Source organism: Carassius carassius, chromosome 49 (assembly GCF_963082965.1).
Source record: "Carassius carassius chromosome 49, fCarCar2.1, whole genome shotgun sequence".
Lineage (NCBI taxonomy): Eukaryota > Metazoa > Chordata > Actinopteri > Cypriniformes > Cyprinidae > Carassius > Carassius carassius.
The window spans coordinates 15,804,242-15,874,793 of NC_081803.1; the positions used below are offsets into that span (position 1 = coordinate 15,804,242).

At 35.8% G+C, this 70,552-nt stretch overlaps 6 protein-coding genes across 14 annotated transcripts in view; 2 read left to right on the forward strand and 4 right to left on the reverse strand.

Annotated features, from left to right (window-relative positions):
* Positions 1 to 257: 257 nt before the first annotated feature.
* On the reverse strand, positions 258 to 10,476 carry LOC132132554 (katanin p60 ATPase-containing subunit A-like 1). Of its 3 annotated transcripts, none has more exons than XM_059544973.1 (11): positions 10,361 to 10,476; positions 8,547 to 8,819; positions 8,228 to 8,388; positions 6,391 to 6,553; positions 6,120 to 6,247; positions 5,124 to 5,229; positions 4,595 to 4,753; positions 3,549 to 3,675; positions 3,326 to 3,460; positions 2,199 to 2,325; positions 258 to 985 (listed from the first exon to the last, which is right to left on the reverse strand). In XM_059544973.1, exons 2-11 carry the CDS (start codon positions 8,706 to 8,708, stop codon positions 787 to 789), a joined length of 1,467 nt encoding a protein of 488 aa, XP_059400956.1. In that variant the 5' UTR covers positions 8,709 to 8,819; positions 10,361 to 10,476; the 3' UTR covers positions 258 to 786. The 3 variants fall into 3 exon arrangements, with proteins under 3 accessions (XP_059400956.1, XP_059400957.1, XP_059400958.1); XM_059544974.1 differs by having other exon boundaries at positions 8,547 to 8,783; positions 10,361 to 10,446; XM_059544975.1 differs by lacking the exon at positions 258 to 985 and adding an exon at positions 1,114 to 1,232.
* Positions 10,477 to 12,250: 1,774 nt separating this feature from the next.
* Positions 12,251 to 40,404, reverse strand: LOC132132892 (high mobility group-T protein-like). 4 transcript variants are annotated; one of them, XM_059545456.1, is made up of 5 exons: positions 40,393 to 40,404; positions 13,600 to 13,761; positions 13,366 to 13,511; positions 13,098 to 13,272; positions 12,251 to 12,991 (listed from the first exon to the last, which is right to left on the reverse strand). In XM_059545456.1, exons 2-5 carry the CDS (start codon positions 13,744 to 13,746, stop codon positions 12,845 to 12,847), a joined length of 615 nt encoding a protein of 204 aa, XP_059401439.1. In that variant the 5' UTR covers positions 13,747 to 13,761; positions 40,393 to 40,404; the 3' UTR covers positions 12,251 to 12,844. The 4 variants fall into 4 exon arrangements, with proteins under 4 accessions (XP_059401439.1, XP_059401437.1, XP_059401436.1 ...); XM_059545454.1 differs by lacking the exon at positions 40,393 to 40,404 and adding an exon at positions 15,456 to 15,581; XM_059545453.1 differs by lacking the exon at positions 40,393 to 40,404 and adding an exon at positions 15,420 to 15,573.
* Positions 26,546 to 32,637, forward strand: uspl1 (ubiquitin specific peptidase like 1). 2 transcript variants are annotated; one of them, XM_059545589.1, is made up of 8 exons: positions 26,546 to 26,688; positions 26,931 to 27,033; positions 27,744 to 28,398; positions 29,225 to 29,335; positions 29,431 to 29,560; positions 29,700 to 29,825; positions 29,951 to 30,111; positions 31,276 to 32,637. In XM_059545589.1, exons 1-8 carry the CDS (start codon positions 26,546 to 26,548, stop codon positions 32,589 to 32,591), a joined length of 2,745 nt encoding a protein of 914 aa, XP_059401572.1. In that variant the 3' UTR covers positions 32,592 to 32,637. The 2 variants fall into 2 exon arrangements, with proteins under 2 accessions (XP_059401572.1, XP_059401573.1); XM_059545590.1 differs by having other exon boundaries at positions 26,555 to 26,669; positions 26,911 to 27,033.
* Positions 34,758 to 37,892, forward strand: LOC132132894 (arachidonate 5-lipoxygenase-activating protein-like). Its single transcript, XM_059545457.1, has 5 exons — positions 34,758 to 34,913; positions 35,100 to 35,187; positions 35,883 to 35,953; positions 36,391 to 36,472; positions 36,815 to 37,892. The coding sequence occupies exons 1-5, from the start codon at positions 34,775 to 34,777 to the stop codon at positions 36,975 to 36,977; spliced, it is 543 nt and encodes a 180-aa protein (XP_059401440.1). The 5' UTR covers positions 34,758 to 34,774; the 3' UTR covers positions 36,978 to 37,892.
* LOC132132891 (mesenteric estrogen-dependent adipogenesis protein-like) lies at positions 37,889 to 41,925 on the reverse strand. Its single transcript, XM_059545452.1, has 5 exons — positions 41,595 to 41,925; positions 41,381 to 41,511; positions 38,405 to 38,520; positions 38,125 to 38,295; positions 37,889 to 38,050 (listed from the first exon to the last, which is right to left on the reverse strand). Exons 1-5 carry the CDS (start codon positions 41,798 to 41,800, stop codon positions 37,958 to 37,960), a joined length of 717 nt encoding a protein of 238 aa, XP_059401435.1. The 5' UTR covers positions 41,801 to 41,925; the 3' UTR covers positions 37,889 to 37,957.
* Positions 41,926 to 65,887: 23,962 nt separating this feature from the next.
* Positions 65,888 to 70,552, reverse strand: part of LOC132132616 (nipped-B-like protein B) — a 26,369-nt gene continuing 21,704 nt past the window's right edge. For all 3 annotated transcript variants that reach the window (XM_059545055.1, XM_059545056.1, XM_059545057.1), the window contains exons 40-47: positions 70,307 to 70,497; positions 70,118 to 70,225; positions 69,491 to 69,691; positions 69,203 to 69,349; positions 68,309 to 68,637; positions 68,029 to 68,203; positions 67,092 to 67,274; positions 65,888 to 67,000 (exon numbers count right to left, since the gene is read on the reverse strand). In XM_059545055.1, coding sequence (XP_059401038.1) covers positions 66,635 to 67,000; positions 67,092 to 67,274; positions 68,029 to 68,203; positions 68,309 to 68,637; positions 69,203 to 69,349; positions 69,491 to 69,691; positions 70,118 to 70,225; positions 70,307 to 70,497 — 1,700 coding nt within the window. In that variant the 3' untranslated portion in view covers positions 65,888 to 66,634. The remainder of the gene's footprint in view (positions 67,001 to 67,091; positions 67,275 to 68,028; positions 68,204 to 68,308; positions 68,638 to 69,202; positions 69,350 to 69,490; positions 69,692 to 70,117; positions 70,226 to 70,306; positions 70,498 to 70,552) is intronic.

Below are 70,552 nucleotides of genomic sequence, written 5' to 3' on the forward strand. Positions count from 1 at the left end.
AGAGCTAGACCAAGTTATTATATTTTGATGAAAAATTATGAAGACAATGTTTTTATTTGGATATGGATAAATCATATGCAAACTGTAAAAAAAAGAAAAAAAACCTATTGTATCATTTGTATTTAGTATCATTATAAAATACAATTTCTGTCTTTCCCTTTCAAAATTTCATGTTTAATTCAATGCATTAATTGCAGTTTCTTTAATTTTTTTTTTTTATTATTACTAGCAATATCTGACAAAAATAAAATTCTAAGTAAATCCTAAAGCAGTTTTTGTTTTTAAAAGAACATAAGTACATTTTGACATTAAATAGGTAGAGAACAAATGTTAATTTTATTATAGCTATCAAGTAAAACAAATAAAAGAACACAGCACATATGAATGTCTACACACTAGTAAACATTAAAAAACATCCAGCCCAGCACAAGGATTATGCTGCTCTCCCTTGTCAAGTAGCATTTTCACAGGCGTTTCAGTTTTGAAACTTAAGACAGGTCATTAGCAACTGTTAGCAAAGAATGAAGTTAGAAATACTTGAAACTGATGCTAGGAACAAATAAATGTGGCTCAGTGTCATACACCGATTGGTAGTTCATTTCTGACAAATGAAGGTGCAACGTTTTTCGTCCAAACATGTCCAAACGCATCAGAACACTGGTTTGACTAATTTTCTGTATCATCTTTGCATATTAAAATGTCTTGAAACATAAAACGGTGCCCTTTTCTCAAGTATTGGTCCACAATGTCCCACATTGACACTTATCTTGTAGCTGTCTTTTCTTTTTACACAGACCCAAACTCAGACATCCAGGACTCGTATTTCTCCAGGTCTGCAGCTGAGACGGATTTTGAGATCTTTTTGAGCGCAAGCTCAAAGTCCTCCATGGTGACTGGCATCTGCAGCTCATCTTTAGAGAGAGCACGGATCTCCTCCGGACTCAGACCCTGGATCCTCCGTCGCATCGCCATCATCGATGCATCTCTGAGAGCAAAGATTCACAAAGTTTATTAGTCAAATGAACACCATCAATTTATGTTTGGAGCATGAAGCTTCATTTAAAGGAATAGAACACACCGAAATTATTATCTGCTCACACTCAGGCCATCCAAAATGTAGATGAGTTTGTTTCTTCATTAAAACAGATTCTGAGAAATTTAGCATTGCATCATTTACTTACTAATGAATTCTGTGCAGTGAATGGGTGCCATCAGAATAAGAATCCAAACAGCTGTAAAAACAACATTACAATCCACAGTTAACCCACATGACTCACTTAATCATTTCATGTCTTCTGAACTGTTTTTAATAAACAAATCCATCATTAAACTGTTGCTTCTGGCAAAAATAGTCCACTATCAATCCAAGTCAATTCCCTGTTGTCCTCTCACATAAAAATCCAACAACATATTTGTTTCGAACTGTTTTGGCACCATTTGCTTATAACAATGCGTGATCTGTGCATATTTCTTTCATGATTCAGAATGATTTAAGATGACTTTCTCACTGGAGAAGGCAATATCATGGATAGAGGACTTATTTTATCTGGAAGCAGTGGTTTGTAGTTAAAACTGTCTCTATGTATTTATTACAAACAATGTTTTTTGCCTCACACAATGTTATCTGATGGACTGGAGTCTTGTGGATTATTGTGATGTTTTTAATCAGCTGTTTGACGGCACCCATTCACTGCTGATGATCCATTGTTGAGCAAGTGATTTAATGCTAAATTTCTCCAAATATGTTCTGATGAATAAACAAACTCATCTACATCAGAAGATCAGGGTGCATTTTCAGCAATTTTCCATTTTTGAGTAAACGAATCCAAGTGCAAGATAGTAAATACTTTTTCCTCTCCCTTATTATGCAAAAACAAAACATATAACCCTATACTAAATTGATTAATGGGACGAATAAGTAAATGAAACAGCTAAAGCTTGTTGCCTGGTTCAAGATGGCTTTTCTCTTCAGGAACTTTCTGCAACAATGGAGGGGTGAAAAGAAAGGAAAAAATAAAGAAATAAAATAAAGGCAAGCACTGTTGAGCTTGAATATGTTCTTTTTGGCTGTGATTTTGGACTTTTTACACTGCATTACATTTTTTGCAAGAGTACAAAAATGACTTGATGCTTAAAACCTGTCACATCATGTTCAGTTAGGACAAGGTGTTATCTGTAATCCTGAAAACATACTGTACCTGCAGACGTTGGTGATGTCAGCTCCTGAATAACCCTCAATTTTCTCAGCGATGAGGGTCAGATCCACATCAGATGCCACTTCTACTTCCCTTAGGTTGATCTTTAAGAGTTCTGCCCGTCCTTGAGCTGTGGAGTTCAGTAATTGTTTGATGAAAAGAATTTTAGAATTTTTTATCATCTGATCATTTTATCATTTTTTAATCATCATAGTTTTAGTTTCACTTTAAATAAATTTGTTTAGGCTTGGTGTTTAAAATAAATGTTGTTTATTTTGAATGCCACTATAATTTATATTTGTTTTATGCTTACATTTTTCATCCCTGTTCTTCTATGAAAACTATTAAATGCATTTTTTATTTGTTGTGGAGTAAGGAGAACTAAAATAATAATTTCTAAATAATGTTTGTAAAATGTAATATTATATTTTTATTTATTTTACATTATTTACCTGGTATTTTACATTATTTCTGAATTTAATAACTTATCTGACTGATACAACTTATTTGTTTTTTTGTTCCTCTCAACAAAGCAGTTTTGAACCGATCAGACTCATGCGACTTATTTTCCAGGAAATATATTAAATATATTTTTTATTTAATTTAAATTTGATTCTTTTATTTAAGTTATATTAAATAAGCAATGAAAACAAAATAATAATTTTATTATAAAGTATTTGTAAATGCCTTTGTTATTTTGATTTTTATTTATGCTGGTTTTATTTATTGTTTTTACTATTATTATTCATATTTCAAAATGTGCTTACATGTCAGGGGGAAAAAATGGCACAATTAGAAACATCTTCATGGTCCTAGAAATAAACTTCCTTTTGTTTGTATTTATATAATTTACATTTTTAGGAGAAATGTGACCTTTTTGAAATGTGACATATTTTCACAATTTAAAATGCAAAAATCCAGGCCCTGTTACTATAACAAAGGAGTTGCATTAGACAATGAAAGCTTGTGAGCAATGACTAACTAACTGAACTACATAGCACAGTGTGAACGGAGAGAAATTAGTCAGGCTGGTTCATTTATGAGTGGGTGACATGTATGGAGAAATCAGAAGACTGCCTGGAGAACGTTTTCCTGTTGATGGGCGCTTGTGCGTGAGGGTGTTAGATTACCAGTGGGTAGTGGAATGTAGATCCTCTTCTCCAGTCGTCTTCTTAGAGCCTCATCAATGTCCCAGGGGAAGTTAGTGGCAGCCAGGACCATTACCATTTTAGAGGGATCATCATTCTCTTGAGCACCTCCTACACCTGATGCCATTACATGGGTGGGTGTTCCAATAAGGCTACATCATTCAATGTAATATCATAACAGAGTCGCCTACTAGACAAAACTCACCATCCATCTGCACGAGTAATTCTGACTTCACTCTGCGACTGGCCTCATGTTCGTCTGAGGTGCCCCGCCTCCCACAAATAGAGTCAATCTCATCAATAAAAATAGTTGCAGGAGCATAAAAACGAGCCTGTGAAAGCAAAAAATAAATAAAAAATTAGAAGAAGAAGCGCAAACATCCAGTAAAAACAATATAGACTATAACATGACCAACCTTTTTAGTTTATTACATATAATGTTAATTAATTTTAACCCCATCTGAGTCAGGAATTTTTTTTTTTTTTTAATGAAATAACTAACTAACTAGCCTTTTTTCTTATATAAATAAACACAATGTGTCATTCAGTTGTGTCAAATCAATGTTGCTTGGAGTTTTTTCTATTCACATTTCACATTTAATTTTTTTCTCTAACAAACAGGCAACCTAACTAACTGACAAAACATACTGTTTCAGTTAATAAAACATTGATAAAAACATTAATAAAACTCTCTAATAAAACATTGTAATGCCCATTTTTCGGCTTTCATGACGGCATAACTAACTAGCTGGCTAACTAACTGACTGACTGACTACAGTTTCTACATAACTTACTAACATTTTCCTAACAAAACACAGCATATTTCCATTTATGTAAAATCAACACTGACCTTTATGAGTACTTTTACATTTCATGAGGGCATACGTGTTCTCTATTTGTTTCCTTTATCAAACAAACTCATTTTTTTCGTCTAGAAAACACACAGCGTATTTGCCATTAAAATCAAAATTTATTTTCGGTGCTATTTTGTTTGTTTCTATGAAGGCATATTGTTGTCTAACTGACTGACTAACTAAATAATATTTCCCTTATATAACACAGAGTGTCATCCAGCTGTGTAAATGTAACATTTTAAATATCTGGGACATTTTTATCATTTTCGATGATTTTTGCCCCGAGGCCTAGTGAAGTCCTGATCCTAATCAATATCAAATGATATCTTCAAAATAAACAATAAAAATAGACAAACACTTTCACAGTGTCTACATTGCTTCCTCCGAGATCGCTCACCATTTCAAAGAGGAGCCGCACCAGTTTCTCAGACTCTCCCCTGTACTTTGAGGTCAGCGTGGAGGACGACACATTGAAAAATGTTGTGCCACATTCGGTCGCAACTGCTTTGGCCAACATGGTCTTCCCTGTGCCTGGAGGGCCCACCATCAGCACCCCCTGACAGTTTGAAAACAAGACGACTTCACATGGGCACACATTTAAAACACAAAGATGCAGCTGATGGTTTGAGATAAAAACACTTCAATAAAACAGATGGCATGTGGAAAACAAACTGAAGGTGAAATATATTAGCCATACTCAATCTGTGACTAAAGATACAGCACCGCTTTGAAGAATGTGCATTCTGTCCTACATAATTATCTAGTATAACTGCGCCCCCTGCTGGACCAAAAACCATGCTCACCAGAAATGGAAACAAATGGGCACATAAATGTTGGCAAAAACATAGTATTGACAGACTATGAATCCATATGCGTGTATGCTCAGATGTCAAACTCTGGCATCAGGTGTCATCTAACATATTAACCTTCCACGGGCGGCGGATCCCCTTGAAGAAGTCTGGCATCCACATAGGCAGGACCACAGCCTCTCTCAGCAGCTTTTTGGCATCTTCCAGATCTGCTATGTCATCCCTGCAGGAACAGTAACACGTGACAGCTTGCCTGAATCACCGTCCAGCACTGAATCACTAACTGCCACTGTGACTGACAGCTGTCGCTGACTCAACATGCTACTTATTTGTCTGGTCAAGTATGAAAACTAAACTTACTGCATCGCTATTTATTCAGCCAATTCCTAAGCCCAGAGGATTTTCACATTTTCAGGGCTGATTTGCATTTGATTTTTACAGACAGAAAGATTTTTTTTTTTAAAGATTTGGATTTGAAATTAAAGTTCTAACTCATATTGGATGCTGAAAGCATAATCAAACTAGCTAATGAATAAATATGTAAGAGCGAGTAAAAGTGCACTGACACTCAGTACTTTAATTATGAGTAGTTATTAGTTATTAGCTATTATTTGATCTAATCGTGAATTTGAGAGAAGCATAATTGTGCAGTTTACATTTTAATTGTAGTTTTTACAAAATTAATATTCAACCATTATTAGTGGGCTTCTGTGTGAATGTGAAGTGTACCAAAATTAAAGAGAAATATATTCAGTTTTAAAATAGAGTTTCACTGCATTAAAGGAAATCAAATGGGCCTACTTGATTATAAGTAAAAAAAAAAAAAATTAAAAATAAATGTATTAGGCTCATACTGTAAGGGACATGAGCACAACAGACAATTAAATCGTTAATCACGATTATTGGTTTGACAATTAATCAACAGCACAAATTCATGATTGTGCCATGCCCAGTTTTTTCACTCAACATCTAGAGTGCAAAGTGATGAAATATCACACATAAGTCAATTTAATTATAGCAAATGAGCAACATAATTGTATAAAACATTTATTTTGTATACTATGTTCTGATAAGTCCTTGAACAGTAAAACTAGCACTAAGATGGCACAATACCAGTGGATATTGGGATTCCGGGACACAATGTCCCTCTCCAGCGCATCCACCAGATCGCTGTCATAGCCTGTGCCATCAAACTTCCTCTGTTCCACATCAGCAGCACCCTCCTGGGCATTCTTTTTACTCTGAAAACACAGACAGACAGGACACATTGCTACAACATACGATAATAGGTACTTAGAAATCCTGAAACTAAATTAACCATAATTCCAATTCAGACTAAAATTCCTCAGTTTGTACATTCAGCCCAATAGTTTGAATAACTTACTTTTTCATCCTTAGGTTTATTTCCACGGCCGTCGCGGGTGTTCGGTCTCTCTGATTTCACGTTTGGCTGGCCTCTCCCCATGGGTCCACGATGCTGCATTCCAGGTGACTCTTTTCTCTGGGGCTTTGATACAGTGATTGGCTTCTTCACCTGAACAGGTCCCCTATGACCAGACAGTGTGATATCACAGGGTATCTGGACCATGTGACCACATATGCAAACAGTTTCACCACATTTGTGACATTCAGACTGGCTTTGATTTGTTTTTGGTGATTAATTTTTGAATCAATTTAGTCAACATAATTTATAGATGTATATAATGTCTGTATAATACATTGGATGCAAGGAAGCATTCAATTGGTCAAAAGTTACAGCAAAGACACTTAAAAAAATTTTTTATCAAAGAATCCTGAAACAAATACACATACATATACACATATATATACTGCCAGTGTACAATCAGGTGTAGTTAATCACCTTCTCAATGGCATATAAAGCCATTTGACTTTCAACTTTTTATTAGTTCAGCATGAAAAGAGCTTTCCTGGAACTGAAGCAAACAATCAACTACAGGTGTAAAGGCACTTTCAAAAGATCTCCGGGATAAAGTTATGGACAGGAACAAGTCAGGAAATGGATACAAAAAAAAAATCAAAGGCTTTATCAATGCCTAGAAGCACAGTGTAGTCTATTTATAAGAAGTGGAAGGTATTTGGTACAACACAGACACTCCCTGGATCAGGACGTCTCTCCAAACTGGATGAAAGAGCCAGGAGGACACTGCTCAGAGAGGTTACCAAGAGGACTACAACAACTCTGAAGCAGTAGCAGGAATTTATGACAAAGAGTGGTCATTGTGTGCATATGACAACAATATCACAAATTCTCTAAATATGTGGCTTGTATGAGAGGACTACAAGAAAAAAGCCACTCCTCAAGAAAGACCACATGCAGACATGACTGAGCTTTGCTAAAACACAACGTGAAGATTTTGAGGCAGATGAGACTAAAATTGAATTATTTGGCCTCAACACCAAACGATATGTCTGGTGTAAATCCAACACAGCTCAACATCCAAATAACTGCATTCCTACAGTAAAGCATAGAGGTGCTAATGTCCTGTTATGTGGTGTTTCTCTGCAGCAGGGACTGGAGCACTTGTCAGGATAGAAGAAAAAATGGATGGGACAAAATACTGTCAAATTCTTGAGGCAAATCTGCTGCCTTCTGCCAGAAAGTTGTCAAAGGGAAGGTTTACCTACCGACAGGACAATGAGCTAAAGAACACAGCAAAACTGAGCACACAGTGGTTGAAGGAGAAAAAGGTGAATGTGCTTGCATGGCCTAAACAGAGTCCAGACTTAAACCTCATTGAAAATCTGTGGAATGACTTGAAGACTGCAGTCCACAAACGCTAATCATCAAATTGAACTGAACTTGAGCAGTTCTGCAAAGAAGAGTGGGCAAATATTGCAAAGCTAGTAGAGACAGAGGCATATCCCAACATACTAAAGGCTAAAATGAAAGCCAAAGGCAGTTTAACAATTTACTGACAAAAGGAGGTGATCCTTTTTCCAACTCTGTGAGTCTGTTTTTTTTGTTGTTTTTTTCTGACATGTTGGTTTTGTATCTTTTACTTGGATGTTTACTTGGAGTAAATACAATTGGATAAAACACAAACTATGTCCGTCTTCACTTCAGGCAGCAAAGCTAATTCCATTTTGTGCTTTATGACAAAGTGAACACCGCAGTGACAGCATGAAGTAAGGAGATGTGTGACATGCTCTGCAGCTGACAGAACTCCTCAGGGCTTTATGTAATCAGCTGCCTATTCTACCTGTGCTCAGCTGGGGTAGGGGGCGGCCACACATCGGGGTCCCTTGGGCTCTCTTCAGGCAGAGGGTTGGGGAAATCCACAGGTTTTTCCACCTTGAAACTCTCTAGGGTGTTTACAAGGCTTTTCACCTGCTCATATTCCTCTGCCAGTTCCTGCCGAACCTGGGCTCAGAGAAGGGAGAAAGCATTATTGGTTTGAGTCCTTCAGATTACATATACTGTGCCAATACCAAAGTATGTATTGGCTAATACCTATACAAGCAACAGCACTATAAATAAATACATATCAGATTAAATCATACAGTATACGAGCACCTTACTTGTTGCCATTTGACTTTCAGGGCAGGATCTCTGAGGGACTGACAGTGCTTGTGGATCTGTTGTATAACACCTTGATAGTACACCATAGATGAGTCATAATTCCCAAGAAGTGCATATTCTCTTCCTTTCTTAGCATTGTCGCAAATCTCAGTCAGATTCATGGTGTGAAAGATATTCAAACCAAACGTTACTTCAGTGCTTCAATGCAACCTTAGTTCACAGCTTCATCAAAGATGCTGGTTTGACGTGTGGGTGATTGAAGACCATGAGTCCTAAACATTTCAAAGAACAGAGAGATGATGGTGAGCTAAATCAAATATAGAGATTCTGACAAGAAGAGTGATGAACCTTCTGCCAAACCATCTAAAGCTGCATTAAAATGTCTCTGCACATTTCCAGATTTCTTCTACAATTTTGTTGAAAATATGTTGAAAAATACAACACAGGAACTACTTAAAGAGCTATTATCTCAGAAGTCCCCCTCTGTTTCAGAACACTTTTTGTCCAACAAAAAGCTCCAGGGAACATGTACAGCAAAACCTTCAGATAGAATGAGTATTTGGGGATGTAAGAATGAGAAATATTTATAACATTAAAAAACATCTTCCTTTACTAAAGCTCATTCAGTTCAGTGTTACTATTCTGTGCAGACCTCTTTTATGTAGAATATGTGAACATTTCTATTTAAAATTTATACAGAGATTTAAATATTCATTGTTTTTAATAGTAGTTTTGTGTATAACTTTATTTCTTCTTTACTGATAATAAATAATATTAAAGATGGTAAGAGTGTATGCAAGTTGAATGTGTGTATGGGCACATTAATGCAAGCTGCACTCATACATATAAATATGCCATATTCAATCTGATGGGGAGCAGATAAAAAGGGCCAAAACAAAATAGGCCTTTTCTTAAAATTGTATTGTAAATAAAAAAATTAAAAAAATCTTTAAGAGAACATAAATACATAAATGAGGGTGCGTTACCTTTAGATGTCCAATAGTTTATTATTACCGGTATACAAATTTTAAATTAAAGGTTGGAATGTTTATAAATTAAATTAAAGGTTGCATTCATAAGTTTTTGCCCATCAGGACTTTTTTCCTGTCCACTGTAAAAAATTTGGGCCAACCAAATATTATGGTAATTTTAAATGCACGAACTTTATATTAAATAACTAAAACACTCCGATCTTATCAGGTCCATTTTAACTGATTGAATCATTCTGTGTGTGGTTTCACTGATAACAATAACAATGATAGGATTTCTCTACGGGTTAGGATACTAAACTTTAGTTTATCAACCTTTGCCCTGAGCACAGAGTGGCTGTCAAAAATAAGACCGTTCCGTTTGTCGGACACTTAACATAAAGCACATAATAAATACATTTCAGGACGGATGTAATTCGTCTTTTCTTTTAACAAAAACGAACTCACGTGAAAAACTCTATTAAAAATAGCATAGAATAATTTTTTTTCTTATAAAATAAAGCCGTGCTTGTATGTAAAAAAAAAGAAAAGAAAAGCACAACAGTCACCGCACCTGCTTATTAAGTTACATGGGATTTGTAGTTTTTTCTCCGTTTGCCTTTAAGTACAGACAAATACTGCTCACTACAATAAGGAACTACATTACCCATAAGAAAACAGTGCAAGACACTTAAGATTTAGGCCAACGATAACAAAAAGGATTTGCAAGGAATCAAAATATGAAGTCCACTTGTTAGTTTATAAATCTTACTAAGGACATGTGATATGATAGATGTGTTCTGCATTTAATTCTACGTTTCCATGGAAATAGGTAGATGTCTTACCTTTGAGCGAGGCACTTTTACGTTCGACTGGTCCACAGTCCGTTACCCCCTGATGTTGCCATGGCCGCGAAAAGACGCTGACTGATGAATGAACGCAATCTGTTGTGGGAGGAGTCGGGATAACAGGTCGAAAACTGACCGGGGCTAGTTGTCACACGGGTATTATCCATAGACATCCTATATGATGTCTATGGTATTATCTATCTACGATAAGGTAACTTTAAGGTTAATTTTTCTTTGGTTAATTACATAAATGTTTTGTTATGTTATTGTCTTTGTAGTCAAGACAATACAGAAAAATAAGTATCGATAAATATTCACTGCAATAACAATTGTGATAACTAGCCCCAGCTTCCTCTATGATGACATAGCAGTTCAAAGAACGAACAATTCACGAGGATGAAAGAGGCTATTGCAAATTTTTTTTATATACTGTTTAGTGGTCTGCATCGTTGGCCTTTATCATTAGACAGAATGATATGTTGTTTTCTGTTTGTATTAAATATTTCTTTACTTCAGAATACAGTTCCAAACAAAATACTACTTCAGACTTATGTGCCCTCTAGAAGCTTGCGTTCTGCAAGTGAACGTCGCTTGATTGTGCCATCCCAAAGAAGCACAAAGTAATTTTTACGAACTTTTAAATTATATGTTCCCTCCTGGTGGAATGACCTCCCCAACTCAATCCGGGCAGCTGAGTCCTTAGCCATCTTCAAGAATCGGCTTAAAACACATCTCTTCCATCTTGATTTGACCCTCTAACTTTAACACTCACTATTCTAATACTATTCTTAAAAAAATCTAACTACCTTTCTAATCTTTTTGTATTATATTTTCTTTTCATTTATTGTGCAATTGTGTGTGTGTGTGTGTGTATATGTGTGTATGTAAAGACCTCTAACACTACCTTGCTCTGTTCTTTTTTTATTCTATCTGTTTTCTTTTTATTTATTATATTATTTAAAAGCCCATGTTATGTGTACTGTGTTAACCTAACTGAGACTTGTTATAGCACTTATATATCATTGCTCTTTTTTGTCTTTTTGATTGCTTCCACTGTCCTCGTTTGTAAGTCGCTTTGGATAAAAGCGTCTGCTAAATGAATAAATGTAAATGTAAAATAAAATCCATCCGCAGTAGCAGAAGGACGACAGTATATTAACCAGTGAAAATACTCAGAGCTAAAAAAAAAAAATAAGGGCATGAACATCATGGTATGGTCGGAGAGATGCTGATCTACTGTATAATCTGATTGAAGTGTCATGCCCTTTATAAATATGACAGTACAACAAAATGACCATGCGATGGCGCAGTATACCGCTGTAATATATGCAGTTTAACCACATGAACAGAAGGAGGCTTGGATTAATCGAGACTTTCATCTGATGATACAATCATGTGTTCTTTTTAAGCCTGTGTTTATCACGAAAAACAAGGCGACCTCGAAACCGGCTCTCTGGTAAGTGTACTGAAACCATACATTCAAATCTACTGACCAAATAAAATGCTGATGACTTTGAAAATAAATCAATATAGGCATATAAAGATAACTGAGCCTGAAATCAAATTGACTCATAAAAATAGCTTTAAATTAGCAATAAGTTTTTTTAATGTTGGTATATTAAATGCTTCGGTTGATGTATTTACCCTAAATAATGTACCGGTGATCTTTGACATGTACAAGAGTAGACATGACAAACCCACAGATCCTTCCAATCACCTGCAGTATCAGAAAAAGCAGAGTTAAATACAAAAACTACTTATCTAATAGCTAATACAAACTCATTTCAGATCAGTTCACTTACATTTTAAATTCAATCCAACAAGTTGCAGAGAAAAAAATCCAGAATTAATCTAATGCTATGAAGAAAAGTGAAAGATACTAAAATCTTTATTTTAAAAAAGTTTATTGATGTCAGAAGCATACAGAACAAAACAATTACTTTGTTTAATCATTTCTGCAATTACAGTGGTATTTAAAATACAGTAAAATAACTTTGATACGGCGATTTACTAATGATGATAATATTTGATCTGAAAAAAAAAAGTAAACAAACAAAAGTACATTAAGATATGAACTACAACCTCACATGAAACTAGGTTGTATGCTGCACACATCTAAAACTCCACTGACTCCAAGACAATTTTACAACCCCACCTTTTCTTTTTTTACTGTACCAGGCGAGGATAGTGGTGTTGGAACCATCTTTAAGGAATTAAACTAAGAACTAAATTAAGGGTTGGGGCATTCGGACGAACACAGATGACACCTCTGTAGTGTTAACTATACAAAAAAGGAAAAAAAGAAACTGTACAGTTTAAAAACAAAGCATATACACAGCCTTATTGGTTTTTTTTTTGGTTTTGTTTTTTTGCCTTTGTGTTTTTTTATTTATTTCTTTTACCCATTTTATGGCCTCAGTAAAGTTTACAAGGGGGTTAAATGCTTTATAGACAACAAGCTAAGCTCTAAATGTTATTTATCTACTCGTCATCCTCTTCTTCATCGTCATCATCCTCCTCCTCATCTTCATCATCATCGTCGTCATCATCGTTAACCTTTTCCGGCTTAGAAGGGGCTTTGGCTGCACCTCCTACCACTTTGCCTTTAGAACGATAGGCAGCAATGTCCTAAAAGGAAATGAGATTCATTTTTTCAGCAAGGAATCTTCTTATTAAAATTCAGATCATTTATCAATTGCTATTTTGGTTGATTATTCGCGGCATCGTTTCTCACCTTCTCATACTTCTCCTTAAGCTTGGCTGCCTTCTTCTCAAATGGCTGCTTATCCTCAGCTGATGTTTTGTTCCACATCTCACCCAGTCTCTTGGCCACATCTCCAATAGACAGACCAGGGGTCTCTTCTTTCACCTTGGATCGGAACTCGGAGCAGAAAATGAAGAAGGCGGACCTTTGTTGGAACAGGGGATGTAAAAAAAAAAATTATAAACTTTACATCCTTCACAAATGCCGAAGCATCTTCATGAACAAGTGAGATGCTTACGGGGGTCTCTTGGGAGCATTAGGGTCCTTAAACCTCTTTTTCTTCTCGCCTTTGGGTGGAATGTAGTTCTTCATCTCCCTCTCGTAACGGGCCTTGTCTTGTTTGGCCATATCTTCAAACTTCCCCTTTTCCTTGCCTGACATAGTCTGAGAAAGGGAGGAAGAAAAAAATAAATAATTGTTGGGAAAAGAGTGGAAGGTCATTAACACAATGTAAATGAAAGGTGTGACTGACCTTCCATCGCTCGGAGCACTTTTTGGAAAACTCAGAGAAGTTGACCGTTGCCTCAGGGTGTTTCTTCTTATGCTCCTCTCGGCAGGTTTGGACAAAGTATGCGTAAGACGACATTTTGCCTCTTGGTTTTGTTGGATCCTTCCCCATCTTTGCCTAAATATCCTGAAATTTAATAAGAAAATCCATAATTTAATTAATTATTAAATTCTACTTGCCAAATATACCATTTAAATTTGTTGCTTTTATTTTTTACTCTACTAGCAAAATAGTTATTTTGGAATTACCAACGCTTTCTTTTAAATAATTATTTACTATAATATTTAGTACGTTATTTGCAAGTCACGCATTTGCATGTAGTTTTTCTGTGCAACGAATTTGACGTTTTATAATGTAAACATGTCACGACAAAATGACTTTCCATAATAGTGCTTTTGAAAATAAAACGTCTTATGAAACATTAAAAAGTTTTTTTAAATACTAAAACTTTCCAAAAGTGTATTTTTTCAAAGTTAAAAATGGTTAAAATGTAGAAATAAGTTGGTTAATTAAAGTTCTTTTATGTGCCAAAGTACGCGCGACATCGCAAAACTCGTAAAATTTCTTAATAATCGACTCTACTTTCGCCGTGTTCTCCGTTGAAAAGAGCCCGTTTCGCTCTATGTACCGTTCAGATAGCAATGGCGCACACTCTTGTCTCTCTGAAGGAAAGGAGGTCAACAACGACGGCAATATTTCTTCTTCCATTTTGTGAGAAAGCCTTCTTCATGAAAGAAAGTCCCCCTAAAATGTCTCCACCCGCCTTCCTGCTCGCTTTTGGACACGACAAACAAACGGCGCGGGTCGATTTTCCTGACCGAAATTGTTTCCTTCGCAAAAAGCCCTGTGCATTCGCCTGGTGTATAGTAATACATTGGGTCTGTGCAGTGCAGAGTTTGCTGTGGGCTCGCAATGGCCGCTTGTCTTCATGCAATAACACTGAGAATATGGCTCCTTCTCTTTGTGTCAGCGCTCAGCCATTACACTGCTTTGCAATAAGGGGGAGCCGCGCGACTGCATTACCTACCTCACTTCAACTCTCAATTTAATACCCTTCTCACGCACGGAAAAATGTCAAAATACGCGGGTTGGAACGACGAAAGATAGAATTTTTATTTTCCGCCTCGAAAAACGCGTACTTTGAACTCGACGGGGTAGAAAACACGATTTGAAAAAGTTGAAGCGAACTGCGCCTGTCTATGGCTCTGTGGCTTTACCTTGTTTCCTATGCGAGTACAGTCAGCCATTACAGTAAAGCGCAGCTTCTGAGGTAATTTTTTTCGCCCGTATCTCTGTCATTTCAATATCACCAAGCGTATAAATCCATACACATAACAACGGCGTTGTGCTTTAATTTTTTCGTTAGTCAGTTTTTTTTCTTTCTTATCATTTCTCATAGTTCTTCTGACAGACATCCCTTGTAAAGCGCTGCAATGGCTACTCGCTGGCACTATCGCCGTCGGTAAACCTTGTTTGTACGCAATTCTGTCACCTAGTTGTCCGGTTAATGTTACATTTCGAATAGGCTGAATAAATGTATTTTTTCAAATGTTCTGTATTTCAGCCCCTCGAATAAAACCGACTATTTTTCGTGTAATTTCAAGGCGTACATCAAAACAAATTAAATTAAAAATCTAAGGTTATTCTCATTTTCATTCTGAGGGGATAATACCCTCATGTTTAACGTTTCACAAAAATCCCCCCGCCGATAAAATTGCTCTTTAACAAGCTAAATTTCAAAACCGTATGGTTTCCTGACCTTTTCTCGCAATTTTTGTACTTACCCCAGACTTTGAAATGTCTACAAGCTGACACTTAACCGCTGTCTTGTCTGGATAGTGAATGTACTGCAATGGCTGTATGTGGATGTAATAGCTCTACGCAGTACTCTGCTCTCTCAGCCCTCTAGCATTACTCTCAATAGGGCTTCCATTCCATTGGCTGCCGCCACGGTGAATACTCCTCCGATTGGCTGAGCGCTTTCCATTGTCGTAATAACAGCCGGCCTGCGATTGGCTGCCTTTTGTGAAACGTCACGAGTGTTTTAAATGGCGGGTTAATACAAAATTCTGAGTGAATGTGTGTGTTTCTCGTCTCAGCTTAAAGCAAAGGCTGTGTGTACTGTGTTAGCTGTAGTAGTACTGTGTTCTATGTGTTCCACGCGCAGTGCTGAATGAATGAGTTAATGTGGAGTGTCGGTGTTGCTGTGAGGTGCAAAACGCTGAAATGCAAGAGTAGTGGGACCGACTGACGCCTCTCTTACAACAAACACTATATGAATATCCCAGTCAGATTTTAACCAAAATATTCAATTATGAGTCATATTTATTAAAGTGTTTTAATTGGTGAGATTCGTTTTTGAGTATCAAATGTTGATTAATTATAAAGTTTCGAGATGATTCAATGACACAACGTCAAAGGTGTTTTCTACAAGATGTTAGTCAGCCCTTAATTTAAATAATTAAAAGGCAGGACCCCGAAACAACGGTAAAGGTTTTTGTATTCAGGGTGTTAAATTAACACTCAAAACATTGATCTCGATAACATAACCTTTGGATCAGCCCGACCACTAGTTAAATTTCATAATTACAATAGTAATTTTAGCAGATAAAATAGATATAGTGTGGAGTGGAATTTAAGAACTATGGTTCACTTTCTATCTTTTTTTTTGTTGCGCTTGATATTTTTTCAAAAATCTATCTATCTATCTATCTATCTATCTATCTATCTATCTATCTATCTATCTATCTATCTATCTATCTATCTATCTATCTATCTATCTATCTATCAGTGATGCGCGGGTCAATGTATTAATAACCCGCTCCCAACCGACGTTTTCAACCCGCCAGCAACTCGGACTGCAAAAAAAGGAAAAGAAAATATTGTACCCGACCCGCTTCCTTACCCGCATTTTTTTTTTAAAGTAATCGTCAATAAGCTCATAATTTGAGTCTGGCTATGTCTATTTTTATGTTTCTGTTCAGCAGACAGTTAGGTTCGGCCCGATTGCCACTCCGCCCCTGGGTTCGGGTTTGTTCCGATCAGAGCTCGTGAGCGGAGAGCGCATTTCTCCATTATATTACGCTCCGCTCACTCATTCCGTGGGGTCTCGCTCAACCCAGAGTGGCCTGCTGGTTCGAAAATATGCAAGGAGACATTTAATTGTTTAGTAATAAACTGGTGTTTTCTGTGTCGCTGCAAAGATGAAGTTGACGATGCGGACTCGCCATGCCAGAGAGAAATGCACATTTCATATGGATTACATAATCAGAGAGTTATTTTGGTTTTAATATTTTCGTTTAAAAGTAGACATTTCAAGCTTTATGTAAAAGCCTATATAGCCTATATTTATCAAATCTGTGAGGCACAAGCTGAGTTTCGGCGCCCTCCAGTTCACATGCAATGCAAGTGATCCTGCCGGCGCCTCATTACATTGTCTGCTATATATTTGCTTCTCATTGATAAAATACGGGCAATTGATTGGATAAAACATTGATCAAAATTAAGATAAAATTTATACAAAACAAAAATCTTTTAAAAAGAGTTTTCTATAAAACAAAACTTAATGAAGTCGTCAAAATCATGTTTTACCAAAAACAGCCTCTTCACCTTTTCTCTTTCCGCCTCCATCTCTACCTGCAGACTGAGCTCGTGCAACATCTTCGCGCCAGTTATTCAGCCAATACAGTGAAGGCCTATGTATTTCAAAATTGTGTCTAGTACTATATTAATTACAAAGGTTTAATTGGCATCTTTATTTCAAACGACCCGACCGTCCGCGACCCAAATATCATTAAAAATATTTTTGGATGACTCGTAACCGCGGGTGACCGCAGGCACCCACCCTGAGGCACCCGCTCATTTTGGATCAACCCGCGCATCACTGCTATCTATCTATCTATCTATCTATCTATCTATCTATCTATCTATCTATCTATCTATCTATCTATCATATGAATAATAAAAACGCAGCAACACTGGTTATTGTTGCTCTGAAAAAAGGCAGCACTATCTTAACACATGCATTTCTATTTAGGCCACAATTAGAAACCAAATTATTTCCATACATAAACACACGCAAAAGCCGGAGCCTATGCATGTTAATGACTAAATCTTGAAAAAAAAAAATTAAAATCGTATTGTGTGTGTGGGACGGGGGCTGCAGATAAACTGCCGAGGGAGCCTTATGGGAAATGTATGCCAATATAGCCTAAGCCTATTATTGTTTCATAAGAGAGCAGCTGTAACTCCCTACGACTCGAGACAGGCGCGCCGCCACTCGAGCACACGCTCACAGACGCGCTGGCATATGCTGCTCTGAGCACACAGACTCTTACCGACACTTGCGTATTAAAACGCTATTATTGATTAGCAGAGATGGGACCAAGTCACACATGTGCAAGTCTCAAGTAAGTCTCAAGTCTTAACCTTCAAGTCTCAAGTAAGTCCCAAGTATTTTTTTCTTGGGCAAGTCAAGTCAAGTCACAAGTTATGTCAAGTCAAGTCAAGTCAAGTCCTGTAGTAAGTCAAGTCAAGTCCAAGTCAAGTCACCTTATTATTGTAATTTTACCTGCAGAATCTGATCTTAATAAAGTTAAAAGACAAGATATAAGTAACAGTAAATTAAAATAATTTGGATTTGCATTGTAAATACTCATGTTCAGTAAAATACATCATGGAATCAAACAAAATTGTAACTTCATAAAATTATTTATTTTTCACTTCTGCCAACAGTGTTTGAAATGTTTTACATTTTCAACATTGGGTCCATAAAACAAATAACAGCTAAACATCCAACAGACTCCTCTCTGAACACCTCTCTCTCTAACGATGTGACGTGACGTGACGTGACATGACATGACATGACATTCAGCCAAGTATGGTGACCCATACTCAGAATTCGTGCTCTGCATTTAACCCATCCGAAGTGCACACACACAGAGCAGTGAACACACACACTGTGAGCACACACCCGGAGCAGTGGGCAGCCATTTATGCTGCGGCGCCCGGGGAGCAGTTGGGGGTTCGATGCCTTGCTCAAGGGCACCTAAGTCGTGGTATTGAAGGTGGAGAGAGAACTGTACATGCACTCCCCCCACCCACAATTCCTGCCGGCCCGAGACTCGAACTCACAACCCTTCGATTGCAAGTCCGACTCTCTAACCATTAGGCCACAACTTCCCCTCAAACACAGTTTACATACAACATTAAACTTTCTTACATTTCTCCTCTCTCTCTCTCTCTCAAGTTCAAGTTCAAGTTGCTTTATTGGCATGACATTTGAGTTACAGTATTGCCAAATTTAGCATTTAGATACAGAATAAAATATGATTACAATAAAATACAATAAAAAATAGCAGCAGCAGATAATATTTCTAATATTAATAATAGTAATTATATAGAATTAAGAATATAAAATAAAACAGTTGAATACAATAAATTATCCCTTTCGTATGGTGTGTATGGTGTATAAATATTTAGTAGCTATTGTGACTGCCGTCTCATTCTCTCCAAGTATATAGAGTAGTTTCTCTGAGTCATTTAGAGACAAGAATGAAGGATTCAAAGCTTCAAACTGTGGGAAGAATGTTTCTCTTGTAGTGCTGTATTTGGGAAGTGTTTCTCATCCTCTGTTTGATTCAGCTCACAGTGTTTGTCTCTCTTCTCTCGGGAGCCAGGATCTTTTATGTCTACCAATCTCTATTTCCAAATCATGATCACTGAGTCGATATTTTGAAAGGATTTGTCTTTCTTTTAATTGCTTAAGTGATAAGTAATTTGCCAGTTTTGTGGTTCTGTTTAGGGCCGAATAACACTGGAGTTTGGTTTGGAGCTCAAATTCATTTTTTTCATTTTTCATCATAATTATACTTCAGATTTTTGTCAATTAGTTTCTGAATGTTGGGGTTGTGATTGGAGTCAGACTCAGTTTGGGTTTCCTTCATCAGGTGAAGCACGAGTGTGTTTCTCTCTCATTTTCTCTCTCTCTCTCTCACACACACACACGCGCGCGCACACACACACACACACACACAATCTCTCTCTCAGAGTACATCCGTAAGTCATTACCTCTATTACAAGGTATTGCACTTGCAAAATATAAGATTCGAGAGTCTTGTCTGCAAGCCGAGCACTATGTGGCCTATCCCACCATGTATGCGCCACCGGTATGCGCGCTCATAATGGAAGCAACGCGGTCGCGACGCGCTCGACGCCTCAGGGGCGCAACTGCCCGAGCACTTTGGAAACAATGAGAAAGCGGCGCGACTAGCGATTTCCACGCGTTTTTAGGCGCGAATTATTAGGCTTGTTTGAGATGCGCCTTGCCTCGCCTGAATTGTAAGCGAGAGTAGGCGGCTGCAGTAAGGGGAGGAGTTAAAAAAGTGCAGGCAAGCCGGACACTTCCTGAATCTCGCTGTGTTGTGGACTGCAAACGTCAGCAATGGAAGAGATCGCGTTCGCGTTCTTTATCGCAGACGAAGTGGATGCAATTGAAATACCACTGCTTTTGCACGAAGATGGTTATGATGAGGAGAATCACTTAAGGTGAAGTGCTCATTACTTAAAATGGCTTTTTCAGTAAATAGTAGGGATATAAATCTATCTGGTCTTGGTATGTTGCAAGTTGAATAGATCTAATGAAAATAAACAGTCCAGACTGCAGATAATTCAGCACTAAATAAAATAAAGGTTTAAAGGATTTAATTAAAACGTAAAATAAATGTTTTCTCTCTCCTAGGAATGTCCCTAAAATTCCTCACTTTGTTGAGAATGTGGTCCATTTGTACAGTCCTTCTGAGTTTCAAAGTCATTTCAGACTTTCTAGAGGTCATGTGGAGGTATGTAGGCAAACAAAACATCATGTTAGGCATATGCTCCCCCCATGCAAATTCATGTGTCCATGGTTTTATTATATGATAACTATTTTTTTTCTCTTCCTAATGCAGGATTTAATTAATACACTTGGTCCTTTTTACATGAATAAACAGCAGACTAAGGTGCCGCTGACAAACAGTATACTTGCCTCTCTATGGACTCTTTCCAACCAAGAGTCCTATAGAGGAGTGGCAGACAGATTTAACATAACCAAATCTACAGTTTCAACACACCTGCATGATTTCTGTTCTCTTGTAATAACACATTTGTCACATTACATCTCCTGGCCCAGAGGACAAGCCCTGCACATATCACAGTTAGAATTTGAAACAGCTGGGTTTCCTAACACTGTCTGTGCAGTTGATGGATGCCACATTCCAATAGTAAAACCGCACTGTGAGAATCCTGTGGCCTATATCAATAGGAAACAGTTCTATTCTGTAATTCTTACAGGATTCTGTGACAGTCAGCGGCGGTTCTGTCATGTCAGTGTGGGTCACCCTGGTAGTTGGCATGATTCAAGGGCATTTCGGTTGTCAGAGGTAGGCCGACTTCTTGAGGAAGATCCACATTCCCTGGTTCCTGAGGGCATGCATATAATTGGAGATTCTGCATACCCTCTCTCGCTTCAGCTTATGAAGCCATACAGAGACAATGGCCACTTGACTTTCAGGCAGAGATGCTTCAATAGGAAACTGAATTCTGCTCGTGTAGTTATTGAGCATGCATTTGGAATTTTAAAATCAAAATTCAGGAGACTCAGATGTCTTCACATGAAAAAAGTAAAGAACATTTCTTCTGCAGTCACAGCCTGTTGCATTCTTCATAACATCTGCCTGAAATCCAATGACCAAATTGACGAGGATCAGCAGGCAGATGTTATGGAGGATGAGCCATACCCACCAGAAGCCCACATTCACAATAATGCTTCACATTATAGAGATGCAATCTGTGGCCGCCTGTGAACATCACATTTACTTGTTCTACCTTCAACAATTCCCTCCATTAAACTTATCTTAAGAAGGTTTTTGATTTAACTGTTTTGTGAGGTGGTGGATGGGATTGTACAGGATTATTTTAAGCACTTACTATCAAATGATTGACATATATTCTGCTAGTCAACCACTGTCCCCTCTCTAGGGAGGAATGTTTGTGTTCTCTATAATAATGATGTGATAAGCAATAAAATGATGATACACATGGGAATGGATTATATGGTTAAACTTTATTTTTTAATAGATCGATTATCATTTCCTGGGATTTACTGATTTTTTTTAGTTGTTCAATGATTTCTCCAAGGCAGGTAAGAGATTTTTTTTCAAACATCCTTCTCCGCCTCTCTTTAAGCCTTCTTCTGCGTTCCAAGTCAGGCCGCACTAGTGACTCTAGAGCAGCTGTTCTCCTCTCTGAATGCGCTTCATAAACTTCACAGAATGTTGATGCTGTTTGTCTCCTTCTGTGCATTTCTTTGGAGGGCATAGCAGTGGAGGGACCTGGTTGTTCTTCTGGGAGAGGCTGTTCTTGGGAGCCTGTGGCCTGTGCAATTGAGGACTTGGTCTGGGATGAGGTAGTGTTGAACAGAGGAGTCGAGCAGATTGTGCCTGATGGTGCACTCCCAACTCCAGATTTCCCAAATAAGTCTTCCATTTCCTTTGAGAAAACATGTAAAACAATGTAAATAGAGATGCTTTAGAAATTATTTTTTATGTAAACCCAGTGATTTGCAGTAATTTCAATACAAAAAGCACACCAACCTTGTAATACTCCCATGTAACTTTTCCCTCTCCTGTTGACCGACACCGGTCTTTAGCCCTTTTGTAAGTAGTGATCATGTTGCCAAGTTTTTTGCGCAATTTTTCATTGCTGATGTTGTAACCTTTTTCTTTGAAGGCTTGCTCCAGCTTTTTGTAAAATGCTATTTTATTTCTGTAGTACAAATGCAGATACATTTGTGTGAGGTCAAGCAGCAGCAGCGTGGTCCTGTGTGTGAATTCTATGAAAACAGCCGTTTAAAATTGTGAAAGATCAACTTTATACATATTGGATATTAGTTAACTTTATACATATTAGAAACAGTGCATACCTTGTTGGGTTTCTTCACATTCTGACTGCATGGAAGGGGATTGAAGATTGTGTGTTTGTGTGAGATTTATTTTCCTTGTTTCAACAGGGCACTCGACAAGGGATACTGGATGATCAATCACTGGAGGGGGACACTGAGACAGAGATGCTGGACGTGGAGGGGGAAGTTGAGACAGAGTAGTAACAGGAGGGGGACACTGAGACAGAGATGCTGGACGTGGAGGGGGAAGTTGAGACAGAGTAGTAACAAGAGGGGGACACTGAGACAGAGATGCTGGACGTGGAGGTGGAAGTTGAGACAGAGTAGTAACAAGAGGGGGACACTGAGACAGAGATGCTGGACGTGGAGGGGGAAGTTGAGACAGAGTAGTAACAGGAGGGGGACACTGAGACAGAGATGCTGGACAGTGGGTAGTATCTGCTAAAGAGAACACAATAATAAAAAATCCCCATGATCATTCTAAACGTTATAATGTTATTATGGTTAAAAGAAAAATGCCTTACCTTGTTTCTGTTCTGCAGATCTCACTTGTTGCATTATATATGCTGCATATTTTTTGTCTATAAAAAACGAATTTCAATCAATAAAAATAAAATTCATTATTTTTACATCATCAAGCAACCAATTTTTTATTTATTTTTTTACTTACCATTCTTTATTCTCTCAGCAATTTCTTTGCTTACTGTTAATGTGATTGCTCCCTGGGAGTCTGATAGTTTTAGTAACATATTCTCCATCTTGCTACAATTGTAAACTTTGTGGATGCCTTTTATAATCAAAGCCATAATGAGAAATGATGAGCAAACAGATGCTGCATTAAATTTACATTGTTATCCCTAATTATGGGTTAAACATTTAAGAGTGGGACATGGCACAGCTGATTAACTTGATGTATATCCTACTTAAGGGATAGTTTACCCAAAGAAAAAAAATCTTTGGGTGAACTATCCCTTTTTTACATGAAAAATATTCCATATAAATATATTACACAATTGTGTGTCACCTTAATGTAAGTTTGGATTTCATGTTTAATGACCAATAAAAGTGTGTACAGCTAATTAATATTCAAAAATTATATAAAACAAAAACACATTCTAAATTAAGAAATTAGCATGCATTTGTGGGTTTTGTTTACTGCACTCCTGGAATAAGACATACCTAGATAAAGATCTTAGATAAAAACACAAACATGAGGCCTTATTGTAAAACCGTCACATTAGATATGCATGTTTGATTGACTAATTTATTTAATGGATTACTGTTGTTCAAAAATCTCAATGTACAAAATTAACACAAGCATGCAATACAATAAAGAGAAAATGACAACAAACAGAACTTTAAACCAAGAAAATAAAAGGGTATATAAAGCACATGTCCTAAATACTTATAGTATTATGCTAATGGACTTCTTGGAATTAAGGGAAAAAAAATATCAGCTGACATTCGCTGCCAATGACCATTAAGCTGTGTCGTCAGCAAGTCGTTTCCCATCATGCTTTTGATCAGCGCAGTCGGTGGAGAGCAACTGCGCGCGACTGCAGAATCCGACAGGTGCGCCTTGCGCTCGCGAGAGATTTTTGACATACGTCAGCATGACATCAGAGCAAGGCGGACCGCACTCGGACACATTTCTAACCGGCATGCATCTCGCGCTGATCACCGGTGATCGATTCTGCGCAGATTTTGCTCATCTCAAACAAGCCTATTGACGACAAAAGCGATGACCCTCAGTAACCCTCAAGCTGAGATGTTGATGTGATATCTGATCTAAGTGGGCGTGGTCTGCGTAAGGTAGAGAGGGCATGACTTATGATGTCATGACATGACAACGCGATTCTCAGCCTGCGCTCCAGCTGAGTAATCAATTTTATTTTTTTTAAATAATTTATATATTTTATATTCAAACTGAAAACTTAATGTGATTAACACTCAAGTCATTCAAGTCATCCTGTCTCAAGTCAAGTCAAGTCCCGAGTCTTTAACTTCCAAGTCCGAGTCAAGTCTCAAGTATTTTATTTTTTGTCAAGTCAAGTCACAAGTCATAAAAATAGCGACTCGAGTCGACTCGAGTCCAAGTCACCAAGTCACAAGTCCCCATGTCTGTTGATTAGATATGCTTATATGGCCATGTTTGTATTTTTTTTTTATCTATGTTTATCAATTTTTCATATAGGTATTTGGCATGTATACGTTTGTTAAAAAAAAAAAAAAAAAAAAAAAAAAAGTCCTATTAATTTTGATTGTGACAGAAACAGAAAAACATAAATCTAATGACTCCTGGTCAGTTTTATTTAATCGACGTGAGAATACAAATAGTACCATATATTTAAAAAAAAAGGGGAATTAACCAAATATTTCATATAGGTATTATCCAGGAAATTAAAGCACTAACAGAGTCATATATGCTATTTTTAATTAAATGTGGATTCTGTAACACCACAGTTTGGGATTGAAAACGTTTACTTTTTTTTTATTCTGCCACGTTTTGACAAATTGAACACAGCATATGCTGTATGATCATGTATCTATACGATCTTACTTTGTTTTGAAAGTTCATTTACTTTATTTCAAATATGAAAACTGAACTGCTAAAGATTTTTTATTATTATTAATTTATACATTTTCCTATCTGCTCTGTATTTTTCTATATTAGCCCGCTGTATAATGCATCATGGAGTAGAGAGAGAGACTGGATAGCAATATATTAAATTATTAAATGAATTTTTACATCTAAATCGAGTTTTTTCTAAACCATATGTATGCACTTTTAGAATTCTAAATCGTTTCTATCTCATCTAACACGTTTCTGCCTATTTGCGTGTTTCTACAATTAATTATAGTTTAGACTTGAGTGTTTTGACGTTGATTCAATATCTGATGCTGCAAAATGTAATTTCAGACACTGTCCATAGACAGTAAAAGAAATACACGCAGACAATCCGGATGATGGCGCTCTTGTGCTGTAAATAAATCTTTGTAAAAACTTTATTACTCGTTCCAACAAAACCGGAAGTAGTACGTTGAGCGTACGGCGGAGAGCATGCACATGGAGATGTCTCCTACCGGCGTGTTGGAATTACCAAAAGAGTGTTTGAAATCCAGTTTGGAATTTCTCCACATTCGATCCGGTTTCGAGGTACGTGTTGGAGCAGATGATGTGCACCTGGACAATCGGTTGTGAATGCAATCTTTCAGGTTTTGGGCGATCTGCTCGTCTTCTAGTCCGCTCACCGGTTTGTTCGCGCCTGGTTGTGCTCAACTAAGAAATATATCTAAATATCTAAAGGTTGCTTTATATGTATTTTTTTGTATTACGGGTAATTTTTTAGCAGTTATCAAGAGCGTCCTGTATATTTATCATTATAGCTACCCAAACTTCTGTTGTCAGTAAGAAAACAGCAAAACAAGACGAATGTCAGTTATTACGATATTTGCGAAGTAACTTAGAACCTGTTATTTAACGTTAGTCCTTTAGCATTCAGGTTAAGTTTTTTTTTTTTTTTTTTTTTTACATGTGCCACTGATTCAAACAGTTTAACCGAAACTCAATTTACATCACTGATCTATAGCATATAATATAATATAGATCACTGATTTACATTTATTTTACGGTTTCAGTTTTTGTTGTATATGTAACGTTAATTTAAGAAGTTTTGGATGACGTTTAATATTATGACACATTTACTTAGGTTTAAGACACGTTTAGCATTCAACACCTAAATGTATATACATACTAAACTGGATTGGTTTGTTGCTTATATGCATACTTAATCAAATTAAAATAAGACAAAACTGTTCTCTTACTGACTTACAAGCACTAGTATGGAAATGCGAATCAAGTTTGAGATGTTTGCTTGGTGTATCAGCCCGGGAAGGGTGAGTTGATGTCTCAGAAATGAATTCTTCTTTCTCACTGCAGCGCGTTCAGGCGGTGAGCCGGGTGTCACGGTTATGTCAAGTTTATGGCCGCAGGACTCTTCAAAGAACGGAAACCTCGGTGGCATGAGAATGAACGGCGAAGGCACTGGTATAGGGACTCCGACCCCAGCGGTGGTGGGGTATTTGGGAAAAGTCAGTTATGCTCAGTTCTCTCCCTCTGTCACTCGTGCAAAGCTCCGCTCAAATTTAGTTCTATATTGTATGGAAAAATTGCATCGAATTGATCCTCCACCACGAACGAGAAAAAAAACCACGGAAATCTGTGTGTAAAAGGCGAAGGAATATGCATAAAAGCACTTAAGTTGTACACTGATTGTGTTATGGGTTTTGTATTTTCTATGTTGTTGAGTGATCGTGATTTCTCATTGTGTTTACAGTGTGAAGACAAAAATGGCACACCTGGGAACTGTCCTTGGTGCTTGACAAAAGGTCAGAAAAATGCCCTCCGCTTTTATGCTGTCAACTTGGAGGAGAGTGTAATGCTCTGTACAAATCCACTGGTGAGGATGTTTTTTCTTGCTTATCAGGACATGCTGGCACTTCAGTGAACAATTGAATGAATGAAAACCAGTCATATCAGGGTCAGTTTACTCTAAAACTAAAAACTAGTAAAATAAGTTTTTGTGTTGCATAAAGAAAGTATGGCCTAGTTTTGGACCCATGAATAATTTTAGCATTGTGAAACAATTGTGAAAAAAGTGAAAGAAATTGTATTTTTATATCAAAGTAGTGTTTTTGTACCCTTTTTATTTATGCTGATATTAGCTTAAAAAGAAAAAGATGCAATAAGTTAGTGGGTATCTAATTAGAATCACCGTTGAAAATCACATGAAATCCAAAAATCTAAAGTAAAATGCTGTGCACATTACAGTTAAAAATTGTGAGAGATTTGAGGTGAAATGTGCTTAAGTTACCATTAAAACAATGTGACCGTTATATTAATGATATTTTTTGGGAGGAAGTTGCAAATGTTTGCAAAAAAATATTAATTATCCTAAAATAAAAATTTTGTACTGCAAATTATAGTTGGTCCTTTAGATTTTAAGGTGAGGTACAAGCTGAACATGCTTGTTAGTTTTTTTTTAACTTTTAATATTGGTAATATTATATTTCTCATTGTATTAAATGCTTATGACCGGTTGTAAAGAAGAGTGATTGGCTAGTAAGATGGTCATTAACATCTGTGGGGTGTTTTTCTGTTGCTTTGCAGTGCCTGTACCCATTGGTTAGTAGATCTCTGGAAGAGGTGCGTGCTAGCTTGTCTAAAGATGGATGCAAGAGGAGCATTTCTTCCCTGTCCGATGTGGATGATACATCCTCCCCTTCAAAGCGATCAAGAGGGGAGAAACTGGATGTTTTATCTGCTGTACCTGAGCCATGTGGTGCTGATGTCAGTGACGGCACCCTTCCAGATAACACTGTTGAATCACAAATGTTTACTGATGAACAATCAATACTTGGAAAGACTGACTCCATTAATGGCACTGAGGAACAACATCCTGAAGATCTACCTGCTGTTGCCACCCATGATGATTTAGATTTGTGCGACAAGAAGGATGATTGTGTATCTAGTACTCAAGATGAGGTCGAGGAGATCGTTGGAATGGATGTAGATGAGGAATCATCAGAGCTGGTTCCTGTGCAACCTCATCTCTTCTGGAAAAATGAGGACAACCTGTGTTGGTTGGATTCGTTGTTGGCGATGCTTGTGAACTGCAAGACCATCAGAGAGACTCCATGTCAGAATGTAAAGCTGATCGACGAGTTGACAACAGTGCCTTCCAGCAACTCTGCTGTCTGGAACCTTTGCTTCACATATGATAAGTCTTGTGCCAATCTGAAAGCCAAGGAGCAACACTGTGAAGGCAAGAGAAAGCAAAAACTTTCAGGGTTTTAAACATAGATTTTTTTCAAGTTAGTGTTTATTTTATTAGTATTTTTTTATGTTAATATTTTTTATTAGAGCACAAACACCCACACACTTATAGATTAATTGTAAGTTGTTATTATAATTTTGCATTATTAATATCCAAAGATTTAAACCTTATAAAATAAATGTAAAAACAAAAAAAACTAATTTAAAATTGAAAAACTATGTATTATTCTTTAGAATATATTATAAAAGTAGTAATTTGTAAAATTGTCTAATGTATTCATTAATACACTATCATTTTAAATAGTTTGTAAACATTTATTTATTAACTTGTACTCTATTATTAAAATTACAAACATTTGTTTAATATAAATTTACGTAGTTTTAAGTGAACATAGGTGGATTAAATTTATTAATTGACATTACTTGTAATTGCTCCTATGTGAACACTAATTGTATAAATTAAAATATTAAGTTAAAATTTTTAATATTTAATGGTTTTTTGTAAGTTATTCATAAGATTTATGTATTTGTATATGTTAACAATATTTAACTTTATAGTTATTTTCCATTTTAAGTTGATCAAATATTTATTTTTCTTTATAATAGTATAAAATTTTAATTTATATTGCATAACTCAAATTTCAATTACGGTATTAACAATTATGTATGTATTCATAAGTATTAATGCATTATAATTTAAAAATAAATTTATAGTTTTATTATTTAACTTTTTTTTTACCCTCACTTCAAATATACTTTTATAAAGAGGTTTGCATTTATGTGCTGGAAAGTTGAACCGGATTTTCTCTCTGCAGACGAGGTAACCAGAGTTCCTGCTGCTGTTCTGTGTGAGGTAGAGAAGCAGCTGTCTGCGCTCCGTCTGTCACTCTTCAAACTCCTTCAGCCTACACTGAAGTGTGAAATTGGTAAAATTGTTCAACATCTATTCATAAAACGATTTGATATCCATCTGCTGCTTGTCATTTGTGTTGAGTGATAATCTTGTCTGTCTGTCATACAGGTCAGGAGGAAACACCCGTGTTTGCCCTCCCTCTCCTTCTACGCGCAGACAAGTGGGCTCAAGAGCTTTTCCAGCATACTGTCCGTTGGGAATTTAAGTGCACTTCTTGTAGCTATACTCTAAACGACAGGTAAAGGTTTTAAGCCTTGTAATTTTATATCATTTGTATTTGGTAATTAAACAGCTTTTGATTTAGTATATATATATATTTTTTTTTTTGGTTACATGCACGCACCCACGTGTAACACAACCCTCCTTTTGTCTTGCAGTGTTGAGAAGACTCTTACAACATTCACTCAGATTCTGAATGACTGGCATCCACTAAAAGCCATCCACCGCACTCAGTGCAGTAACTGCAACCGTAAAAACCAGAGGAGGAAAATGGTGCTCGAAAAGTAAGAGTTGAAATAACTAAATTTCCTTTTTTCCCATGTATTTTTTCTTATCCCCTCCTTGTTTCACCACGATTTAACCTCATGATCTTTGTGGTTGGTTGATATGTCTTTGTTCATTTTTGCAGACTGTCCTCTGTGTTTGCGCTGCACTTTGTGGAGGGCTTGCCCAGGAAAGACCTCTCCAAATTCTCATTTGAGTTCCAGGGCGCACACTACAATGTTAGCACTGTCATCCAGTACAATAAGCGTCTAAAGCACTTTGCCACCTGGATCCGCCAGAGCAGTGGTGAGTCTTTTATTCCGGGAGTTCGTTAGCTGATTTACTTAACGCCATTCAATTCAAAAGTTTAGAGTCTTGTTCCTTTTATTCAGCAAGGACACATTGTCACAATGACATTTCTAATGTTAGAAAAGATTTCTACTTCAATTAAATGCTGTTCTGTCAAAGAGCACCTATTATGCCCCTTTTTACAAGATATAATATAGGTCTCAGGTTTCCTAAAAATGTGTCTGTGAAGTTTCAGCTCAAAATCTTCTACAGATTATTTATCATTTTAAAAATGCCTATTTTGAGTGGAAGCAGAAACATGCTGTTTTCATGCATGTATCTTTAAATGCAAATTAGCTGCTGCTTCCCGTCCCCTTTTCCAGGTTAGGGCTGTGCCATTACAGCTCATACCTCAGATACTATTCCAAAAAAAATCTGTTTGGTTTTGATTATCATGTCTGTCGTGCTGAAATCATGCGTTTTGAAGCCATATCAGTTTAAACTTCTGATATACAGTTTTCTGAGCGCACACATCTGACGCATGCGCACTGAAAGTGGCTGTCACACGACATGTGTGTACTAAACTAAGATCTTTTTCATGTTTTATTGCGATTAAACCATCAAATATACACTTTTTTTATTAAAAGCACACGTACATTACAAGAACAATCAGTTATGTCTGTGAAAGTAAACAGCTGGGAAAGAAAATCGCTGCTAATGTTGCTAAAAATACTATATTTTTTTCCACTTTAAGATTATGCTTCCGTATTAATTTACTTGCACATTACATAAAATAAGCAAAAAAAAAATGATCCACTAAAATGATCAACTTATTAAATAGATTTACAGCTAGTTCTAGGGGTGCCCGATAAATAGACTGATAATTAATGTGCATTAATTAATTCCATGTTCATTATCACCATTGATTTGCACAGTTTGTCAGTTAACAATGGCTCCGTGTAGTAACAGCTGCTCTATGGGAAATCCTGCACCTGATGGAATTTACCAATGATTAGAGAACTGGCTTTAATAAAAAGATGCGCATTAATTATCGGCCGATATTTATCATGCACCCGTAGCTAATTCTGATAGTTATTTCCGATTACTTGCTCTGTAAAACGTCAGTTATTCAAATTTTAACTTAATAGTGGTTCATTTACATATTTGCATTCTGTCTTTTAGGGTCATGGCTAGAACTCGATGATTTGAAATATCCTTACAGCATCACTCACAAGAGGTTTTCATTTCCTGCCAATGAAATTCACATTGTTTTCTGGGAATCAGACTCCACTAAAAATGAAGTTTCAGAAGTTCTCTCACCGACAGCTCCCTCGGCACTCACGAATGCCGATGATAAACACCCGCACGAACTGTCAGACTCTGTGGCTGATGACACGTGTGTCATCAGCGCGCTCACCGTGGGAGACTCGACTGCTGCCGGCACTCTGGATACATCCATCGGCAGTAGCACTTTACTGGACACCTTTGAGGGTCTGTCACATACAGACATTGTGACCCTCACTCTTGTTGATGAGAACCGAGCCACTGAGGCTCTTCAGAATTCCCAGAGTCCAGCCCTCGTCCAGGCCACTCTCCCCAGTCTTTCTGTCGCATCTAGTTCATCTTGTTTCTCCAAGTCCGTTTGCCAACCTTCAAACCCTCCGAAACCCCAAAGTTCTGGATTGAAGGAAGGATCTTTGGTTTCCAATCCAGTTGTGCCGAGACCGTCAGTGGCTACACAAGTACATGCACCTTCACCGCTTGCATCTTCATTACTTCAACGGCATCCTTCCTTCCAGTCAACACCAATAAGGCTTCCTCCTCATGTTCCAAAACCCAATCTGAAATGTGACAACGAAGCTCTGCCAGCAAAGCCAGCTGACATGTTTGGTGGCTTCTTAAGCAAGAAATTGCCAAATTCAAATGATGTGAATCCTGCTGTAGCGGCTCAACACAAACCAATCACTCTTCCTGGTGGCACATGCCCATCTGTTAAGAAAAATCCAAGCCTCTTGGCAGACCAGCAGCCTATTACCACTACAGAAGTGCTCAGACTGAAGCTACTGAAAAAGCTCAAGGCTAAGAAAAAGAAACTGGCTAAATTAAACCAGCTTTTGGGAAGTGCAGGAGAATCTACACCAAAACCGGACAGCACAGCTCTCTCGTCGCCCTACTCGGTCACGTCTAGTACAACGGTATACGACAGTCCAGCGTATGACCAGTTCTTCGCTGAGCTTTTGTCTCCTGCGACGACCGTTAGTAACCTCTCACCTGACAGCACGGGGCTCCTAGAGATGTTGAACAACGGCCAGAATGTGGAAAAGACCGTAGGAAGCGCACAGCAAAATCCTTGTGTAACAACTGTGGTTCCTGAAGCAACTTTAACCTACTCTTCCTCCACAAATGACTCTGCATTGAATCTCGATGAATACATATTAGGGATGGACCAGACTGCAATTGAGAACACCGATTTTAATGGTTTAGATATATTTTTCTGATAGCTTTTAGATTTTACAAATTAAAGTTTGGTCTGATGTCAAAACATGTTGTTCCTAAGATCTCTTCCTTGTAGTTTCATGTTGGGAATACAAGACTTTTGTTAGAAAAGCCTGTGGTAAATAATCAGTTAAATTAAACCAGAGTACACGTTTTGTCTGGTATACTTTAAGAATAAAGAACATTTAAAGGGTGCAGAGTTTGAAGATCAAAGTATGCACAATGCATTTGTTAAGGTTTGTACAACATTGTACAGTTTTTTTGTTGTCATTTTTTATGGTTAACACACAGTTCATATTAAATGGTCCCAAAAATTTAATATGTTGTAGTTACTGACATTTAATTTTGCTTGAGTGTAAACCGCTTCACTTTCAAATGGAATATATATGTGGTTTCTACACTTTTTGTTGGATACAAATGTTTAAAAATAATTTCTAACCAATAAAATAAAGCACTTAAAGTTTTGGATTAGTAAGATTCTGAATAGAATTATGAAAGTGTCCAATGGTTACCAAAGCTGAATTTGTTAAAATACAGTAAAAATACTTTGAGTTTTTAAAATAGTTAATGTCTTTACTGTCAATTTTGATCTAATTAATGCATCTTCACTGAAAAAAATACAGATTCAAACTTTTGATCAGTAGTATAACTGGGATAATGTATTTATCAGCAATTACATAAGCATTTCCTTTCATTTTTTCCTGTACATTGTAAACAACTTATAATTTTGCACCTTAAATGTCATGTTTACATTACCATTAAAAGGGAGTAATAAGTGTTCATGTTTTTTTGTTTGGTGCAGTAGTTGTTTTTGCTTCTATTTGAGTACTTGATACAGAATATGAATACATTTAGACCCAGAACGTATACATTGCCTTATTAATTAAAAAAATAAAATTAACATTATGATAAGTATTACAATATTCAAGTAACCATGTCAGTCCATTTTTAAACTGGGCATGGAAAATGTGAATGCAAAGAGCTTCACTTTGTTCAGTTTTGGTCTACTTAAAAAGGTCGGAGTTTGGTTATTTTAAGAGTGTGAAAAGCAGGTGCCAAACAAAGAAAAAAAAATTTAAACACTTGAGGCTTAAATAAAAATGTATACATGCATTATCTTTATAACAAAGAATCAAAAATTTGTGGCATTTAAAATAAATAATAGCACGAGCACATTGTTCATTTAAAAAATCTTTAACTTTGTTGGATATCAAATTAAATGGATATATTGTTAAAAATAAGAAATATCTTGGCTACTATCTGGTTGTCAAACTGCAGAACACGTTTATTATTCAGATAAGGAACAACACTGATGGTTATGTTGTTGGGACATCTGTGTATGCTTGAGGAAACTTACCTCATAGATCCACACACGCAAAAAACAAAAGGAAAAAAAAAGCAGTTAGTTAAGAAATTATTTTAAATAGTATCTCAAAGTTAACAACAATGTTGTGTTTTTTTTTTATCTAACGCAATAAACTCTGACATTTTCAAGTGTGATAAATACTTTGTGGGGCCACTGTAAGCAAGACTTACTGTCTGCTAATTTATTTAGCATATGATATATTAACAGTCAAAATATCGTTCAAATAAGTTCAGTTGTCTTGCTTTGTCAGCTTTTCTATTCGAGTAACAACAGTCACTCTTATATTTTGTGTTTAAATATAAAAGTAACAATACCATTTGGTCTGTCGGCTGGTTTATAGTAGGCTAGATGTCTTCAGTCCTGGATATGGAGGCCTCCTGAAAATGCACAATTTAGTTCCCTTGTTTGACAAGCATTTCAGGAAATTTAGACAATGCTAATGAGCTAATGAGCTGATTCAGGTGAGTCGGATTAAAGATATGCAGTGTTTGATGACATCCACTTTCCACAAGCAGGATATTATAGAGTGGAAGACGAGCTGAAACCAGCTAAGACCAGCACAACGGTTTCAGCCAGCAGAGGGCAGTCTTTCACTGCGAGACCGTCAACAGACCGTCGGTTTCAACTTCACATTCAGATGGTTAAACTTTATTTTATCCTAAAATACCAACTGATAGGATGAGATGTGAAACGGAGAATCCAGCTACACCAGGAATAGGGTTTCCACACACATATTTTCTTTTAAAAAGTACAAAATGTGCCATTTCATCATGAAGCAGAAGTGACCCTCCCATAAGGAAACGCATCAGTTCAGCGGTGATGTTATCTGTGAGGCTAAAAATGACCATCCAGCAGTCTGAGCCGGACCCGCAGTTCTTACTAGAGAACATGTTTGTTGCTGTGATGGACAACATTTTCTTACTGGTGCTGGTCACCCTTCTCAGCGTCGTTCAGAATGGTATGACATTTTAGATTTTATTATCATTATTAGTTTGGATAGTTAAATGATGTTTATGCAGAAGGTGTATGCAAATTATTTTTGAAACACTGTGCTGTGTTAATATACTATAGACTAAATATACATTAAAATGCATTCAAACATCCCATATATGTCCAATCTTTAATACACTGACTTCTCCTCTAGTGTTCTTCGCCTTAAAGGTTGAGAAAGAGTGCACGGGTCAACATTCTAAACCTCATTCTGCAGCTTTTGAGCGTTTGTCTTGTGCAAAGTGAGTAACATTGGTTCAAGTTTCTCAACTAGAGTAGAATTTAACTGGAAAAAAGAGCTATATATATATGTGGATAGATAATTCATTTATGAAATAGTGTTGGAGTAGCTTCATTTGCATAACAGTTCGATGTTTTCCTAGAAACGAATTTCCTGATTTATTTACATAATTTTGTGTTAATCATAATCTTTATTTACATAATGTTGCAAAAGGATTGCACTGGTCTGTGCATACTGAAAGCCTATATATGTAAATTTAAATTTTTCACTTATTCAAAGTTTCTTGAAGTTTACATTAAAGCAAATGGGCTTATTTTAAGTAAATTATGAATGTGAAATATATATATATATATATATACACACACACATACAAAATAATCCAAACTAACAGCATTATTATCAGTTGGATATCTAGACTGTTGGGTTCTGCTTTGGTAGTTTAGCATAATTTAGATGCAATCATAAGTGTCAGCATCCACCACCAGAGAGGAAGTAACTGCTCTTTCACAATATTTTTAAAAGCTACATGGAAATTCTAGAAGAAGAACTGACAGCACGTCTTTACATCAGTTTGGTCAAATGAAACAAGAGTTAGTTAGCTGATAAGAGTTAGTTTCTGAAACTGTATAAAAAGTTATTAATAAAATGATCTGCTTCATAATGATTTATGTATTCACTGTTTTCTCACTATCTTAGTCGAAACTGCATGGACACGTACCCCACATTTCTGGCAGTACTGTGGTGCGCTGGTATCTGCCTCAGCCAAGGTACAATTGAATTAAACACATTCGTCATTTAAAAAAATAATAATAATAATAATTTAAGTGATTGAATATTTTTTTTTTTTATATATATATAAGCAGAAGTGCCTTTGTTTTTTTGGTGTGTTATTTTTAACTTTCACTTTAATATAATGGTAAGATCAGATAAAAGAAGATTCCGCTTTGTAATGTAGAAGAAATGGTTTGCATTTCCAGACTAAGTTATTTTATGAACCATATACAAATATTTGCCCACATAACTTGGCTCTATTTTTGAATACTACTGAAATAGTCATTGAGTTGCTAAGGAACCGTCGCATATATTGTGTGAGAGTCAGCCCTGATAAAATACACCTACGTGAGAAAATACAATAACTTTCTTGGAAATTATCCTATATAATTTAAATAAGAACACTTTAGTCATTAAACAATTTTTGTAACAGCTCCAGCTGCCTTTGCCGGCATTATCTACCTTGTGGTCCGGCAGAAGTACTTTGTTGGCTACTTGGGGCAGACTTGCCAGAGGTAAGAATTTGAAACTTACAAATCCATAACTGTGAACAGATAAGCCCATTTGAACACCAAAAATATGTTTTCTTGTAATAAAGATACATTCGAGTAAACTGACCTTAAAACTACATGAAACACAAATGTGGTTGTTATGCATTCCAACAGCATTAAATATTGCCTAAAGTTAAACTCAATACAAAAGTCATTCATTGAACCTTTGCAAATTTATGATGTGGGTAAAACTTAAGTGATTACATCACTTAAAGGTTTGAACCCTGGATTTTGCTTTAAACAGAGACATTAACCACATGTTGTAACCTAGACCGTAAACCAATATTCTGCTTGTATTCCTGACAGCACTCCCGGCTTCCTGTTCGGGAAACGCATTCTCTTCTTCCTGTCACTCATGTGTGCTGTGGGAATCATAAATCACCTGATGCTCAGCTACGGTGGCAATGACTACAAAGAGTACATCCAGACCATCACCAAAGCAGCATCAGCCCTTCTGCTGTTGCCCTGAACAGTTCCATACAGATTTAAAAGCAGCTGAAACACTAGTGCAAGCACTAACCAAAGAAAATCTTTTGGTTAATGGTTTGTCACTTAATTAGAGGAAGTGGCAAGAAAAGTGAGTGAAGCGTTCACAGTAACGGTCACAAAGGCATTTCATTGAAAAATTATATGTACACATTACAAACCTTTAAAAAATAACTAAAGAAATAAAAAAGGTTATTACTATTAATATCCCAGTATAAGGTATTTGAAGAAGTGTTTTAAGGGGGTCATATCATGCATCAGTTTTTTTTCATCAAGGTCAAATAGTAATTTGTCCTAAAAAAACGTTTAGTTTTCATAACTCATTTCCCATCTCTCTGAACGTTAGATTTGAACAGTCAGTTTTTTTGTTACTGTGCCTTTAAAAGTGACAAGTAATGCTCACACACCGGATTGCAGGTTTCCTGTTGTGTGAAATATAGTTCAGCAAAATCCTAAGCCTGTTTGCAAAGTCTGCATTACATGACAGGATTACAAACTAATCAGTGCTGAAATGATTAGGTATAGTATACTGCACATTTCTATTGATTTTCTGGAGGTATATGCAGAGTCTTGGTGCTACACACCACAGTACATGTATAAAATTAGAGTATAATGTAATGTTTTACTCTGTGTGATAGCAGAAGTTGCGAAATCATTTATTTGTTTGGCTTGACTTTAGCTATCCAGAAAGATAAAGGAAAAAAATGTTTCCTCATGATATGACCCATTTAAAGCAATGAATGGAACACATTCGGGCACTTTTGCTTAAAGTGACCCATTTAAAAAAGTATTGTAACTATCTTGAGTTTGCTAGTTTACAATGTGAGGATGTAAATCTTTCTGCTTCAATAGAATTATAATTAAAGTTTAAATTCCAATAACCAATCATTTTTGACATAATAAAGACTTATTGAAAATAAAACAGTCCTTTAAGGTGTTTTAACGGGCTCCTCATCTGGTGCTTCAATTTCCACATGCTGAATCCTGTTTTTTAGTAGATATTTGCGGTTTCACACAAAATTTTGGATGTTGATCTCCTCTTCCATGGTAAGAGACCTGCAAGATCAGATATCCAGTCATATTCTCAATACTAGAACTCATCAGAGACCTGCTTACTTATTAAAACACACCGTGAACTGTCGTTTGCTAAAGCCGAACCAGTAGGGAAAGTCAAAAAGGGCGTCGGAACAGTACTCGATGATGAAATGTGTGTCTTTCCATATGGGTTTCACCTTTTCTCCATCATCAAGGATTTGAAAGCTCTCACCGACCCATCCCTGTAGTGCAGCACTAACATCAACCTTAACACACACAAAAAATAACTTTTTATTCATTTTTTACATTTCCAGAAAAAAGGACACTAAACTTGTACATCATAAATCATTGAGTCTCCATTACAGAGAAACTCACATCAACTGAATAGCTCTCTCCAGCAACAGATGAAATAGTCATGTCTAAGCCTCTCTCTATCTCCCATCTGATCATTGGATGACTGCCGTTGATCGCCACCACATAATATCCAAGAGCTGTAGTCAATAATAAGAAGGTTGAGGCGTTTGACTTTATAAATACAGTATGCAATGGAATCAAAGTTTAATGATACCTTCCTTATTGACACTGCCATATAAAATGTTCTGTTTTGAATAATGCTTACAAAATGTATTGCTTACAATAACTGGCTTATCTTATTATTTGATACTGTTTTCTGAGGTACACTTAACCTGAAACTTGGTATTATGAACACTTCCTGTGTCTGTTTGCCTATTTAAGAGGAATCTCTTTATGTATTCCCCAATTGGATAAAAGCATCTGCAAAGATGACTAAATGTAAACATTATGTGCGAATCAGTGAGTGGGGTTACAGAATTTGGAGGCGGTGTTTAACCTCTCTAGTAGGACTGGGCGATAAATCGATTTTATCGATTAACTTGAATGTGAAATCCAGATCAAATCCCAGAAGTTAAAACTTGTTTTCAACATTTACTTTGTTATCTGAATATTGATTTTAAGTAGGTGGGAAAAAATCGATTTAAATCGTAAATCTGACTATTTGTGAAAAAATAAGGGATTTTTTTTTAGGCCATATCGCCTAGTCCTACTGTCTAGTACATCATAGGAAGGTACATTCCAGGATGTGGCATTCGCTTGGCTTGGTGTCAATATAAACTTTTATTTCAGTAACAAGGATGTTTTCAGTTCTGGAACCTACAGGTTATTGTTTTAGTATGATGACCTCTTAGATATCAAAAGCTCAAGTAAAAGTTGATTTCTCAATTCTTGAGCCCTTTAAAGAAGTCTCTTTTTATCAAGGCTGCATTTATTTGATCAGAAATACAGGACAAACAGTAATATTGTGAAATATTATTGGAATTTAAAATAATAGTTTTCTATCTCAGTATACTTTAAAATAAAGTTTATTTCTGTGATGGCAGAGCTGAATTTTCAGCATCATTACTCCAGTCTTCAGTGTCACATGATCTTTCAGAAATCATTCCAATATGCTGATTTATTATCAGTGCTGGAAACAGTTATTATAGTTATAGCTATATAAACAGTAACACAGTACTGTTTTTTCTGTATTTCTGATCAAATAAATGCAGCCTTAATGAGCAAAAAGACATTACAAATCTTACTGATCCCAAACTTTTGAACGACAGTATATATATATATATATATATATATATATATGAAATTTTCAGATTTTTTTTCCTGGGTGTTTTCAGATCTATATACTCTGTTTAATATAATATAATATATTTCAAAATCAAAATATTCCTATTTAAAATTTAAAAAATGACTAAACGACCACAGACGTGTGTGTGTGTGTGTGTATATATATATATATATATATATATATATATCAAAAAATTTTAATATCATGGAAAAGTTTTTTTTGTTATTAAATTCAGAAAAGCAAACTTTCTTATATTCTAGATTAATTGGACACAAACTGAAATATTTCATGAGTTTTTTGTTTTAATTCTGATGGTTATGACATACACCTTAAGAAAATTATAAATTCAGTATCTCAACTTTTTTTTTTTTCTACAGCTCCTCTGTATTGTTTGTCAGATGTTACTTATCTTCCTCTTCACAATACCCCATAGATTCTCTGTGAGGTTCAGGTCAGGCATGTTGGCTGGCCAAACAAGCACAGTAATATCATGGTCAGCAAAACACTTGGAAGTGGTTTTGCCAGTGTGGGTAGGTAATGTCCTGCTGCAAAATGAAATTAGCATGTCCATAAAGCTTGTCAGCAGATGGAAGCAAAAAGTGCTCCAAAATTTCCTGGTAGATATTTACATTGACTTTGGACTTGTCCATTGTGCATAACACAATGGACCGAAACCAGCAGGCGTCACAGCACCCCAAATCATCACTGATTTCGGAAACTTCACACTAGACTTTGGATTCTGTGCCTCTGCAGTCTTCCTCCAGACTCCAGACCATGATTTCCAAATGAAATGCTAAATTGACTTTTCTCTGAAAAGAGGACTTTGGACCACTGAGCAACAGTCCAGATATTTTTCTCCTTACCCCAGATGAAATGCTTCTGACTTTGTTTCTAGTTCAGGAGTGGCTTGGTTCTAGGAATGTGACAGCTGTAGCCCTTTTCCTGAAGACGTCTGGGTGTGGTGACGCTTGATGCTCTTGACTCCGGCTTCAGTCCACTGTTTGTGAAGCTCTCCCAAGTTTTTGAATCAGCTTTTCCTGACAATCTTCCCAAGGCTGTGGACATCCCTGTTGCTTGTGTACTTTTTCCTACCACACTTTTTCCATCCAGTCAACTTTCTATGAATATATTTAGATACAGAACTCTGTGAACAGCCAGCCTTTTCAGCAGTGACCTTCTGTGACTTATCCTCCTTGTGGAGGGTGTTAATGATTGTCTTCTGGACAACTGTCATGTCAGTAGTCTTTCCCTTAATTGTGGTTGCATAGAAACGAGCCCAAGAGGTACCCAGTATTTATAGTCAAAATTAATCAAACTAATCAAGCTCAAATATAATATTCAATTTTTTTGGGATACTGAATTTTTTATTTTTCTAAGCTGTAAGTCGTAACCATCAGAATTAAAAAAAAAAAAAAAAACTCTTGAAATATTTCAGTTTGTGTGCAATGAATCTAGTTTCCTTTTTTTATTAAATTACAAAAAATAAAGACCTTTTCCATGATATTCAAAAAAGTTTAGATGCACCTGTGTGTGTGTGTGTGTGTGTATATATATATATATATATATATATATATATATATATATATATATATATATAATTATTAGACACAGCACATCAATCTCCTCTGTTATACGTAAAAACACATCTAGGTTAATTTACAGAAGAACGTCAAAGACTTTCACGGAGAAATATTATATTAAAAAAATCCTACCTGTAACATATTTTTTTCTCTTTTCTTTGACATTTGTTTTCTCACATGCGGACACCAGGATGTATGTTGTTTTTGAGGTTAGCTGGCGTCTCAAATCTGTGTACTCTCCCAAAGTGCGTACAATGACTTTCCTGAAATGGCCAAGAAGAGTTACAAACGCAGGCTATATCTAAACCTGCATATTGCCAAATTGACGTTATTTAAATCCATTTACCTTCCTGGAGAATTACAGAAAATCACCTTCCCCTCGCTAGACTGGATTTCATCGATGAACACGCAGCTGTTCTCCGGATCCCACTTCACGACTCTGCAGTCCGCGCGACTCTCCACAAAGAATCCGCGAGGAGGGCTGTTCACAAACGACTCTAGCTCGACAATGTCCATAACAAAGCCGGAATTCATGCTTTCGCGCTTTTTCATTCTTCTGTAACTTCTAGAGGAAAAATCCGAGTGTTCGTCCAGCGCATGAGTCGTCCTTTTTAAAGCGGTGGGAGTGGAGTATAAACAGTGCCCAGTAGCCCCTCACTGCAAAACACAAGATCCAGGGGGCGTGGTTGGATCCACAACTAGGGGGTGGAGTTTGGTAGGCTTAGGGGTGGAGCTCTGGGAGATGAGTAGGTTTAGTGGTGGAAATTGGTGGGTTTAGGAATAAAGGGGGTGGAGACAGGTAGGTTTAGATATATGTAAGGTGGGAGGAGATGGATCTGGATCCAACCACACCCCCTGGATCTTTTAATGAATCTGGGAATCAGATCCGACGTACGGAGTCATCCTGTAGTTCAGTTCAGAGCAGATTATTGTGACGGGAAGTTTGAGTTGTAGGACCTGTAACACTGATTTAGCCGGGGGACCTGGTATTACTCATTTTAAACACACTCACAGAGCAAAGAGGGTTTTACATCACGCTAAATGTAATAATTTAGAACATCTTTCCTATAAGTAACATTAAAAGTAGGTCAGTAAGCTTCACGTTTACCTGAGGGAACTCTTTCTTTAGGATTATTCAAGTCACTACTCTGCCGGAAAAAACATCTAAAACTAGTCTAAGATGGTTTGCAGACTACCAGGCTGATCTATGGATGGTTTTGGGTTATTTTTAGCCTGGAATGCCCAGTTTGGCCAAACTATGACTGGACCCTCAACAAAATAGCTGATTTCCATGAATAACCTGAATACATATAGATCCAAAACTGGATGAAGTGGTTAAACATACTACAAGAGTGAAATTAATAGAAAGTCAAGCAGTTTGTGACCTGGTTAATTACAACTCTGCTTGAACAGATTGACCAAATTTTGGACTGTGGTATGACCTGGACGTTCCAGTAAAGTACAAACAAAAGTTATTACAGTGATGTTGTTGCAATGTTTCATGCTTTTCTGTTTTTATATTCCTTACCCTAAAGGGGTCATATTATGTGATTTCAAGTTTGGAGTGTTACAAGCTCTTGGTGCAGAAAGAACATCTGTAAAGTTGCAAAGACTAAAGTCTCAAACCCAAAGAGATATTGTTTATAAAATTTAAGACTTGTCCACGCCCTCCTAAAATGCCTCGTTCAACCCCCCCCCCCCAAAAAAAAATCTCTATCGGAAGAAGGTTTGCATAACGCCGTCCAAATGTTTACACAAAGAAAGACGGCTTAACTTTGATTCTCACTGTTGCCGCCAGAGCCATGTTGTGGAGACACTGTTTTGTTGTGTAAGCGAAAATACTTTCTTTAGCATTCCACACTCTTAGAAGAATAGGTTCAAAAATGAACCTTTTGACGGTCCTGGAGATTGCAACTGTGGGGGAACCTTAAAGGTTCATTTTTGAACCTTTTTGAAAAGGTTCTAATTGGAACCTTCACTTAAAGGTGCATTAATGACCTTCATCAGTTCCTTTATGAACCCTTTTCTAGATAGCAATAACATTATTGTTGTTGTTATTATTATTATTCATTACTAATCCAATTTCACTATAAACACAGAACACCATGATTGTCCATAAACTGTTTAATTCATAAATATGTACAGTATTACAAACAAACCAACAAACACAAATAAATAAACATTCATCAGAGAGGATCCAGGGCACCTTGTCTCCAAAAATTTGATTGATGAGGGTCATAAAAGCCATCTGTTCTGGACACCTGTTTGTACACCCCCCTCCCCTCCCTGTACACCCTCCAGTGACCTCAATATGAACTATGAACCAAGGAGGAATTTCGGAGGGGGGGAGAAGTTGTGGGAAGCTATGTGCTTTTTTTTTTTTTAAACTTTGAAAAGGGGGCGAAATCATGAAAATGGTGTAAGGGAAGATTTTATTAAGGTTTTAAATAAACAGTGTATTTCAAGAAACAGATTATAAACACATAGCAGCAATGGAAACAATGTAATGATCGTTTTCGTAGTTGGAAAAGTGTAAAAACGTTGTTAAAGTTGTTACAAATGAAATAAAACTAGGTTACTGGTTATTTATCTGATACAACCAAACGAGTCAAAACTATCAGATATGTTTTCGTTAAGCAATACGTGAAAAAGATGTGAGAGCTTGTAGCATTACAATTTAAAAATGGTGTTTTGTTACCAGTTAGAAAATAAAGAAAACTAGGTAATAGAGTTTTAGCATTTGTACCTTACCTCAAACTGAAAAAAAGAAACGAATGTAAAGCAGCGATACAAACCAGAAAAGTAGGCGTTTGTCACGTCAGGTGAAAAGTTAAAACAAAAGAAAAAAGATGGTAGACATTACGTGGATCTAAAATAAAATACACCAGACCCCGTCTTTAAAACACCAGCACCTAAAATAAAATACACCAGACCCCGTCTTTAAAACACCAGCACAAGATACTTGTCAAAACTATGCTGTACTTTACCACTAACTAAAATTTTACTGACGAGAGTTAAACAAAAGAAAAAAAAGATCTCACAGCAAAGTGTTATGACGTCTCCGGTAACGTTAGCTCGACTCAAACAAAAAAAAAGAAGCGAACGTAAAGCAATGTTATAAACCAAGAAAGTAGGCGTTTGTCACGTCGGGTGAAAAGTTAAAACAAAAGAAAAAAATAGGTAACTTAGGCATTTACGCGGATCTAAAAGAAAATAGCCTACATCAGACAAGATACTTGTCAAATCTATGCAGTACTTTACCACTAACTACAATTTTAAAAAGCGAGACTGTTAGACGAAAGAAAAAAAAAAAAGATTGTTGTGAAGCGTCCGTAAAACAACCTCCCGGCACCGATGAACAGTTTAGTGATGTGTCGTTCTTGAACGATTCGTTCATTTTGAACGAATCTTTAATGTGACTCGGGAAGAACGAGTCGTCTCGGGGAGTGATTCGTTCAGTCACGCATGCGCATTATTCTATAGGTTCTGTTCTAGTAGTAGTGATTCACCTGTCAGTCAATGCAGTCAAAGATCTATGGGTTAATAAAAAATATAAATGTAACTAAAACAAAACTAAACATTTTTCTATGGTCTGACTTGTTAAAAGATTTCACATCCTTTTGACCAGTAAATGAACTTTCAGCTAACCTTGCGATCATCATAAAGTCATAAAGTCGAAATTGTCCCTTTGATCACGGAATACACAAACAATTTTTTACTTTAGCTGACCAGCAGCACACCATTTACAACACCAGAACCCCGTTTACAGTCTTCGCTGACATGGTCGTAAAAGTTAACACAAAGACACCAGACGCGTTTCTACGCACTACTAGAGATTAAATATTTAGCCTTTCCTGAAATGTTGTAAAAGTTTCTTTGGCAAGAAAAGCCCATCTTGACATATCACATTCATTCCTGTTTAATATTTGTGTTTGCCTAAACGCATGTTTTAATTGATATAGCAATGATATTGCAATGATAGAAGTTAATATTGACAACATAAAAGACGTATTCAAGGGTTTAGACTACTAAAGTATGTGTGAGTGACTTATTAAAATTAAATAAAACAACACTTTTTCCAACAAGGAATTTTGTTGAGATTAAAAAATTAAATCGTATATGTAAACCTAATTTTATAGTTAAAACATCGGTCTAATATTAAAACCAGGTAGAATGTTTCCATCGAATGAGAACTGATGTGTTGTTATTAAAAACATTTCTTTGTTTAATTCTTTTAACATACATTTAAACCTTTGCGACCAACGTTATTAGGGTGGTTGGGGAAGTGTTAGTGTGTGTTTTTTATTTTTTATTCGATGCTTTAAACATTAAAAACATAAAGATGTCCATTACTGGTAGATTTACAAATACGGTCTGAGATTACACTCAATTTTTGTTCACACTCTGTACATCATAAAACAAAATAAATGTAAAATAAATAAAACAACACTTAAGAAAAAATAAAAATATAATGATAAAGAAAATGTAGTGGGGTGTAACAGATTTTCACATTAAGAAACCAAAGTCCTCTAATGAAGAATACAAAAGTCTTGGTTTGGGACTTTTCATGCCTTTTAACACCCCCAAATACACTACAAATTCCACTTTAAACGCCACTAAACGTGGGGGAATTTTGAAAAACATACATTTATGAATCTAGAATTTCGTGCCAGAAGTTAATAAGTTAATAAGAAGTTAGTAAGTGTGAGTGGCTTATTAAAATAAAATAAAACATCAAGGTCTTTTGTTTAGATTAAAAATAAAGAGCATAGAATACCAGAAAGAACATCTAATCATCCGTCCGTTTATACTACAGAAATGATTGTCATATTTCTGGCTCTTCAGTGGGGTTGAACACATTAAAGTAGTCATATGTTCAGACTCATTTTCAGTACTATCAAGTTTAAAGAGTGGTGAAGCTTCTACTAGACAAAGCATTTTGTCAGGCATTTTACAGAGTTTGTTCAGAATACAAGCAATAACAAAGATTTATTTTGTATCGATACCCACACATATAGTTAATGAAAGTAGTGGACCAGATAAAAGTGGACCATTAAAATGTCAGACATCTTATTTAATACTCCAATGAGTAAATTAGAAATAAAAAGGTCTAATTAAAAATAAATAAAAATAAAAAGATACGTGTCAAATTAAATGGGTTGGTTAGAATAAATGCCAGCATTTATATAATATTCAAAGACCGGTTGGGAATGAATGGAGAATTTTTGGGAATAGAAGAGAAGATCTCGCCATAGAATTGGACACATTGCACTTAATCAGTCATTATTTATAAGATGAAATACATGTGTCTGGACTTTGTGTTAAATGCGATATTGTGAAACAGTTTAACCTATTTTAATAAAATGTAAAAGATATGACAACGAAAGATTACAACTTACAGAAGCATTTAATATAGCAATAAATCAGATCTCATTTTAGATTTTGTTAAATAAAGATGTGGCTATAGAAATGTTTCACAGAATAAGCATGGGGGAAGGAAAGTATGTGTGTGTGTGTGTGTGTGTGTGTGTGTGTTTTATATATATATAAAACACCCTTTGAAATAGTTAACACCCTTAGTTTCACAAGCCAGTTACAAGCATTTCAAAACCTGTTAGATGTTTTTACAACCGCTTGATGTCTAACTGATATGTAGACGCCTGTAATCACACAGACACCGACACATTCGGGTTTCGGTGCTTGAGATGACCGAGATGACGTCTGGTTTATTTACTAGATAACGCGACACAAGCTTGACAGAAGGAAAGTGTGTGTGTGTGTGTGTGTGTGTGTTAATTGACATAGCTTGAGAAATTAAGCTTGACAAAAATAAAAAAATATATCGACAGAGATAGTCTAAATTTAGACTAGTCGTAGATTAAAGTAATTAACTTAACACATTAAAAACAAATAACGCTTTTTCAACTATGTTTTTTTTTTTTTTTTTTTTTTAAGACTAGCCTAAAAGTAAATAAAAATCGTATAGGTCTACATCATTTAAAAAGTAAAAATTGACCATATGTTTAAACGGATATAAAGTTTTCACTAATTAAGGACTGATGTCTATTTATTAAAAACTACTTAGTTTAATTATTGTAACGTTTAAGTCTATTTAATGCTGCTATCACGCCTCCTGCCCTGCCCTCTCTAGCGCTGGAGGCGTGGTTTTTTTTCCGGAGCATTCCCGAGCCTCATTCTAATAGTGATGGGAAGTTCGGATCATTTTACCGACTCGGACTTTTGAATCTCGTTCAGCAAAATGAACGAATCTTTTTTCGAGTCATTTCGTTCATTTCGTTCATTTTAGCAAAATGTAATGAAAATGTTATGTGTTACTTCCCCAACACATCTAGTACTTACGCAAACGTTGATCACACTAAAAACAATAAAAAACTAAAATGCTATAAGATACAGAAAAAAAATTCATTCTTTACCTGGGTCTTCAGTCTGTGATTAGCTCACCTCACCTCTTATCTGACAAGAAGTCCTCGGGTTTAAGTCATTCCTTAATCACGTGACAGCCCCATACGCAAAACTAACGCAGTCTTGAGCCGGAAAGAGAATTGATTAGTTCATCTCATGACTCTTTCGGGTCTCGGGTCGAGTTTGAATCGTTCCTTAATCACGTGACAGCCCCATACGCAAAACTAACGCAGTCTTGAGCCGGAAAGAGAATTGATTAGTTCATCTCATGAGTCAAATATATTCAGTTCCTTCAGGAGATGAAATGTTCTTGTAGCCTTCATATTTTGCATGTTTTCTATTGTTTTGTAATATGTTTTAAAGTCCAGATGAAATACATTAAAGCTAGGTTGTGAATTAGACCATTTACATTTGTGAATATGGTATTTTCCGAAGATAATAAACAGTTGAATAACAAAAATTAAATTTTTGGACAAACCACATAAATAAAAGTATAACATGACATCAAAAATATTGATTCTGACGTTTACATTCAATTTTGTGATTATAAATTCTTCCAAATCAGACCAAAATTTTTTTGTGTACATACAGTGATAGAATAAATGAAAAATAGTCTCCCTATTTGATTGGCAAAAGACACAATACTCTTCTATGTTTATTTTAAATCTTCTTAGCGTATCTTTAACAGGATAAATTTGATGTAAAATTTTAAATGAAACTTCTTTTATTTTATTATTAATACAATATTTATAAATAGTAGTGTTTGCCTTTTCCCAATTTAAATCACCCATGGTTGAATACCAAAAAAACTTTGCAGCAGGTGGAACCGAGCATGAAATTTGATTTCTAATATATTTATTGGTGTATTCTTTCTTTGTAATGTCTGTATCTCCAATAAAAATTCTATTAAATTCAGCACTAATATCTGTAAATGATATGTGTTTTAGAATTTGAAGTGAACCTGTAGGGATTGCATCAAATACAACTGCGTATTCTTTTGGTGTCACTGGGAAGTTAAAGTTCTGAAGAAATTCTGAATATGACATGAGCAAACCATCTTTGTTCAATAACTGTCCTACCAACAGAATTCCTCTATCAAACCATGGCTGACAAAACAGAGACTTCTTTTTATAAAGAATTTCTTTATTATTCCAAATAAAGTATCTATGTGGACTAAAGTTGTGTTTATATATCAATATCCAAGATAGAAGGGCTTGTTTGTGGAAGTCAGCTAATTTCAAGGGAATTTTATCAATAGAAAAATTACATTTCAGTAGAAAATGTATGCCACCAAGAGTATTGAACAGATATGATGGAAAAGCATTCCAGATGCTGTCAGGGCTTTTCAAGAATTCTATAATCCATTTAATTTTAAAAGTATTATTTATAGTATGAAAATCCAGCACTTCCAGACCACCTTCGTCTCTACATCCTGTGATAACATCTTTTTTTAGATAATGGGGTTTTTTCCTCCAGATATAATCATACAGTATTTTATCCAATTCTTTAATTGTATTTTTTGGGATATCCAGTGATAAGGCAACATATACAGAGCGTGATATACCTTCTGCCTTTGATATTAAGACCCTGCCAAATAGAGATAAATCTCTCATTAACCATGAATTTAATTTAAATTGTATTTTTTTAACAATTGGATCAAAATTTAATTTATGACGTTCCTCTTTATTTTTACAAATTACAATTCCAAGATAAGTCACTTTTTCATTAATTGGTATTCCATCAAAACTGGCCAGATTGCAATTTTTCAGGGGGAACAAAACTGATTTATTAATGTTCATTACCAACCCTGATACATCACTAAATTTTTTGATACTATTTACTGCAGTCCCAATTTGGTTTCGGTCACTTAAAAAGATGGCTGTGTCATCTGCAAGTTGGCATATTTTAAACTTTTTACCAACAGCATTAATTTCTGAAAAGGGAGACATTTTTATGTGTGTAGCCATTGTTTGAGCAACTAAGAGAAATAAAAATGGAGACACCGGGCAGCCCTGTCTAATACCACGTGATATACTAAATCTTTCTGATGTTCCCATTTTCAGTTTAACAGAACTAGAACATCCATTATATAAGGTTTGAATTGCCTTATGAAAATAGTTACCAAAACCAAAAAAGGAAATAGATTTTAATATAAAGTTATGCTCGATGGTATCAAAAGCTTTATAAAAGTCAATGAATAGTATAAAGCTATCATTCGGAAGGAGGTCACTGTAATCTATCATGTCTAAAATTAAACGTATGTTATTGCTTATGTGTCTTTTGGGCATAAAGCCAGATTGTTCTTCATCTATAATTTGATTCAAGCTATGTTTAAGTCTTTTTGCAAAAATTTAAGCAAATAACTTTGCATCATTGTTAAGTAAACTAATGGGTCTCCAGTTTTCAATGTGTAATTTATTCTTATTTGGTTTAGGAATTAAAGTAATCACGCCCTGTTTCATAGTCGGAGGAAGTTCACCTTTTTTAATGGCTTCTTCAAACACAGACAGCAGGAAAGGAGAGAGTTTATCATTAAATACTTTATAAAATTATCCCGTTAAGCCATCATTCCCGGGTGTTTTATTGTCTTTTAAAAGTTTAACACATTCCACCAGTTCAGGTAAGGAAATTCTTCCATCACAAATATCTCTAAATTCTTCATTTATTTTCTTAGCATTTGTGGAGATGTTATTTAAAAAAGAATCTATGCCAGAACCTGTGGAAGCGGATGAGTATAAATCCTTATAAAAGCTAGCAACATGTTTTGAGATTACTTTATGATTATTGGTAATACTTCCATTGACTGATAAATTACTTATTGTATTATATTCAGCATTTCTCCTTTCTAATCCAAAAAAGTACTTTGTATTTTTCTCTCCTTTTTCAATCCATTTACATCTGGATCTAACAAAGGCACCTTTAGTTTTTTCTATGTATATGTCGTCTAATTTACTTTGTAATAAAATCAGATTTTCTTTCTCATGTTCATTAAGATTACCGCTAGATTTTATTTGTAAATTTAATATTGCTTTAATGACTTGTGATTCATTTTCTCTTTTGTGCTTCGCTAAATACTTCCCTTTTTTAATAGCCATATTGCGAATTTCAAATTTTGTTAGGTCCCAATTTTGTCCATAGTTACCGGAATTACAGGCTTGTTTCCAAAATTTTTCAATGATCCTACTTATTTCTAGTTTAAAATCTAAGTTGTTAAGTAATGAATTGTTAAGTTTCCAGTAACTGGAAGTATTATTCTGAGAAAAACAATTGTTCAAGTAAATTTTAATAAGTATAAGTTTATGGTCAGTTAGTATGGCTGGTTCTATCATCACATCTTTGACCTTATCTTCAAGGTCATTGGAGATGAGCCAAAAATCTATGCGTGACTGCAAAGACAGACTTCTATTGCTCCACGTATACATTCTCTGTGATTTGTTCCTTTCACGCCAAATATCCATAAGTCCTAGACGCAAACATGTATTTCTAAGTTCACAATTTATGTTTGCAGGTTTTGGAGGCCATCTATCCAAGTTATCATCAAAAACTGTATTAAAATCACCTCCCCATAAAACCTTAGCTTCTGAAAATTTTAAATTAAGTTGACAAATTCTTGCCTCCACATTTTTAAAGAGAGTCTGATTTCTAATTTTGTCATTGGTGGCATAAATATTAACCATTATAAATTGTTTCTGCTCCAATTCACATACTAAAATAATTAATCTTCCTGAAATGTCTTTTTCACTATGTAGAATTTGCCCCTTAAAGTTTCCTTTTAAAATAGCCACGCCTGCTGATCGATTATCTCCATTCGAAAACCATATTTCACTCCCCCATTGGTTCTTCCAAAAAGATTCATCTGCTGCACATGCATGAGTTTCTTGAGTAAAATAAAAGTCTGCATTTTTAGCTCTGCAGTACAAAAAAAAAGCTTTCCTTCTAAGTAAATCTCTTAAACCTCTGGCATTGACAGAACAAACATAAAGAGACATCAAGAAAAAAGACAAAAGTACTAGTTTAACTTTAGTGTTTTCTATAGGCAACAAGTTTCTTGCATAACTAGATTGAAACTTTTGCATAAACCATCCACTTTTCACATTTGGGTTAAATAGACATATTACACTTTGGAATTATTTGTCAAACTCTAAAGTCCCCGTAAAGCTTTTCTTTATCACGATAAAAGATAAAGCTGAAAAACTTTACAAACAAAATGTAAACATTTTCAAAACGAACTACCTGTTATAGAGTACATCTAAGTCGTACGTATTTCTCTGCCATCGATGAACGCTCTTGCCCCGCTGAAATAAGCGGCTTTGCCTTCTTTTCTGGCTTGGTCCACCGCGGGCCACAATCGACTCCTTGTTTCCTTGTCTGCGGCTGTGAGATCCTCCTTGAAGTGTAAGCCTCGAGTTTGCAGAAAGGGACTCTGCCTGGCGTGTTTCCAAATGAGATCCCTCGCCGTTCTTGAAGTAAATCTGATGATGATCGGCCGTGGATTCCCCCGCTGATCCTCCGCGGCTCTGAGTCGGCCAAGTCGGTGTACGATGTCCACCGCCACCGTCACTTCATTCCTCTGCTCCTCTGGGACCACGGCTCTGCAGATCTCCTTCACTCTCTCTTTCACCTTTTCCGAGGAGGTTTCAGCCACCCCATGAAGTCGCAGGCACCACCTACGGCTGTATCGTTCCTGGTCGTTCATCCGCTGTTCCAGTTCTGCAGCTTTTTTCTTCATTTCCATATTTTCTATTTTCAGACTTTCATTTTCTTTTTTCAGACCCATAACATCAGAATGAATGGAGTTTAAACTTTCGCAGATGCTCTCAATTTCTTTGGAGTTGTTCTTTATCATTATTTCCAGGTGGTCTGCTCGGTTATTGATTTTTTCTGAAAGAATCTGTATAATGTTGTTCTGGACTTCCATTAAGCTTGGCTCTGAAGCCGCGGCTTGGTCAACATTCTTTGTTTTTTTCGGTGCAGGGGTCTTACTTGGTGTACTAGGAGAAGATTCACATCTTCCTCCAACTTTACAGGCGTATGAATGAGTTTCCTCAATTTTTCGCTTTTCTTTAGCGTGGTCCACTTCCATCCCTTCCAGCGCAGACATCTGCTTTTTGATCGACATTTTGCTAGCAGACCTTTTGCAAAGCTAACTTTTCAGAATTTTTCGACGACAGCGATAAAGTTCTGTTTTGTATGTTCAAATCGTCTTTCTCGGTTCTTGTAACGAATCCATAAATTATTCAGTTTAGAAATGGGGGGGGGGGGGGGGGGTATGCACTACATACAAATTTTTGCAAGAAAACACGTTGCCGTACCTCCACTCAAGAAAACGCCTTATCACTACGCCATCTTGGCCGCCCATCATCTCATGAGTCTTTCGGGTCTCGGGTCGAGTTTGACTCGTTCCTTAATCACGTGACAGCCCCATAAGTTATTTCTGACATTTTCTGTCACTGTGTTTTTGTTACTGTTTGTTGAGGATCTGTGGTTTGTTATTTTTTTATAAATAAATAAAACCCTGTTATAAATAAAATATTGATTAATTTGTCTTTTTGACTGTCTATCGGTAAATAAACTCTAGGCTATATAATAATATAATAATTCAAGCTTACAATAAAAAGTATTTATACTAGTTGTTCATTTTTACTCCAATTTTGATTTTGCTGGTATAATAATTGCTTTTCCTAGGCAGACTTGACATATTGGTGTAATATATGTATAAGAAGATTGCTCAAAAAAGGACATAATGACATATACATTAAAAGCAAATAAAATTTTGAATTTGAATTATTAAATGTTAGTTTGAAAACATTAAGGTTATGATAACTTCAGCTTTAACAGTTTTAACCCAGCTCAGAGTGAGGAGGATACTTCAGATCCTGGTGCTACTGCCAGTGCAGGGGCCATGTTTTGGGAAGACTTTGACGAGAGGGTAGCAAGCTTGAGGCCTTCTGCTACCTCTTCTAAGACCTCAGATGCTATAAAGGTGCAGGCCTACCTTGCAGAGCCACTCTTACCCCGCACATCAGACCCTCTGGCCCGGTGGAGGAGATGTTCACCAGTATACAAAAGCCTTTCTGAAGTCACAAAGACAAGACTTTGCATTGTGGCCACATTTGTGCCATCTGAAAGAATTTTTTCTAAAACTGGGCAGATTATCTCAGATAGAAGAAACAGACTCAGCCCATCCAAGGTCAGGGAGCTTGTTTTTTTTTAATGCAAACATGCCTTAAAGCAAGTCCTAAAAATATAGCCACAGTGTGTTATTTATTTTAAAGCTTATTTATTTTTATTTATTTAGAAAAAGACTAGCTTGTTGTGCAATATTTTTTGTTGTTGTTGTGATTTTAAAGGTAATTTGTTATTGTTATAAGGCTCCGTAGCTTTAGTATCTCTTAATTTTCATTTATTTTTATTTAAATGGTTTATAATTATTTGGGGAATAGTTATCCTCTTTGATATAAAGTTTTTATTTTGGCACAAAAGTGTTATTTATTTTAAAATGTATTAATTTTAAGTTATTATATAAAAAAAGCAAAGCTTGTTGTGCAATATTTAGTTTTTCTTTTTTTATATTGTACTTTTAAAGTTCATTTGTTAAGGTTATTAGACCCTGTGGCTTTATTATCTTTTAATTTTAATTTTATTTTTAATTATTTACTTTTTTATTATTTTGATTTATTTTGGAATAGTTGTCCTCTTTGTTACAAAGCTTTTCTGGCACAAAAATAAACAATAAACAACAATTCAAAAGTATGTACACAGTGTTTTTTAATGTTTATAAAGTGTCATATGTTACAAAAGTATGGTTTATACAGACAATCTGATTTGATAATTACTCTAGCCAATTTTGTCACATCACAGGACAAAAGAACGAACAACCCGAAGAACCGAAAGATTAACTAATCAATTCTCTTTCCGGCTCAATACTGCATTCTTTTACTGTCTATGGTTTTAGCGTATGGGGCTGTCACGTGATTAAGGAATGACTCGACCCGACCCGAAGACTCATGAGATGAACTGATCAATTCTCTTTCCGGCTCATATTGCATTGGTTTTAGCGTATGTGGCTGTCACGTGATTAAGGAACGAGTCAAAAACCCGATAGACCCGAACCATGAACTATTCAATTCTCTTTCCTGCTCATATTGCATTGGTTTTAGCGTATGTGGCTGTCACGTGATTAAGGAACGAGTCAAAAACCCGATAGACCCGAACTATGAACTAATCAATTCTCTTTCCGGCTCAGACTGCATTGGGTAAGCGTATGGGGCTGTCACGTGATTAAGGAGCGAGTCAAAAACCCGATAGACCCGAACTATGAACTAATCAATTCTCTTTCCGGCTCAAGACTGCATTGACTGACAGGTGAATCACTACTACTAGAACAGAACCTATAGAATAATGCGCATGCGTGCCTGAACGAATCACTCCCCGAGACGACTCGTTCTTCCCGAGTCACATTAAAGATTCGTTCAAAATGAACGAATCGTTCAAGAACGACACATCGGAAACTGCGATTCAGACCATCACCGGATGGTGATGGCGGAAACAGCAGCGAGAAGTCGGAAAGGAACGGCGGTGAGGCACAACTGCTTCGTGAATGGAACAGAGAGGCGTGAGTTGGGAGATAGTGAAGGGAGTATGGATGTAGTAAGTGAAGAGGAAAGTGAAAGATCGTCAGAAAATTGCTGGAATGAAGCAAGAAGTCGGAAAAATCGGGGAGAAAAACGGAAGAAAAGGAGCGACGTAGAAGAGTCTGATGATAAGAGTAGTGATAGTATTAAATGCATTGTAAGGTTTGGAGATCAGTTTGGGGTAAGCAAAATTAATCCAATTAAACTGACAAAGATCATAAATAGAGATATTGGAAATATTGATTTTGCTAAAGTTCTCTCTGATGGAAATTTGCTTATTGGATGTAATAATGAAGATCAAGCAAATAAAGCTCTCAAACTGAAGGAAATTGGAGGAATTAAAGTTGTCAGCACAAATAAAGTTGGAGAAAAACGTCAAAGTAGTGGCTGTAAAGGGATCATTTTTGGTGTGCCTCTTAATATAGGTATGGAAGAGTTCAAAGGTAACTTAAAGGGAGGGAAGATAGTAAATGCACAAAGGCTAAAAGCAGTTGCAGATGGAACCAGAAAAGACACTGAAACAATAGTAATAGAATTTCAAGGGGATGAAATTCCAAAAAGAGTAATGTTGGGTGTGATGAGCTACATTGTAAGAGAATATATACCAGGACCAATGAGATGTTTTAAATGTCAAAGATTTGGGCACGTTGCTACAAGATGTAGGGAGCAATGTAGATGTGCTCGTTGTGGAGGAAATCATGAATATGGAAAGTGTGAGGATGGAGTACAACCAAAGTGTTGCAATTGTGGAGGGGCACATAGTGCAGCGTTCAGAGGGTGTGAAGTACAGAAAATGGAAATGGAGATTCAGAAAAGGAGGGTGGAGAAGAAGATAACATATGCAGAGGCAGCAAAACAGGTTAAAGGACAAACTAAAGATCAAAGAGATCAGGCAAGGATTTCAGTTGAAGGAAGCAATGAAGCTCCAAAAGAACATATGATGATAGAAAAGAAAAAATTAGTGGCATTTATTGCTATATCCGGAGTTATAAATAGTACAGCTGGGATTGAATCAAAAACACAAAAGACTCAGTTAGTTGTTATAGCAGCAATACGCCACCTTGGAATGATAGGCTTGTCTTGGGAAGAAGTTAGAGATGAACTTCAGATAAGATCAAGCCAAGAGACATGTGGATAAAACATAAATGATAACAATAATTCAGTGGAATGCAAGGTCTCTGATAGCAAATGGTCAGGAGTTCAAACATTTCATTGAAGATTTAAGTATAAAACCGGATGTAATATGTGTACAGGAAACTTGGATGAAAAGGTGTTTAGATTTTGTTTTATTAGGGTATAGTATAGTACGGCATGATAGAGAACAAGGGAGTGGTGGTGGGTGTGCAACATTCATTAAACAAGGAATTCCATATAGAATACTAGGAAAAGGAAGGGTTCAAGAATATATTGCGGTGGGGATATGGGGAAGAGGTCAGGAGATAGTTATTATAAATTATTATAACCCGTGTAAAAAATTGATATTAGAGAAGTTAAAGGAAGTACATGGTCAAGATAATCATAGAGTAATATGGTGTGGGGACTTAAACGCTCATAATACACTATGGGGAGGAAGATACATAAATGCCAATGGTCAAGTAGTTGAGGAATTAATAGAGGAGAGGGAGCTGGTGTGTTTAAATGATGGGAAGGGAACGAGGATAGACGTTCATACAGGAATAGAGTCTGTGTTGGATTTGACATTAGTTTCAAATAACTTGGCTAGTAAGTGTAATTGGGAAGTTTGGGGGGAATCTAGCATTGGGAGTGATCACTACCCAATAATTATAACATTGGATATTGAGACAGATAGAATAGTTAATCAAAGAGGAGGAAAATGGGTTTTTGAAAAGGCAAATTGGGATAAATTTGAAGAATTGTGTGAGGAAAAAATGGTTGCAATTGATTCAAAGGAAGATATTGACATCTTTAATGAAAAAGTGTGTGCAGTAATACTAGAAGCAGCATTAGAATCAATTCCAAAAAGTAAGGGGAAAATGACAAGAAAAGCTGTTCCTTGGTGGACAGAAAAGTGTAGTAAAGTTGTAAAGGATAGGAACAAGGCGTTTAAAATGCTTAAGAGAACACATAACTATAGTCATCTAATTTTATTCAAGAAAGCACAAGCACTAGTGAGAAGAACTATAAGGCTAGCCAAAAGAGAAAGCTGGAATGTTTTTTGTAGTGGAATTGGAAGAACAACTCCAGTAGGTGAGGTGTGGAATATGATTAAGAGAATGGGAGGTAATAAGAAAGAATGGGAATATCCGGTATTAGAGTCAGGAGGAGAAATAGCTGTAATTGATAAGGATAAGGCAGAAATGCTAGGAAAAACATTAGCACAAATTCATGGATCAGGGAACTTAAGTGAAGAAGGGAAAATGAGAAGAGAAATAACAAAGGGGCAAAATATGGATGTGATGGTAAGATGTGGGGGAATGGAAGGCCAGCCAATTAATTTCCAGTTCAATAGAGATGAATTGATGAGAGCTATTTGTAATGCAAACAGAAAAATTTCATCTCCAGGGAAGGATCAGATTGGATATATAATGCTAAGACATCTGAAGGATAGGGCTGTGGGGAAAATTTTAGAATTATATAATAGAGTATGGGACGAAGGAAAGCTTCCAAAAGCTTGGAAAGAAGCGATAATAATACCTATAAGAAAGCCAGGCAAAGATCCTTCGAATCCCTCTAATTATAGACCTATAGCTCTTACATCAAATGTTTGTAAAATTATGGAAAGGATGATTACGGAAAGGTTGTCATATTTATTGGAAAATAGAGGATTTATATCAAAATATCAGAGTGGTTTTAGAAAAGGTAGAGGAACAATGGATCCTATAGTATGTTTAGAAAATGAAATTAGAAAGGCGCAGGTAAATAAAGAATCTGTGATAGCAGTATTTTTAGATGTCGAGAAGGCGTATGATATGATGTGGAGGGAGGGACTTTTGATAAAATTAAGAAAGATGAATATTGGTGGAAGAATATATAACTGGATAAAAGATTTTCTGGAGAATAGGAGTTTCCAGGTAAAAATAGGGAATGAAGTGTCAAGTACGTTCCAGATAGAAAATGGAACTCCACAAGGGAGTGTAATAAGTCCATTATTGTTTTCTATAATGATTAATGATGTTTTTAACCAAGTAGAACCAGATATTGGTAGGTCTTTGTTTGCAGATGACGGGGCTCTCTGGAAAAAGGGTAGAAATTTATTATTTATTAATAGGAAAATACAAGAGGCAATTAGGAAAGTTGAAGAATGGGCATTTGACTGGGGTTTTAAATTCTCAGTGGAGAAAACTAAAACAATAATTTTTTCTAAGAAGAGGGTTGTTCCAGAAATGAGTTTGAAGATGTATGAGGAAACATTGGAAAGGGTAAAGGTGTTTAAGTTTTTAGGTATTTATTTTGATGTAAAACTTATATGGACTGAACATATTAATAAAATAGTTGAGAAATGTCAGAAGGTTTTAAATATCATGAGATGTATAAGTGGAGTGGAATGGGGGGCAAGTTTTTCTTCTTTAAAAACTATATATGTAGCAATGATTCGGTCTGTTTTTGATTATGGCTGTGTGGTATATGGTTCTGCATCAAAAAACCTGTTAGGAAAACTTTGTAAAATCCAAGCTCAAGCAATGAGACAATGTTGTGGAGCAGTAAAGACTACACCCATATCAGCTTTACAAGTCCTGGTAGGAGAGATGCCACTAGAGATTAGAAGGAAACAATTAATGATTAATTACTGGGCTAACCTCCAGGGGCATAAAGATGAACACCCTACAAAAGTGGTTTTAAAGAATTGTTGGGAACAAAATGTAAGATGTTTAACAAGCTTTGGGTGGTGTAGTAAAATTTATGCAGAAGAATTACAGGTAAATAATATCAAGATGAGTCCAACAGTTGAAATCCAGGATTATGAACCATGGGTTTATATAACACCTCATATAGATCTGCATCTGCTGGAGGTTAAAAGAACAGAAAGAGAAGTTGACTTTAGATATGCTTTCTCAGAATATATCAGAGCCCAATATCCTCGACATATACAAGTATATACAGATGGATCAAAAGATCCAGAACATCAAACAACTGGGGCTGCTTTTTTAGTCAAAGTTACTAGTAATCAGTGGATTAGTGGAGTAAAGCGAACATCAAATCATTTGGCAGTTTATACTGTTGAATTGATAGGAATCCTTTTGGCATTACAGTGGGTAGAGGAAATAAAACCTGACAATGTTTTAATTTGTACAGATTCAGTTTCAGTTTTGAAGAGCTTGAGATCTTACAAATCTAATCATCAAGATATTCTTTTTAATATACTACATATGCATTCAAGAATTGTCCAAAATGGTATATCAATCAGTTTTATGTGGATTCCAGCACACATAGGAATAAGGGGAAATGAAGAAGTGGATATATTAGCAAAACAAGCTTTACAGAAAGATATAATAGAGTTACAAGTTCCATTAAGTAAATCAGAGATGAAGGTTTTAATCTGGAGTAAACTGATAGAAGAATGGCAAGTAGAGTGGAACAATGGGACAAAGGGTAGATTCCTTTTCAGTTTATTAAACAAGGTAAGTCAAAGTATAAAGAGTATAGGTAAGTCAAGGAAAGAAGAGATTATTTTCAGCAGAATATTATTAGGGCACTCAAATTTAAATAGCACACTTAAAATAATAGGGAAACATCCAAACGGGTTATGTGAAATCTGTAAGGTTGAAGAAACAGTAACTCATGTATTTCTTGATTGTAGAAGATATGAGCAAGAAAGAGGAATAATGATAGAAGAATTAAGAAAGAAGGTAAAGCAGGAAATAAATTTTAAGGTTTTAATAAAATGGGCAAGTGAAATAAATAGTAAAGTTTTCTTCGATTTTATTAAAGAAACGGGTTTGGTGAATAGATTGTAAAACTCTGGTCCACACTCCGGAGCAGAAGGTGGCGGTAATGCACCTATTTAAGTTGGTTGCAAGCCGCCGTATAAAAATTAAAAAGAAGAAGAAGAAGAAGAACGACACATCACTAAACTGTTCATCGGTGCCGGGAGGTTGTTTTACGGACGCTTCACAACAATCTTTTTTTTTTCTTTCGTCTAACAGTCTCGCTTTTTAAAATTGTAGTTAGTGGTAAAGTACTGCATAGATTTGACAAGTATCTTGTCTGATGTAGGCTATTTTCTTTTAGATCCGCGTAAATGCCTAAGTTACCTATTTTTTTCTTTTGTTTTAACTTTTCACCCGACGTGACAAACGCCTACTTTCTTGGTTTATAACATTGCTTTACGTTCGCTTCTTTTTTTTGTTTGAGTCGAGCTAACGTTACCGGAGACGTCATAACACTTTGCTGTGAGATCTTTTTTTTCTTTTGTTTAACTCTTGTCAGTAAAATTTTAGTTAGTGGTAAAGTACAGCATAGTTTTGACAAGTATCTTGTGCTGGTGTTTTAAAGAAGGGGTCTGGTGTATTTTATTTTAGGTGCTGGTGTTTTAAAGACGGGGTCTGGTGTATTTTATTTTAGATCCACGTAATGTCTACCATCTTTTTTCTTTTGTTTTAACTTTTCACCTGACGTGACAAACGCCTACTTTTCTGGTTTGTATCGCTGCTTTACATTCGTTTCTTTTTTTTCAGTTTGAGGTAAGGTACAAATGCTAAAACTCTATTACCTAGTTTTCTTTATTTTCTAACTGGTAACAAAACACCATTTTTAAATTGTAATGCTACAAGCTCTCACATCTTTTTCACGTATTGCTTAACGAAAACATATCTGATAGTTTTGACTCGTTTGGTTGTATCAGATAAATAACCAGTAACCTAGTTTTATTTCATTTGTAACAACTTTAACAACGTTTTTACACTTTTCCAACTACGAAAACGATCATTACATTGTTTCCATTGCTGCTATGTGTTTATAATCTGTTTCTTGAAATACACTGTTTATTGAAAACCTTAATAAAATCTTCCCTTACACCATTTTCATGATTTCGCCCCCTTTTCAAAGTTTAAAAAAAAAAAAAGCACATAGCTTCCCACAACTTCTCCCCCCCTCCGAAATTCCTCCTTGGTTCATAAGTTCATATTGAGGTCACTGGAGGGTGTACAGGGAGGGGAGAGTTTCATCCATAAACATGTATTACAAAATACTTTGAAGCATATTCAGTGTTGAAGTTGAAGTGTAGAGCTGTGTTCACATCGTCTACTTCACAGACCTCCTCCTCCACTTCCATCATTATTTCTAAAAGAGACTCTGCATCCAAGGCATGTCCCTTTATAAACAGCACAGGGTTGGCTGTATCTGGTTCCTAAACAAGGAGAAAATAATGTTATACTATAACAATATTTAGTAGTTACCGTGAAATATATATATATATATATATATATATATATATATATATATATATAGAATAATTCCATTCTAAAAAAAATGTTTAGAAGAAATCATAACCAAGAGAAGGGGTTGAAAAGAACAAATTATAGATCTAGATATTATGGATACAAATACTCACCTCACTAATGACATAAAGAGATCTCAGACTCTCCTTTAACAGAAGTGGAAACAGCAGGACAGCAGCAATCATTGAGACCTTTAATAGAAAATTTGTTGAACTGAATATGGCATACTATGTTTCTGATCATTGTGATTCTAAGCTTTACTGTTCATGCAAATCAATGATTTATTACCATTGTGTGCCAAATCAATACAGATTTGTTTTTCTTCATCCATCTCAGTAACAATATTTCCCCCAGCTGCTCTTCTTTGGCTCTGGCTGATCACTGTTTGTGCCTCCAGACTCTGTCTGTGACTCTTACCCAAACTGACCTTGGCCTCTTTTAATACAAATGTTGACCAGATAGATCCTGCAAAATAAATAAATAAACATATACATGAAACATTCTCACAGGATAATAGAAATGTAAGTATTGAAGTGTCACAATTTTTTATCAAACCTACCTCTACAATGGTTGCAATATTTTTGATGGACTCCTGGTAAAATTATCTGTTTTCCTACTTTACTGAACCTACAGCAAATGTCATTTTTCCTTCAACATTAAACAAAGGTGATCTTTCTTTTTTTTTATTTGTTTTTAAGCACATCCTCTGCCATTTTTTCCTCTCAAGAACTGGTATTTGGTAACAAGGGCTGAAGACAACTTGTGTTCACCTGTTGCATACCTGAAAATAGAGAAAAACATTTTTACCCTCATCATTCTCTAAAATTATAAACTTAATGCATGGAAATTACCATGTATATGCACATTTAATCAAACCGACCTTGAATTGTTTTTAATCTTGTTTTAATCTTTGTCCTGTAAAAGAAAAAATCTCTGGTCTAAAGTCTTTTTTTAATTAATTTTTTTTTTGCTACAAACAAGCAATATGTTGTCATGAGATTGATCCAGATATAGTTCAGCTAAACATATGTGGACACCTGACCTGACCATCACTCCTAACTGAGCATCCAATTAAAAATGGGAATGCAATAAATTTGCTTTGTAATAACAACCAAATGCATAAATATAAGAAAATGTCAAAGTCACTAAGTTCTTCCGTACATCCCATTAAATAATTACAATAGTAAATAATAATAATTAGTAAAGGGCATCTCGGTATTTAGGTTTTCTTGTAATCTTATAAATTTAACTTCATCCTTCATTTTTTTTGGAATATTTAAGCTTTCATAGTCTTAGTTAGGTTCATTAAAGTGTCTCCATCAATTTCAGTATCTGTTAAAACAACAGGAGTCATAAAATTATATTTATAAAGTTAGAACTAGAAAGGCAGTTATAAAGTACATACAGTGTTATTTTAATTTGACATACTACCTTTATATAGGGACAACGGTGTCTCTTCTGAGAATTGATGATAATAGCATCCTGCTGTCGTCCAGGTTCAATTCTTTATGAATGAAGTAGCAGTACATTACCAAGCAATCAGTGTAGCTCGCAGCGCCCTCTGTTGGTGAAAATAATCAAAACAAGTGCTCTGGTAACCAGCAGGCTAAAATCTTTACAAAAATCTTGAAATAAAACATCCGAGAAAAGGTCTTGAGGTGTTTTAGTAACCACGATATAGCCTACGCAAAATAATTAACTCCGGACGGGTAAAGTGACTTAATATTGTGGCCACATTAACATCTTGTGTGCTTAATTCTGTGGCACGTCGTCATTTATTCATTATGTAACGCACAGTTATGACATTAGGTATGTGTTATTTTCATAGCTTTTCAAAAAGGTCATACTTTATTTGAAAGTTTTTGTTGTCTTACCTCAGATGTTCGTGCTTCTCCACTCAGTGCCGCTGTTTGCCCTTGAATGTTTGTAACGGTTTTTCCGCGCGGCCTCTGATCTTGCGCGTAACAGATTCAGTGCTTTGCGTTGCGTTACGCAATTTGCGTATTAAGACCAGAAACCTTCGCCCTGGTTTAAATGCATATGTTTTGATTGTTTTTATTCTCAAAATCGAAACAATATCGCAATAATAAAAGTAATAATAATGATGAAGATGAAAACAATTACTAATAAGAAAGAAAGAAAGAAAGAAAGAAAGAAAGAAAGAAAGAAAGAAAGAAAGAAAGAAAGAAAGAAAGAAAGAAAGAAAGAAAAATAATCTTGCTGACGAAACATTACACAACAAATATAGATATGCTTCACATTTGAAGGAGTGTTACAAAATGACATAACGGTGTTCCTCAATAATATAAACATGTCTAAAAAGGTGTTTTGCAACCAGATTCATTTAAAATCATTCACTTTTGTCACTTGTCATGTTCTGAGCTGAATTAGTAGGCTATCTGAGATTTGAAGGTTGAATGTGGTATGGGGAAAATTTAAAGGATGTACGGCTGTAAAATATGAAGATAGCCTATTGAACATAAAGTTTATTTTTAGGGGTAAGAATTTCACTTCACTCTTTCCATTTAACACAGAATAGCTTCTGGTTCATTTATGAACATACAACTGAACTTAGTTTTTTTTTTAATTATATTTTTTTTTTCTTAGTTTATTAATTTGTGTTCTAAAAATTTACAACAACATGGTGAACTAAATATTATTGTGCAATTTAGAGATATGTGAGGTGGTCATGAGTACAGACAAAACACATTGTATCAACAATGTTGCCACAACTGTATCTGACATCACAATTAGTAAATGAATAAGAGTAAATGATACTTAGTGTGTAAATTAATAATTTACTAATGTAACAGTTAAGTAAATCGTGTTCTAACTGTACTCAGTCTGGTCTTTACATTACATCTTAGAAAAGGTTCATGAAAGAACCTTAAATATACTAGGTTTCTAATATGAACCTTTTACTACAGCAAAGGTTCTTAAAATAACTGCCAAATAACCAGTGGATCATTATAGAACCTTTAAGTTCAACTTTGAACCTTTTTGATAGCTAGAAGTTCATTTTTGCACTTAAAAGTTCTTTTTTGAACTCTAAAGGTTCAATCTCTTCTAAGAGTGAAAGAGGACACAACTAAAAATCAGTGGTATTAACAACACTGTTCCAGAAACATTCAACCCAATTATTCAGATGTGTGCAGCACATTTTATGGAAGACTTTCCTGATCCTGGGAGAGTACATTAGACTACAATGCTGGCTGTTCTGACTCAGTCTGTAATTATGTTTAGATATGGAAAGGATTTACCACTGACGATTTAAAGGCGAGTTTTGAGCAGAGTAGCACTTGTTGTTTGTCGTTTCTCCGATCACAAATGCAGACATGGTTTTATGTTTATGGCATAAAATCACAGTATAACTCATAATCCATAATTATGTTCCCACTGGATGCAACAAATGGCTCATTTGTGACCGGGTGTCCTGACTGGGACATGGCATCACAGTATGGAAAGGGGTGTAACATTTCCGTCACATGCTTGAGGTATTTGGCCAATCAAAATGCACTTGATAGCTGGCCAATCAGAGCACACCTCGCTTTTCAGACCGATAAACTTTTTAAAAAACGATGAGTTTCAGAAAGGCAGGGATTAGAGGAGAAACAATAATGTACAGTATGTGGACAGATACACAGAATAATGTTATTGTTAGCAACTTCATATGACCCCTTAAAGTAGGCCAAAAAAGAACTTTTTTAAATAAATGCTGTTCTTTTGAATGCACAACTGTTTTCAATATTGATAATAATATGAAATGCTTCTTTAGCAGAAAATGAATTCTTGGGCACAAGATCAAAATATTAGAATGGTTTCCGAAAAATCATGTGATTAAAGACTGAAGTAATGGCTGATGAAAAATCAGCTTTGCATCACAGAAATAAAATTACATTTGAAAATATATTTAAATAGAAAACATTATTGTAATGGTCTTTTATATCACTGTTTTTACTCTATTTCTGATCAAGTAAAAGCAGCTCTGTGAGACTTCTTTCAAAAACATTAAAACTTACAGACGTCAACCTCTCTAATGGTAGTGTATAGTATATTTGCAGACATCTATAATAAATCCTAACATTCAGTCATAAAATAAGACCTAAAGCCGACACAACATCACTTTTAAAAAAGATGCATAAATGTGAACATTAAAAATCAAAGTCAAACGCAAACCAGACAAGTAACAAAGAGAAGTAAAAAATTTATTGCAGTATTTGCTCCTCCACACATGCTGGGGGTCCCTCGTCCTGCTGTGGGGTGTAGAGACCCAAACGCTGACCCAATACATCAAAATCTACATTTACAACAAAAAAAATACCTCCCTTCCATGAAGGCAACAGATACTGCATGCTCTGCTTTCAACTGAATAAATTATGTCAGGAGACTCCATTTTACAGCACAAAAGAAGTAAAACATAAGCAGAGGAGATGTTTAAAAGTTTATTTCCCTGGAAACTGAGCTAAGCTAAAGAAACCCATCCGGTGCTAGGTTAAACTCCAAGGTCACTTTATTAAGAACATCAACAGACTAATTTTCAACAATCACTTTAGGTTTATTTCTTTGAACAGTTTTTTTTTTTTCGTCAAGAGATATAAACATTTTTCGTTTCTGTTTTGTGTTAAACTATGATACAGTGGAGGGGGATAAAATTCAAACAACCAAGTTGCTGCACAACAGCGAAGGAGCTCCGTTTCTTTCTTTTCCGTTTAAATTAAAAGATGTACAGGATACACATCTACATTTCCAAACAGACCACACTTTTAAAATCGTCATTCCTTAATTCGACCAGTTCTGTGTTGGATCTTAAAACCTGTGAGTCTGTAGTACTCTTTTCTCTCCGAATATGTTTACAAAACATTAAATCCTGATGAAGTTTGGCTGCTGAGAGTTTGTTGGGTGTAACAGTTCAAGAGTTAATACAGATTTAATTAGCTGGAAGTTCCTTCCTTGGCTGCGTATAGTGAACGTAAAGTCTGCACTACTTTGTTGGTCAGTTTGTGCGCACTTGTCAAGGCAATTTTCTTGTAAATAATGTCCGACTCCTTTATAGTGTCCACCCAAGGCACCAGTTTACGTCCGTCGCGTTTTCTGGCCTCTGCCCAGGTGCCGGAGTATGATCCGGCCATCCAGCGTATGCTGTATCCTTTGCTTGTCTTCTGAATAACACGCGCTATCTGCGGCCGGTCCTTATATTTGGGGCAGCAGATAGCAATGATGTCCTTGGCTTCCACCGTTTCGTTCATGTGACCTGATGCCTCTGCAGAATCTCCGCCTCTCCTGGATCTCCGTGATGACTAGAAGAGAGCAAACACATGGTGTTTTCAAGTGACAGTAACACAAGACATCAAGAGTCGAATGAAAACTTTAGCACAGGGGCTTTCTTACCCCAGGAGCCTTTTCGTCTGCATCACTGTCGTCATCGTACGACTCCGCAGCATTGTTCTTGGGGCTGGAGCTGGAGCCTCCTAGTAGAGCAGTGATGGCTTTATTTCTGGCGTGGGAATTGGCTGAAGCCTCTCCTTCCTCATCTTCCTCATCTGGGTCCAAGTGCTCCATCAGTACCTTAAACTGTGGAATAAAACAGTTAGAGACGGTCAATTTGACTCATTTTTGTGAAACAGTACAAACCGTTCACTTTAATAAATAAATTCATGTCAAATCAATGAGCTGTTTGTCATTACTTTTTTCTTAATATATTAACTGTCTTAACCTGTTATTTTAGCATTATTTATATAGTATTATAATCTTTATTAATATTTTAAATTACCTTATATATTGTACATATTTTTATTTGTTATTTAAAAAAAACAAACATTTAGCCAAATTTTTGTAACGAATTTATTTCTAATATTTATATTTTATTTAAGCTTTATTTCAATTACTGAAAATTTGTACTAGTTTTCGTTTTTTTATTGTTATTGAGTATATAAAAACAGTCATATTTTTATATTATGCATGTTAAACCATTAAATATATATTAAATAATTCTTCTTTATGTTTGTATAAAAAAATCATTAATGATTATTAAACCTTAAGTAATTTTCAAGCCATTTTATAGCAAAAAATTATATATATATATATATATATATATATATATATATATACACACACACACACACATATATATATATACATACATATATATATATACATATATATATATATATATATATATATATATATATATATATATATATATATATATATATATATACACATATATATAAAACAGAATAATTCTAATAAATTTAATTACTCAGCCTTTCTAAACAGCACTGTATGAGGCAAAACACAAATAAAAAGTGAAAATCAGAATGTTTACATCTAAATACTGTCTGACGACTCTCCTCTTGACATCGTAGGTAAGATCTGCATTGGACAGGCTGTTCGTCAGGTAGTCTAGTGTCTGCCGTGGGTTGAAATGCACATTGGCCTTCCTGTTTACAGCCTTATCATAAACCTTTGCAGATTCTGTAGGTGAGTATTTCAGAATTTTACTGCAGAAAGAGACAAAGAGGCGTTTGTTATGAAGCCAGGGCCATGAACACATTACAATAGATATTTCAGACCAGAATGAATTTGGATTAGCGATTTAAACTCACCTGTCAGAGAAGCCATAGAGGTTCTTAAGGTGCTGCTTGAGCATCAGGAGCAGCAAGATGCCCTGAGAGGCATTAGCAAAGTCCAATAAGGGCTCGGGGTTGTCAGGTAGACGCAGCATGACCTTGTCAACGTCCTCCAAGTCGAGGTCTGAATCGGAGTCAGAGTTCACTGCAGCGGATCGTCTGGATTTCTTGGGCCGACGGATGACTTCATCACTGCTATCACTATCACTGCTGCTTCCTCTGCTACTTTCATCCTCTTCCTCAGAGCCATATTTTTTCCCTCTTTTTTTCTTCTTTTCCCGTGGTCTAGGTTCCTTTAGCAAAGACTGCAATACAAGACAAGATTATTAGAAAAGGTTATGCCAGTCCTCACAAAAAAGCTACAAAAAGGACAAACAAAATTTATTTGTAAATACATTAAAACCTGTGATTTATATTATTATATTATATTATTATATATATATATATATATATATATATTATATATATATACAATCCTAAATGCAAATTTACAAAACTACTGAAACAAATGAAAAATTTAAAGCCAATATTAATAATTATATAATAATAAATAAAAATAAATTAATAAGTATATAAATAACACTTAAATAAAACTGTCTACATCGTTTTTATAGCTGTTTTTTTTTTAGAATTAGCCCTAAAAATGTTAATAAAATAACATAAAAATAAGGGCTAGCAAGCTTGGAATCAAATGTTTTGTTTGTAGATACTAATCAATTTATGTCTGCCCTAAATTAAGATTTATATCTACCATAATATTATTTAACACTTATTGTTTATTGAACAGTTTTCTAGACTACTGTGGGCTTAAGAGAGTTACAGTAAAAGGGTAGAAATTCAACACACTGACTGGTTGAGAAAGCAGCACACCTCTTTGAATGACTGCAGCAGGTTGCTGCCGGACACTGATAGTGTGATGTCTACATGGTGCATAATGAACAGCGGCTCTTCCTGACTCTGATATGGGAAGCAGGCGAGATTGTCTGCGACATACAACAGCAAGTTCACGTCTGACTTCTAAATGGGAAGAAAACAAAACAACATTCAAGAAACACTACAGGAAAGCATAAAATGTAGTTAAAGAAGATAATAATAATATAAAAGAAAATGTACCACAGAGTAGCGCATAATGCAAAACATGAAAAAAAGCTCACTAACCGCGTTGTCATCAAACAGGTTGAGCAGGGAGATGAGGAAAGCCCTGCGGTGTTGCCTGTTTCCACGCACCATGGTGTAGAGGTGAGCGCAAAGAGCTGTGTTTGTCTCATCCTGTCGGAAACCTCTGATTATCATGTCCTTTGAATCCACAATGGCTTGCTGCACCTGATAGGACATCTTCATCCCCGCCACAGCCTTCATCTGTTTGGATGGCATATACATCCAGAGTTATTTCAGCATAACTGACATATTATCAGATCTTTATTTCATATTTTTTTTTTATTTTTTCTGTTATATTTTAATTTGTAGTTTTTGATTGTGATGTGTGGTTTTATGTTTTTGTATATATATTAGTTTAAGTATTCTGTAAAATAGGTTTAGTTAGTTTTTATACATTTTTATTTCAGGTTTGGTTTTAGCATGTCAAGTTAAACCAAATGAAAACGAGAAATGTTGCTTTATATATCTATCTATATCAGATGTTAATTATAGCACTTGTTAGTAACAGCTCTGAGGATTTTTTCATTTCTAAAAATTATTATTTTACAAATACCTACATGTAATATATTACAATTTATTGCATCACTATTCATTATAAATGCAAGTTAGTTGTTCAAATCCACTTACGTGAATGAATCCTGTGTATTTCTTATCGATCTCCACCAGCTGTTGATCAGATTTATTCCTCATTGTGGGTTCCGAGTCGGTTCCCATTGCAATAAGATACGGAACACACTAATGGAGGAGGAAACAAACAAGTTAAACTAAAGGCTCTTTCAGACCGCCTTTAGGAGAAGTTGTGGAGTGGATACGTACCTGTACGGGATGAATGAGGCCTTGGCTGAGTGTCAGGGCGATTACATTGAGGGCAAAGTGCCGTACGCCGGATTGCGTGTGGAAAAAGCTCTCCAGCACCTGCTTGAGGTAGAGCTGCATGATAGAACTGCTCATGCCAGATGAGATGTCACCCATCTCCTTCAGGTCCTCCTGCTTAGACATCTTCTTCCCTGAAAAGACCAATGACAAAGAATGAGAATACAAATAGCTAACTGGATAGCTACT

Excerpts from the sequence above, each read along its gene's own strand:
- uspl1 (XM_059545589.1), top strand. The coding sequence starts at position 26,546 with ATGTCAAGTTTATGGCCGCAGGACTCTTCAAAGAACGGAAACCTCGGT. Across the intron at positions 29,561-29,699 it reads AGCTATACTCTAAACGACAG|TGTTGAGAAGACTCTTACAA; the intron begins GTAAAGGTTTTA and ends TTTGTCTTGCAG. Across the intron at positions 29,826-29,950 it reads AGGAAAATGGTGCTCGAAAA|ACTGTCCTCTGTGTTTGCGC; the intron begins GTAAGAGTTGAA and ends TCATTTTTGCAG.
- LOC132132892 (XM_059545456.1), bottom strand. The coding sequence starts at position 13,746 with ATGGGGAAGGATCCAACAAAACCAAGAGGCAAAATGTCGTCTTACGCA. Across the intron at positions 13,273-13,365 it reads AATGCTCCCAAGAGACCCCC|GTCCGCCTTCTTCATTTTCT; the intron begins GTAAGCATCTCA and ends GTTCCAACAAAG. Across the intron at positions 12,992-13,097 it reads TTAAGGAGAAGTATGAGAAG|GACATTGCTGCCTATCGTTC; the intron begins GTGAGAAACGAT and ends ATTTCCTTTTAG.
- LOC132132894 (XM_059545457.1), top strand. The coding sequence starts at position 34,775 with ATGTTATCTGTGAGGCTAAAAATGACCATCCAGCAGTCTGAGCCGGAC. Across the intron at positions 35,188-35,882 it reads GAGCGTTTGTCTTGTGCAAA|TCGAAACTGCATGGACACGT; the intron begins GTGAGTAACATT and ends TCACTATCTTAG. Across the intron at positions 36,473-36,814 it reads TTGGGGCAGACTTGCCAGAG|CACTCCCGGCTTCCTGTTCG; the intron begins GTAAGAATTTGA and ends TATTCCTGACAG.
- LOC132132891 (XM_059545452.1), bottom strand. The coding sequence starts at position 41,800 with ATGAAAAAGCGCGAAAGCATGAATTCCGGCTTTGTTATGGACATTGTC. Across the intron at positions 38,521-41,380 it reads GAGAAAAAAATATGTTACAG|CTCTTGGATATTATGTGGTG; the intron begins GTAGGATTTTTT and ends TATTGACTACAG. Across the intron at positions 38,296-38,404 it reads GAGAGAGCTATTCAGTTGAT|GTTGATGTTAGTGCTGCACT; the intron begins GTGAGTTTCTCT and ends GTGTGTGTTAAG.
- LOC132132554 (XM_059544973.1), bottom strand. The coding sequence starts at position 8,708 with ATGAATCTGACTGAGATTTGCGACAATGCTAAGAAAGGAAGAGAATAT. Across the intron at positions 6,554-8,227 it reads CCTACCCCAGCTGAGCACAG|GGGACCTGTTCAGGTGAAGA; the intron begins GTAGAATAGGCA and ends GTCTGGTCATAG. Across the intron at positions 6,248-6,390 it reads ATAAACCTAAGGATGAAAAA|AGTAAAAAGAATGCCCAGGA; the intron begins GTAAGTTATTCA and ends CTGTGTTTTCAG.